General features: G+C 36.9%; 2 protein-coding genes, 1 non-coding gene and 1 pseudogene across 9 annotated transcripts; 3 read left to right on the top strand and 1 right to left on the bottom strand.

The window, feature by feature from the left end:
- Positions 1-14,809: 14,809 nt before the first annotated feature.
- Positions 14,810-52,282, bottom strand: LOC141704051 (uncharacterized; annotated as a pseudogene).
- A 761-nt stretch (positions 52,283-53,043) lies between these two features.
- Positions 53,044-53,150, top strand: LOC141704053 (small nucleolar RNA R71). The gene has a single exon (XR_012567804.1). It is a non-coding gene; the product is annotated as a small nucleolar RNA R71 (small nucleolar RNA).
- Positions 53,151-56,547: 3,397 nt separating this feature from the next.
- Positions 56,548-59,737, top strand: LOC141704052 (serine/threonine-protein phosphatase BSL2 homolog). Of its 7 annotated transcripts, XM_074507399.1 has the most exons (6): positions 56,588-56,686; positions 56,753-56,809; positions 57,041-57,175; positions 58,781-58,879; positions 58,999-59,075; positions 59,517-59,737. In XM_074507399.1, the coding sequence occupies exons 3-6, from the start codon at positions 57,137-57,139 to the stop codon at positions 59,590-59,592; spliced, it is 291 nt and encodes a 96-aa protein (XP_074363500.1). In that variant the 5' UTR covers positions 56,588-56,686; positions 56,753-56,809; positions 57,041-57,136; the 3' UTR covers positions 59,593-59,737. The 7 variants fall into 7 exon arrangements, 3 of the variants coding, with proteins under 3 accessions (XP_074363501.1, XP_074363499.1, XP_074363500.1); XR_012567801.1 differs by having other exon boundaries at positions 56,548-56,809; positions 58,019-58,911; XR_012567800.1 differs by having other exon boundaries at positions 56,551-56,809; positions 58,019-58,879.
- A 738-nt stretch (positions 59,738-60,475) lies between these two features.
- LOC141704050 (ethylene-responsive transcription factor 5-like) lies at positions 60,476-61,626 on the top strand. The gene has a single exon (XM_074507397.1). It carries the CDS (start codon positions 60,599-60,601, stop codon positions 61,433-61,435), a length of 837 nt encoding a protein of 278 aa, XP_074363498.1. The 5' UTR covers positions 60,476-60,598; the 3' UTR covers positions 61,436-61,626.
- The last annotated feature ends 8,522 nt before the right edge of the window (positions 61,627-70,148 follow it).

Below are 70,148 nucleotides of genomic sequence, written 5' to 3'. Positions count from 1 at the left end.
GACTTCGGATAGTGGTCGAGGAATCTCAGCCTTCCAAGGCCTAACTTTTTGTATATCTTCTTTTGAACTTATTCATATCAGAACTTGTTACCCTTCGGGGTTATATTTCATATGTTTGCTTTTCTTGCCTCTTTCTATTTAACTTTACAATCTTATGCATTTGAACTTTAAACATCCTTAGATTGAAATAATTTCAAACTCTTTAATATGAAGTCTGGTTTTCCAAAACCTTACACAGCATGGGTTCGACCCTAATCAACAATAACTAGACAATGTAAATTCTACTGGAATTAAAATCCTACGCAAGCAAAGCTTCAAGGTGCTTTTAAACCTACTTGTCAAATGACAAGTGAGAATCGTACTTCGCCTATCTTACACGTAGTAAACCTTCAGGTTTTGTGCGTGCCAGGTCCTCGGGACTTCAAAATCCATAGTTTCCAGCTTGTAGGTTCCTCTACCCTGAACGCTCTTGACTCTGTACGGCCCTTCCCAATTGGGGCAAGCTTTCCTTTCTGTCCGACACCAGAAGCCTCTATTTTCTCAAGACTAGGTCACCTTGTTTGAAAAACCTCTCTTTAACCCTTAGGTTGTAGTAGAATGAAGCCTTTTTCTGATATTTACTATCTTTGCATGTGCTTTATCTCGCACTTACGATTAAATCCAGGGCTAACCTCTGCCCTTCCTCATTTTCTTCTGCATTGAAAGCCTGATCCTTGGAGAGGAATGTGATATCTCACTGGAAACTACTGCTTCTGCCCCATATGCCAACATGAAGGGAGTTGCTCCTGTCGTGACTCTACAGGTAGTCCTATAGGCCCATAATATTGGAAGTATTCATCCACCCAATTATTTCTTGACTTCTCGATCCTTTCTTTAGTCCATCCAGGATTATCCGATTTGCTACTGCTTGCCCATTGGCTTGCGGGTGAGCCACAGAGGTGAACCGTAACTCAATTTCATTTTCTTCACAATACTTCTTGAATTCCTCATTGTTGAATTGTGTTCCATTGTCAGTGACGAGGATACGGGGAATTCCATATCGGCACATAATGTTTTCCCACAGGAATTGTGCAACCTGCTTAGTTGTGATTTTGGCCAAGGTTTGGCTTCAATCCACTTGGTGAAATAATCAATGGCTCAATCAGAAACTTCCTTTGTGTGGCCATGGGAAAAGGCCCAAAATATCCATTCCCCACATAGCAAAAGGAATGGGGAGTTGATAGAGGTCAGCATCTCGGGGGTTGTCTAACAACAGGTGCATGCTTCTGACAGCGGTCACATTTCTTTCACGTATTCTTTGGCATCAGCCATCATTTTCTGGCCAATAAAACCTAAACGAGTTATCTTATGAGCCAAGGCCCTGCCCCCCAAGTGTTGTCCCAAATACCTTCATGCACTTCTTCAAGAGCAAGCGTGCCTCATCGGGCCTGAGACACCTCAAGTAGGAACCAAAGATCTTTGTAAAGAATCCCATCTATCAAAGAGTACCTTAGTGCCCGAACAGTTAACTTCCGTGCTTCAGTTGCATCGCTTGGCAACCAACCGGTTTGAATATGAGCCTTATGGGATCAATCCAGATGGTCCCCAGCCTATAGGAGCCACAAGCTTAACATCTATGCTTCGTGTTTCAAAACACGGAAGTACACACTTCTGAACTTTCTTCTATCTCAGATGAAGCAACTTTGATAGCGCATCTGCTTTAGCATTTTCTTCCCTTGGAATGTGTTCAACATGGCATTCATTAAATTGGGTCATCACAGCCCTTACTAGGCGAACATACTTAGCCATCGTATCATCCCTTGCCTCAAATTCTCCCTTTACCTGGGATATGATCAGCTTCGAGTCTCCACGGACCTTTAAGTTTTTGACTCTAAGTGTCCCAGCTAGACCAAGGCCAGCTATCAGGGCTTCATACTCTGCCTCATTGTTTGTGGTTGGGAAAGTCTAGCTTCATAGCATACTCAATTAAGAACCCATCAGGCTTTGCAAAACCAACCCTGCTCCACTGGAATTTGTTTTTGATGCTCCATCAAAATAGAGAACCCAATTTCTTTCATCCTTCTCTCTTCCCCATTATCGACTCCTTGTCTTGAGGTATGGTATCTTCCTGCCCCCCGACTTCTTGGTTGGGTATGGTACATTCCACCAAAGTCAGCTAGTGCCTGGGCTTTTATGCCGTACGTGGCTTATACTTGAGATCGAACTCTCCCACTCTATTGCCCACTTAATCATCTCCCACTTGCCTTGGGACTGTGAATGATATTTCTCAGGGCTGATTTGTTAGCACCTCAATCTGGTGAGCCTGAAAATAAGGACGCAGTTTTCTGAAGCCATTACCAAGGCTAAGCGAATTTCTCAATAGTTGAATAATTAACTCAGCACCATGCAAATTTTGCTGACATAGTATACGGGTTTCTGGACTTTCAGTTCCTCCTTAACCAACACCGCGCTCAAGGCGCTCTCTGAAACAGCCAAGTACAAGAAATAAAACTTCAGAGAACTGGCTGGCCAACAACGGGGCCTGGGCCATATACTTCTTTAACTCTTCAAATGCCTTCTGGTTTTCCTCACTCCATACAAAGTCTTTGATGTCTTTAGTGACTTGAAGAATGACAAACACTTGTCTCCGACTTGGAGATGAATCGTCCTAGCGCAACCCTTCCTGTGAGCTTCTGAACATCCTTAACAGTTTTTGGTGGTTCCATGTCCAGGATCGCCTTATTTTATCGGGTTAGCCTCAATTCCCTCTTTGAGACCATCATCCCAAGAATTTTCCAGATCCTACTCCGAAAGCACACTTCGTAGGATTCAACATCATCTTGTGGTACCTCAGGACCTCAAAAGCTTCCCTAAATGGGCTATATGATCAGTCTTTACTAGACTCTTGACTAACATGTCATCAACATAGACTTCCATAGTCTTACCAATAAGATCCTTAAAAATTTTATTCACCAACCTTTGATAGGTGGCTCCTGCATTCTTGAGACCAAACGCCATAACAAGATAACAATAAACACCAAAGTCAGTGATAAATGATACCTTTGGAATGTCATCCTTATGCATTTTGATCTGGTTGTATCCGCTAAATCCATCCATGAAACTCAGCATCTCATGTCCAGCAGTGGCATCAATCAAAGTATCAATTCTAGGCAGCGGAAAACAGTCTTTGGGGCATGCATCATTCAGATCAGTGAAGTCTATACACATCCTCCACTTTCCATTAGCCTTCTTCACCATTACAGGGTTGCTAACCACTCCGGAAATTGAATCTCCTCAATGAAACCAGCCTCTAAGAGCTTTTCTACTTCCTGTTTTATAGCCTCTTGTCTTTCGGGGCAAAATTTCTTTTCTTTTGTTTTCACTGTCTTCCGGCTTGGATCACTTTAGCTTGTGAGTAATTAACTGGGTCTATGCCTGGCATATCAGCTGCTGACCATGCAAACACATCACTATTTTCTTGCAAAAATTTCACTAACTTCCCTCTAAGGGGCTCCTCTAATGTGGCTCCAATGAAAGTCATCCTCTCAGGATTCTCGGGGTCTAAAGGAACCGAACCAATTCTTCTGCTGGCCTCTCTTCTCATCATTTTCTCGAAATCCATATCTTCAATAGGAGAACCTGCCCCCGACTCCATCTGCCCTCAAAGAGGCCACATAACAGCTTCTAGCCATTTTTTGATCTCCTCTCTCTTCTCCAATCCCGTTTCGGGTGGGAAACTTCATGACTGAATGTAGGAAGAGGGGACTGCCTTGAAGGCATGTATCCCTGTTCTCCCCATGATAGCATTATAAGTTGAACTAGCCTTTACCACCACGAAATCCAGCATCTGCTGTTGCTTGCCTTGGTTCCGTACCTATGGTGGTCTGGCAATTTGATTATCCCTTTACAGGATATTCTACTCCAGCAAACCATATATCGGCATGTCGGTTGGTGTCAACTGGGAGTCGTTATACCCCATCCTTAGAAAGGTGTCATGGAGCAAGATATCCCACAGAAGCACCATTATCCACAAGGACCCTCTTAACCGGGCTATTCCTATTATCGGTGTTATGACAACGGGTCGTCATGGGGAAACTTCACACCCTCTAGGTCGGAAAATCATCAAAAGCCAATGTTACTTCTGTCCTGGCCCTCTTCGGGGCTTCTCCAACAATATGCATAACCTCCCTAGTATATGCCTTTCTGGAATTTTTGGACAATCCAGCAGTAGTTGGACCTCCAAAGATCGTGTTATCACAGGTCCTCGAGGGCGTCGCGGTCCTCCAAAAATCGCATTTATAACCGGCCCTCTGGGTTGGGGATTTCGCCCCTGATCTCTTGGTCCCTCCTACGATCTTCAAAGTTCTTCCTTCCATTATTATTTCTGTCCCCTCCATCTCCAGTATACTTGTTCAATCTTCCTTTTCGAATCAAAAACTCAATTTCATCTTTCATTGCATACACTCATCGGTGTCATGGCCAACATCTTTGTGAAACCTGCAATACTTGCTCTTATCTAGCTTGGCGGGATCAGCCTTCAAGGGCTTAGGCCAGCGGAATATCTCTGTCTTTCTCAATCTCCATCAAAATCTGACTTCTAGGAGCATTCAGCTTAGGTATTCAGTGAACTTTTGCCCAGGTCCTCCTTTCTGGGGGTTGAATCAGGGTTTTGTTCGCTTCTAGGATATTTGTCCTTTGCAATATATTCTTAAATCAGTCTTTCCGCTCTTGCCTCCAGTGGGCTCATAACTTACTATGGTCTTCCTCATACTTTCTTCAACCCTTGATATACTTCCCTGCCCTCTCTTGGAGCTGCAACATGCTTTCAGGGGGACGTTGGCCAAAGACATCTTAAAAACTCAGTCCCTAGTTCCTTGTTGCAGTGCTATCATGGCCCACCTTATCATCAAGGTCGAGACTCTTAAGCCTCCCTTGTGAACGATTCAGGTAATCTCTCAAGGATTCCTTAGCTCCCTGCCCAAGATTATAAGAGATGCTGAACTTTTCTCATGGACTCTTCCACTGATGAATACTTAATAAAAGCATGACTTAATTCTTGAACTGATTCCAATAGAATTGGGGGCAGGCGACTGTACCATCTTTGAGCCATACCCGACAGGGTTTGAGGGGAAGGCCTGACACGTTATAGCATCATTCACGGGTTGCAGGCAGCAGTGCATTAGAGAATGTCCTAACATGATTAGCGGGGTCTCCCGTGCATCATCGGCTTTGATAGTGGGCATCTTGAATTTCCTTGAGATATGGGCATTCATTATCTCTTCTGTGAAGGGTGGAGTTGGATCATAAGGATCTCCAAGGGAAGGAGATGCTTGGATCAGTTCTTGGGACAGCAGCCCTTCTTAGTACCGGACCATCCAGGTCTATGACAGGAGGAGGATTTCTCCCCCTAGGAGGTATCTGGGGTCTGGTGGCCTGGTGAGCCTCCAAATCACGCCTCAGCTTTGGATTTCAGCCTCATGAGCCCTGATCGTTTTCCTGCACTTCTTGGGGATTCGCCCCTGGGGTGCTTTGGGGGCTTTGCCTTCCATCGGCCATTGGCTCTTTTCCAGGATGCCTCCTTCTCGGGGCCACTTCATCATCCGAAGATTCGGAGTCTCTCTCAGTGTAAGGACCAGAAAATTCCCGATCCTCGGGATAGGAGCCAAACCTCGTATATAGGGGGGCGACTGCCCTCGTGCTTCGCTTCGCCCAGCATATCTGCTTCCTCCAACCTCAGGGTGAAGGGGCATCCCATAAGGGGGGTTAGTAGTAACAATAGTTGAATATTCATACCCGACGGGTTGAGAATTCATAGGTATATGTAACTGTTGAACTTGAGGATTCGTACCTTGAATAGTCGGGGGAGTTGTCCCTTGTGGCTGAGGTTGAGTTACCCCTATCTGGGCTTCCCCCTGAGTAGATGCATAAGTGAATGGGAGGAACCTCCACGGTTGACGAAATCACCTGGGTTGTCTCTGATGGTGTTCCTTCCTCTAAAGCTCTAATTGTTCTCCGTGTTCTCGCCATGGTTGTTGTTGTGCTTTCCCACAGACGGCGCCAATGTTATGGATTAAACTAATACATATAATTGCTGTGTTTAATAATAAGGAATGTGAGCTACAAGGCTCGATTTTGACTGCTCTTGTGTTTCGTGACTCAATCTGCCTTAACAAGATGCCTACGTACCTTGCTGATTGCCAAGGATCAAGTCAAAAAATGTAGTTCTGATTGGTGGGGGTGAGACCCCTTATATAGATGTTGGGAGTCCTTGAATTGGACTTGGTATAGGAGACTTGGTGGGCAAGTCTCATAATTAGAATGGACTTTGGAGTCCTAGATAGTAGGAAACTGATTTCTTATCCTTTTAGGTCCCCTTGAGGCTAATCTATAAGGATTTATATCCTTATCGGGACTCTTCTCAATAGCTGATTTTTTCCCTTATTAATTAATTACGAAATTAATTAATAATCAGGGCTTTTGGGCCTTCTTTATTCATCAGGACTGATCTGGTCCATCAGGCTTAAACCTTTCTGGTCTGAGTATCATATATCTTTTTATTGGGCCTAGCAGCCCACACCTTGCAGTATTTAATTATACTATCATAATTTATTTATCCCTATCACTTTTCTTTTATTATTCTCAATTCAACTGCTCTAATTTCATTCTCTCTCAAAGCACTTACTTCTCTTTCTCTTCAAGCTCTTATTCTCTAACAATGGCACCTGTTGTAAAGATTGTCTCAAACTGGGTTCATTTATGAGAAGAACAATTTCACTGCATTAGTGAACAAGGGTATTCAGCAATCGGATGACTATCACAAGATGATGGACTTTGTGAAGAATTGCAAGCTCAATTTTGCCATGCTGGAATCACCATAATCTTCTGTGAAGTTGTGAAGAGATGTGGACTACTGCTGCCTATAACTCTACAGATAAGACCAACACTCTAACCATTAAAGGTAAATAATTATGTATAAATAGGGATGTGATAAAAGCATATTTCAAAATTCCTGATAAACAATGTGACTTCACCACACACTGACACTGATATAGTCAATATGCTCAATTCAGTGCACTATGCACTTCCTACTTCTAAACTGAGTGATATTAGCAGAATGGGTCTTAGGAAAGAGTGGAGTTTCTTGTGTGATTTAGTTACAAAGGTTTTCTCAGGAAAGATCAGTAATTTTGATTCAGTGAATATTTCCATGCTATACATGCTAGTTACAGATAAATTTTATAATTTCAGTGATCTTGTCTTGTTTGAGTTGGGTTTCAAATTAGGAGAGTTAAATAAAAGAGGTAAAAATGTGTATTATGCTAGATTTCTTATATTATTAGCTAACCACCTCTGTGAAAAGATTGTACTTGAGAACCCAAACAACAAACTGGATTGTTGGTTCAAGAGAGAAGGCTCATTGCAGATTTGAATAGGGCCAATCATCACAAGGATGCGCCAATGTTCTACTTTCCTGTAATGCAAGCACCTCAGGTAAGTGAGGTAAGTTCATCCATCCCTACAACTATTCCAACCTCCACATTTTCTTTGAGTTCAAGAGTAGCTATGGCAACTGTGTTAATGACCAAACAGTTGCCTACCAAAGCTGCCAAACCTACTATTATTTCAAAATCCAAATCAAAGAAAGCCCCCTCTGGTATCTCCCAAAAGATGCCAGTTGAAAAATCCAGTAAAGCCAAAAGAGGGGAGTGTGAAGGAGGGTAAGTTAGGTGAGGGAAGGGGTGAACATAAAAGAAACCCCAAGATATAAGGTTGGAGAGTTGAGTGAATCCCAGCCTAGCCACACTGTAGTTTCCCAACAAACTGCAGTGCTTAAAAAGGACAAAAGCTCATTTCTAGCTGCATCCTCCCAAAAGGATGTAGCTATTAAACAAAGCTATCAACAAAGAGCACATGCCAAGAGGGTTAGGGACACAAGCTCACCCCAAACTTATGCCAGAAAGAAGAAATCAAAAACCTCTAGGGATGCACAGGGTACACACACTTTGCAAACTGGTGCTAAAGACTCAGTCACTGCACCTTCACAAATTCAGCTTGATGTGGCTCAATAAATGTGGAGTCACAGCCAAAATCTCTAGTTATAGAAGACCCTCAAACACCATACTCACCAACAAATTCTCTGGATGTGGATATGATAAACACATCAATTCCGGATTCCCTTCTTTAACTCTGTTGGGGAAAGCCAAAATCTAGTGCAAGTGAGCATCATCTTTTAGATGATTTGTTGGCTCACTTGCCAATTCTTTCAGAAACTGTTGTGTCATCTGTGCCTAAAATATCTTCATCAGCACAGAGTCAACAATAGTTTCTATTCCCAGCTCATTCATTTCTACTCTCTCGACGGATATTGCTCATCCGTCGAGTAGTGATTGTATCCCGACGGATAAGCCTAACAGCAGCTATCCGTCAGATAGCAAAACCACTCACTCGATGGATATCATCATCCGTCGAGTATCTCTGCACATCTTCAAACTTCAATTCTTCAAGTGCAGAAGATTTAGTGGTTGTACAGTCACTCTTAGGATTGAGAGAGAAGAGTGTTTTGAGTGAGAGTCTGGGTTGCTCCTAGAAAAAGGAGAGGAAATGAGTAAAAATCTGCAATCCATTTCTTCAGGATTGGGCAAAAGGGAGTGAGAGGAGTCCCACCTTAGTAGGTGAAGGTGAGGGTGGGGAGCCAGGGTGAGACCCATTGATGCAACAAAAGAGGAGAAATGAGAGAAAGCAGGTAATGGAGCAATAAGGATGGATGTCATTCTAGTGAGTCAATGAATGTCCAGGATGCAGACAGGGAAGGACTATCTCAGCATCCTAAAGCTGTTATAGATTCTACTTCCCTTGATGTTGAGGCATTTACTCACCCTGTTCCAGCTTATCAAATTCTAGCTGAACAGGGCAATGACAATGCAGAAAGGATGCTCAATCTGGTGCATACCACCTAGTCTATGCAAAGGGCTAAGATGCCATCACAGCTTTTCCTTCTACAGCTGGTGATGTGGACTATGAGACTCGGGGGTTCAGCTGATTTCTTTGGAGATGGAGAGTGGGGATAGTGGAACATGAGAGCCAATAGGACATAGGGGGAGAGTAGGATCAAGCTCAAGGTCAGGTATGCCATCATGGGCATTCTCCACGAACTGTGATGAGCATTACTTCAAGACAACCCTGATCCAGTTAATCAATCAGACAAATACTGCTCTTCAAACCACTACCAATGCAAGCACCAAGAAGCTCCTTCAGGCACACCTTGCCTCCCTGCAACTTCAGCAAATACAAGGCCTCCAACATTAAAGATGTGGATTCTATGAAGGGTGATATTGAGGGATGAAGAAGGCTATTTCAGAGAGGATAGATTCTAAACTTCCAGAAGCTACAATGCTTGACATCAAGAGGCAATTAAGGAAAAATTTTGACCTGTCAACCAAGATAGATGCCTTGGATACAAGAATGTCATCCATGGAAGCATCTTGGACTGCCATTCATCTCCATCAAGCCCAACAGACTAATCTACTTCAAAAACTGGTGGCAGCTCCCTCCACAGCTCAACTTGATGATAATAAAAAGGGGGAGAAAGGATCAATGTGAGGGGGAGAAGCTTCAGATACAAATCAGTAAAGTAATTGTGCCTTCAATTAATATCTCAAAGCCACCAGTCACAGATGTCATAGATTTGATTCAAGCAGAAGCAGCCAACTTGAAAGTTGCTGAGAAAGAAAAGTTAAGTTTGGTCAACTGGGAGAAGATTGATGAGGAGATACAGAAGAAGTTTTAAACTTGTCAAGGAGCCAGTTAAATCAGCCTTCCATCACTCTCAAGTCAAGCAAATTAGTGTGAATGAGATGAGAATGAACTATCTGGAAAGAGGACAATCTTCATGCATCAAGTCTCCAAAGGCTTGAAATGATTCTTAAACCAAGGGCAAACTACTCAAAATCATCTTTGAAGAACCCCTTGGACAATGTGTATGAGACACCCAAGCCTGATGAGAAGAAGCTTCTGTCAAGATCAATTGCCTTCTATAAAGATCTAGCTGATTCACTTCTAAAAGGAGGATTGCTAAGATTTTCAGAAATGGGAAAGAAATATGTGTGGGTGGCTGGACATCCTCAATTTACTCAAGAAAAGAGAGAAGAAAAAGCTAGATTGAAGCAGGAAAAGAAACAGGCTACTCTAGATGCTAAAAAGGCTAAACAGAAGAGAGAGCAGATTGCTATCTTGGCCAAGCTACATGCTGTAAATTCATCACAACAAATACCCTCTCAACTATCTGAAGCTACTGAATCAAGGAAGCAAGTTGAAGAACAGAAGAAATCTCCAAGAAAGAAAGAATTGGCTAAAAGAACTAAAAGGAGACTGGATATTGTTGACAAGGAATTGGAAGATCAATTCCTAAGAAATCCACACCAGCTACAACTCAAGCAACAAAGCCCTCTGTAGTATTTGAAGATATAAGGGTGGTGGATCCCTACAGGAATATTCATGGTGAACCTATTGTGCCCAAGGACGAGCCAATAGAATGGGAGAACATACCAATTCCAGACTTCAATATTACCAATCCATAGCAAGCCAAAAAGGACAAAGTCACGAGCAGTCAAGAAAGTGAAGCTGTCACCTCTCAAATCCAAATCTATAGTCAAAGCTCAGCCCAAAGTCAATAGGGGAGACTATCTGTACTTGTGTGACATCAAAGAATTTTCTGATCTAAATCTCTATCTGGATGAACTAGATGAAGTAAGAGGTATTGATGCATACAGAAACCTACCTGAAAGGTTAGTGTTCAAGTACAAAGGAGGAAAAGGAGATTCAGTGGCCACTTCACAGGATTCTTCAAGAGAGCCAAGCTGTACTGATTAAAGTTTACTCATCCTTCAAGAAGAACTTTGGGTTCAATGTCACTGCAAGAAGACTAGTATTGAAGAAGATTGAAGAACTAAGGAGTGTTAGAGCTAAAGATGCACTTCCAAAGACTCTAATCATCCCTTACACAGGGAGAAGAGTGCATCTAAGGCCCTACTGGCTGATGGAGTTCATAGATGATAAGGTGTGAGAAGATTCTTCAGATTAGAAGATCAATTGAGCATCTCTAGCAATGAGACTCTTTTGGAAATGCAAGAAAAGCTAATCTCTCAGAATCTGATGAACTAGAATTCCATAGACTGCTCCAAAATCAGATTGGAGAAAACAACAGAAAGCTTGGAAGAAGATCCAGACCTTCAAGGAACTAGATAAATCTGCTCAGGCTAGAGGAGCATCTTGAAAAATGGCTACAATTTTTCAATTTTTAGTATTATCTACTTTCTTTTAAAGTTGTTTGTTTAGGGTGTTTTGTTATCATCAAGTATCTCTTAATTTATGGCTACAATTCCAGTAGACAAAAATTGGGGGAGATTGTTGTGCATATGTTGTGTACTTGATGATTTCATGAACAAAACACCTAAGTAGATTTTACTTAGTGAAATAATGTAGCACTCGACGGATAAGAATTATAGTCCCGACGGATAACTCATATAGTCCCGACGGATAATGACCTATTATCCATCGATGTGAGTAGCTTATGTAATAATGAGTCTGTAGCACATTTCTACATACACCTTTGTATAGATTCTGTAGTAGCATATAAGTCATGTTGACTTTAACTAGATATGCAGAATAGGTTGATTAATTGTACATAGATGATGTCTTGTAATTCTTCATAAATGAATTGAAGTCAAGTGCAAAAAATAGCTATTGACGGATGATTAACAAAGCCATCGGCGGATGATCAAATGGCTATCAACGGATGTTCAATATAGCAGTCGACGGATGATGAATAAAGCCATCAACGGATGATCATAAACTCGACGGATGATCATGTTCTCTACAATAAAGAATTCAAATATCAGTTGACAGTGACAGCATAGTCACATGCGTCGAAGTGTATGCAAATGGAATGAGGAAGCCTATTAACTGGGTAATAGAGAAGAAAGTAGCAAAGTACTAGACCCGATAGTTTTTATAATGATCCTATCTTTTGACTTTGTAATCTTGGTAATATATAAACCAAGAAGTAGCAAATAGAAACATAGATCTGGGAACACAACAAGAGAAACATTTGTAAGCAGAATTATTAGCATTTCTCTGTATTATCAGCAGTTCAATATTTGTAAGCAGCTGTGAGCATTCTTGCACACAGGATTCTCTCGATATATAATATATATCTCTGGTGGAATCATTCAAATCCACCAGAAATTTTTTAAAGACTTATTTTTAATTACTTGTGTTTTGATTCACTTAAGTTTTTATTCCGCATTGTGCTAATCAATACACTTATATTTATATTTGAGTTAGAAAATTTTGTTTCAAGAAAAGTTTCAAGAATTCCATTCAAGCCCCTTCTGTAATTCTTGTCTTTTTGTTAAAGGACTAACAGAGTCTTAGGCACACAGAGAGTAGCAACGATAAGATCCAAATCAAAGTCCTCCGGAATCTTATCGTTCTAAGTGTCCTAACCCACCTTCCTCGCGGGCTGCTCAATCACCGCCCTGATAGAATCATCACTGTACTCTACAGTCATCCCCTCACCACTGTGAAGCCATTCTTCCCCGTCTTGGCATTTGCATAGACCTCCCGCACAACACTCATGGGCACAGCAGCGGGCGCCTCACAAAAAGAAACCCAGCCCATCTCGAGAATCATCTCTAACTGCTTACCATCCTTCCATGATGACAGAAAACCTCGCTCCTTAGCAATAGGATTCGATGGTGCTGCTGTCAACTTGTGTTCTTTGTCTCTTGGGTGCCATCGGAATTAAAGAAGAGAGAATAATAGTTTAAGTGTTTAGAGAGAATTGTGTTTAAGAGTTTGTGAATTGGTGGAGAAGTAGTGTGTAAGTGTATGTATTTATAGGTGGATAGGTGTGAATTCTATAAGGAATAGAAGTGGGAATTGATTATGGGAATCGTGGTAATAATGGAATTTATTAGGGGAGGGAATTATGGGATGTGGAAGAGTAAAAATTGGATTGAAATTGATTTTTTTTGTTAAAAATCTCAATTTTCTCTTAAAACTGCCATTTTTTTCGATCAGGGACCCGGCGCGGGCGCGCGCTAGGACAGCGCGGGCGCGTGCTAGGACAGCGCGGGCGCGCTCACTCTCTGGAAAACCGGCGTGGCCGCGCGCTAGGACAGCGCAGGTGTGCTTAGTTACTGGAAAAACGGCGCGGCCGCACGCTTGGTCAGCGCGGGCGCGCCCAGCTTCTGTAGTTGGCCCTGATTTTTTTTCTTCTGATTTTTTTGTGTTTTTCTCCTTTCTTCTTGCTTCTTTTACCTACTAATATACAACATACTTGGGTTTTCTCCCAAGAAGCGCTTCTTTTACGTCGCTAGCTTGACATAGAATATCGAGATCAAATGGACAATAAAACGGCACTAACCACCTCACGGGTTGCCGTGTCACCATAGTAATACTTCAACCTCTGACTATTTACCTTAAATACTTGGCCCGGATCATTCTCAAAAATTTCCACCGCTCCATGTGGAAACACTGTTTTGACAATAAACGGCCCTGACCATTTTGACTTCAACATTCCAGGAAAAAGACGGAGATGAGAGTTGAACAAAAGAACTTGTTGCCCTGGCACAAAGGACTTGAACACTAAACCTCGATCGTGCCACCTCTTGACTTTCTCCTTATACATTTTGTTGTTCTCATAAGCTTGAAGTCAAAACTCGTTGAGTTTATTCAATTGAAGTATCCTCTTCTTTGCAGCCGCATCCAAGTCCAGATTCAACTTCTTCAAAGTCCAATATGCCTTATGCTCGAGCTCCACAGGCAAATGACACCCCTTACCACATACCAAATGGTACGGAGACATTCCCAATGGAGTCTTATATGCTTTTCTATATGCCCAAACAGCTTCGTCAAGCTTCAAAGACCAATCTTTCCTTGATGGACACAACACTTTCTCCAAAATGCATTTGATCTCTCTGTTAGATACCTCAGCTTGACCATTTTTCTGAGGATGATAAGCCGTGGCAATGCGATGATTCACATTATACCTTTTCATCATAGCAGTGAACTTGCGATTGCAAAAATGCGACCCCGCATTACTGATTATGACTTTTGGAGTTCCAAACCTTGTGAATATCTGCTTATGAAGAAAATTAAGCACCACTTTTGCATCGTTCGTTGGCAATGCCTTAACTTCAACCCATTTCGACACGTAATCAACTGCCAACAAGATATACTGATTGTTACAAGATGAGACAAATGGCCCCATGAAGTTAATTCCCCAAACATCGAAAACCTCAACCTCGAGAAGCACATTAAGAGGCATCTCATCCCTCTTAGACATATTACCCATACGTTGACATTGATCACATTTCAAAATGAACTGATAAGCATCTTAAAATAATGTTGGCCAAAAGAAACCTGCTTGAAGAACGCGCGCTGCTGTCTTTTCTCCACCATAATGTCCTCCATAAGCCGTCGAGTGGCAATCTCGCAAGATCCCCCCCCGTTTCGCTGTAAGGAATACATCTCCTGATGATTTAGTCAGCTCCTTGTCGAAAAAAAAACGGCTCATCCCACAGACACCACTTTACTTCATGTAGAAACTTCTTCATTTGAGCATAGGATAAGTCGGGAGGCATGATATTACTCACAAGGTAGTTCACAATGTCTGCAAACCACGGTTCTTTTTCTTGCACTCCAAACAGCTGCTCATCGGGAAAAGACTCATTTATCAATATCTTATCCAATGAAGTGGCATTAGGATTTTCTAAACGCGAGAGATGATCAGCAACTTGATTCTCAGTTCCTCTTCGGTCCTTGATCTCTAATTCAAATTCTTGGAGAAAAGAACCCATCTAATCAATCTAGGCTTCGATTCCTTCTTTGAGACGAGATATCGAATTACAGCGTGAACAGTAAAAACCGTCACCTTAGTCCCAAGTAGATAAGATTGAAATTTCTCAAAACCATAGACAATAGCTAAAAGCTCTTTCTCCGTAGTAGTATAATTCAGTTGAGCACCATTTAGGGTCTTACTAGCATAGTAGACCACATGAAATATGTTGTTCTTCCTCTGCTCAAGAACTGCTCCAACTGCATAATCACTTGTATCGCACATTATCTCAAAAGGCTCATTCCAATCAGGTGCAGTTGTGACCGGTGCCGTGATTAAACTCTTCTTCAATGTCTCAAAAGCTTCAAGGCACTCGTCATCAAACTTGAAAGGAACACCTTTCTCTAACAGACTGCACAAGGGCTTTGAAATTTTTGAGAAGTCTTTGATGAAACGCCTATAGAAACCCGCATGACCAAGAAAACTGTGAATTCTCTTAACAGAAATAGGTGGAGCAAGATTTTCAATGACCTCCACCTTGGCCTTGTCCACCTCTAGACCTTTACTAGAAACCTTGTGCCCGAGAATAATGCCCTGACGCACCATAAAGTGACATTTCTCCCAATTGAGAACCATATTGGTCTCAACACACCTTTTAAGAACATGTCCAAGATTTTGCAAGCATTCATCAAAAGAATTGACGAAGACTGAGAAGTCGTCCATGAACACCTCCATATTTTGGCCAGTCATGTCAGAAAAGATGACCATCATACATATATGAAATATGGCTGGTGCATCACACAGACCAAAAGAAACTCGTCTGAAGGCGAAAGTACCAAATGGACAAGTGAAGGTAGTTTTCTCCTGATCTTCTAGAGCGATAGAAATCTGATTATAACCTGAATAGCCATCCAGAAGACAATAGTACTCATGACCAGCCAACCTATCGAGCATTTGATCAATAAAGGACAAAGGTAAGTGATCCTTCCTAGTGGCTTTGTTCAACTTCCTGTAGTCCATGGAACCTCTCCACCCCCTGACTGTCCTTGTAGGAATAAGCTCATTCTTCTCATTTGCTACCACAGTAATTCCACCTTTTTTTGGCACACATTGAACTGGGCTTACCCATGAACTGTCAGAAATATGGTAAATGATCACTGCATCTAGCCTCTTAAGAATTTCCTTCTTCACTACTTCCTTCATGATAGGATTAAGTATTCTTTGCTGCTCTACCGTAGGCTTGCTACCTTCCTCTTGCAGAATTTTATACATGCAATAAGAAGGGCTGATTCCCTTGATGTCTACTATAGTCCATCCAATTGCCGATTTGAACTCTCTCAGAATCCTCAAAAGCTTTTCCTCATCACTACCTGAAAGGTAAGATGCAATAATAACAGGTAGAGTAGATGCATCACCTAAAAACACATACCTCAAATGCTCAGGTAAAGGCTTAATCTCAAGAGTGGGAGCCTCCTCAATAGAAGGCTTAAGGCGTTTAGGAGCCTTATTCAATTCCTCCATTCCAAGAGATTAAAAAGGTATATCAATCTTCCTTTTCGAGGGAGATACATGTTAGTGTATACTGAAAATATTTATTTGAAGTATTTACATTTATTTCTGGCCAGTTTATTTGAGAATCATTTGAATGTTTACATGTTGTCTAATATTATATATTGTGAACAATCTAGTATCAAATGGGATACAGAATATTAAATTGTTAAATACGGTTATATAATATAATAAGGTTCACAGCACAGGTGGTGTTGGACAATCCACTGGTATGGCTGTAGTATTATTTAGATTAGTTTATATTGACTAATAAATAATACTAGTATACTTTGTGTATATTGAACATGATCAAATTTAGAATTGTTCCCTTAATACTGATTAAGAAGGAGAACTAAGATTCTATGTTATTATTAATGCTTAGGTTCTTAATCCGGAAATAGTAATTGACACGTGTATATTATTTACATGCTTTGATTTATATATGAAATAATTCTTTTGAATTATATCAATATATTTTGGGTGATGGAATTATATACATGGTGGATATTATTTATTGAAGGAATTCATGTCCTGATAATATTCGGGTTAATGATGTCCCCTTGAAAGCTCAAAAAGATTTAATTATGTGAAACCCTGCAGGTGGAATTTATTCTGGCATAATTAAATAAAGGTTGAGTGGATGATCAAGGATAAAAGATATTAATTAAATAAATTATCATTAATTTATTTAATTAATGGACATATGATATTTTAAACATGGGGAATTTAATAAGCAAATAATATTGGAACCGAATTAATTAAATTACGGTATTAGGAAAGGTAGTGCAAATATTAATTCTTTAGTGGATTGAATTAATATTTAATTACATTGGGCTAGGCTCAAGATGTAATTAGAAGGCCCAACCTAATTATCCATGGTCCTTATTGTAGCCTATATATATTCTTATTCTCTTCTTGCTTGGCAATTGTGTGAAAACATATTGTAGCCACCAAGGAGCAAGAAGAGAGGATATGTAACGCCCCCAGATCCGGGGTCGGGGATCCGGGTTGTCACGGTCTTTCTTTCCACAATATCACTTCACTTAATTAATAATAATTAACCTCATACTGTGACCCCACACTAACACACACCACAACCCGTTATAGTCTCAGAGATGAAATTGAAATAAGTACAAGTCTTTGAATCCACAATTTAAAATTATTACAACCCAAAATGATTACTTGATAATTTACAGTTAATTGCCATTATCTGCCACAAGTTATAATTATACATAATTTGATTCTCAAAAGTAGATGGTCTAAACTACAATGGATCTACCTCTGCAGCTATAGCAGCTACAACATCATCAGGAAGACGCGGGACGCTTCCCACGCGCTTGCGCTGGGTCTGCTGGAGTCTGGCCATCTCTCCTAACTGTTGTTGTGTGATGAAGAAATAAAGCAAGAGTGAGCCTTACAGCTCGCAAGATAATATGTATAGTGATAACAATAATATAAGTATCTAAGTGGATACTTAATAGCATCTCTATCATATGCAAGATAATTACTTGCTAGATATAAGTAAAACAAGAAATGAAGCTACCAATACTTCACCACACTTATATCATATAAAGTTACTTGAACTGCCACCGTTCAAAGTATTATAAGTTTTAAGAAAAACATCCCATAGATGAGACCACAAGTTAAGACTTGAATAGATTCAATCTTTGAAATATTATTGAATGAAAAAGTTATGAGATACTTTATTTAGTCCCGATATATATATATATATCCACATATATATATATCCCGAAAACATTTCCTGGAACCTCTGTTATGTGAAGTATGAACAGAGTTCGAAACATCCAATGAATTTTGGAAAGGAAAAGAATTTTGGCATAAACCCGATATCTCGCTGATCAGGCAAAGATACCAATAAGTAACCTTTTCTACTACTAGATGGATGAATTCCTCACCGGTCATCACCCTGGCCGCATTAGGACCTCGCGCTAGACCGTACCCCGGCCCCTCACGCGTTGATGGACTGCCACCCAGCCACTTACACAATAATAGACCGTACCCCGGCCTGTCGCTTATGCCGACTCAATGAGATGGGCTTACTTCTCGAACGTTGGGCAAGTAATCAATTCATTTACCAAATCTGCAATCTCGTTGCGAATATAAAATACACCACAGAGCCGGATTCCCCAGGTTTTGAGCGAGTATTTAAATCCCCTTAAAAAGGAAGATCTTAAATATAAAAATGAGTTTTGGGATCCGCTCTGACTTTTAAAAATCATTTTGAAGACTCGAAAACACTTTAAAGAGTGTTTGGAGTAAGGCTGATTTAATGAAGTAAATCAGTCCCCAGAATATTTAGAAAATGACTGAATATTATTATTAATATAATATTCCCATAAAGAATAATCTTTATAAAAATAATTGAAGTAGAAGTATTAAAATTTATACTTGAAACGAGTATTAAATAACCCAAGATATACTTATATGAAAGTATTATCTTTATTTGAATAATCGAAAATAAGTTTGATTATTGACATCTTATTCTTTAATAAAATAAAGAATATATTTCAGCAAATAATCGGAGTCATAGATCCTCAAATGAATATTCAAATAATATTCAATAAATAAAATAAGCTGAGTCATAATACCTCGAATGAATATTATAAATAATATTCATTAAATAAAATAAAGGAATCATACATCCTCAAATGAATATTCAAATAATATTCATTAAATAAAATAAAAGGAGTCATAAGTCCTCGAATAATATTCGAAATAATATTCAATAATAAAATAAAGTTAAAGTTATCGAATAAATCTTATTCGATTAATAGTTTGGAAAACTATAACCATATATATATAAATATATATATAAATAAATATCCATAGCCATATATATAAAATCTACTCGGGATCCTCGACTCCCGGTTTTTGAAAACATTTTCACCTTTGAGTCCCTATACTAAGGGTATATGCAAGATACAACTATCCTCTAGCATAGGTATTATCAAATAAACCAACAGATATATATCTCAAGAATATAAAACAGGCATGCATATATACCATATCACATGCTACAATATATCGCAACATTTGCTAAATAACAATCATGCAATATCACAAGATAATGCATAAACATACATTTACATCACAACAACAGTGTATCGGATAGAATACTTGCCTGAGCGACTTGGGGGTGAGAAAGGCTCGGGACGAGTCTGGTAACCTATAAACAACAAGTAAGTTGGAATTAAACCCAAAATCACTTGTAAATCTATACTTTAACTAACTTAGACTCTAACGCTTATTTTGCGCTCACCGATTTGCTTAAGTCACTCGGGTACCCTCGGCTCCATCATTTTTAATAATTTAATCTTTACGAGTTTTAAAGCGATTCCTTCACGAATGACTTACCAACTGCCTAACACACTTACCATAAATGTTTCACACATTAATTAACCCTTTTTGGTCTTTAACCTATGTTTCAAAGTAAGGCGAGGGAAAAAGTTTCGTTCGCGAAACGCCGTTACTTGAAACGGTCGTTTCTCCTAAACCGTAAATCGGAATCGAACGAACTACATATCAAAACGAAGCTCGTAACATGAGCTATCTAAACATGGCAGTGGTCACAATCTAGCAGGGGGTTCTCGGGTCCTAATGCTATGCACAAAAACAGTCCAAAGAAAATCGGACGTTACGACGGCTATGTTTACGCGATTTCCCATTTTTTAAACTATCCACAATCAACACAAACCATCCTCAAATCCAACACACAACAAACACCCATCCTTATCACATCATAACAATCCCAACCAATTCAATTTTTTAATCATTCATACATATGCTTAAACCTAACTTTAATCATACTTAAGTTTCTTTAAATCAAAACCACAAAATTACCATTTCATTTCACTACCATTCCAAATCTCAAACTCTAATCATAACAACAACTACAATAACATCCTACTCATCAAAATCACCTTATAATATATATGAACCTAGGGTTTGAAAATGGTATACCTTCCTTGAAGTGGTGGGTTGAGCTAGGAAGCCTTAAGAAGCTTGGAGAAGCCTTAGGAAAGCTTGGATCTTAAGAAAAACAAGAAAAGTTCAAGTTAAAAACTTGAAAACACTATTCATTGTCTTCTTCATTGATTAAATGAAGAAGTTAGAGAAAGAATTAAGGCTTAAACTCATGATATAGCCATAACTAAGCATAAGATGATTAGGGAATTTTCTTACCAATTAAGGATGCTTGGATCTTGATTTTTGAAAATTTAAGCTTGAAAAATGCAAAAAGCCGAGAGCTAAAGGGAAGAACAATGCCTTGGCTGATTTTTTGATTTTTGATGAAATGATTTGCTAGCTTGGTTGGCTTGGTTTTGTTTTTGATTTAGCAAATTACTACCTTGCCCTTGAATTTGTGTGGTCCTTAATCAACCACACCTCCCTTCTTCCCATGTCATGCTTACCTCATCCTCATGATGTCATCCTTCCTTCCTTGTCTTCTTTCTATTGGTTGGATGACATCACTCCCATTAATCCCTTTGATTAGCTTCCTAATCGTTTGCCTAATGACCGCTGATCTGTTATGCGGTTCGCTTAACTTTCGTTCTCGTTTATCGTTTGAAGGATCATACCCGGGATCTTATTACTTAGGTTCCCTTAACCTTTCTCAATACATTATATTCCTTTTTATGATCCTCTATTATAATCCTTTAATTTAAATCCTTTTTATCCTGTTACCTTATACTCAATTCTCTCCGTATCTTATGGATTTCCGGGAAAAACCAAAGTGTTCGGAATTGGGTTCTGACGATATTTACATACACTTATATACTTCATAGAGTACTAATAAAATCCCAGAATATCCATAACAGAACCCCTACATAGTGTGGCGTGAAAAGTTTTCTCATTCAGCTAAAACACTATTCACAAGGGTTACAAAAAGTTGAAAAATTTTGGGGTTATTACAGTCTCCCCTCCTTAAAAGGATTCCGTCCCGGAATCAAACAGAAAACAATTGGGGGTACTTTTCTAGCATTGCGCTCTCTAGTTCCCAAGTCGATTCTTCCACATTATGATTCTGCCATAGTACTCTGACTAGCTTGATCACTTTGTTCCGAAGCACCTGCTCCTTCGTATCCATAATCCTTACTGGCTTCTCCACGTAAGTTAGATCTGGCTGCATATCCACCTGCTCGTACTCCACTATGTGCCTGGCATCCCGATGATACCTCCTTAGCATTGACACATGGAACACATTATGAACTTGTTGCGAATTAGGGGGGTAGGGCTAGCTCGTAAGCTAACTTTCCAATCCGTCTTAATATCTCAAAAGGTCCAATGTATCTTGGGCTTAGTTTTCCTTTCTTTCCGAACCTCATTAATCCCTTCCAAGGGGATACTTTCAACAGTACTAAGTCCCCTACTTCATATTCCTTGTCCTTTCGGGCTAGGTCTGCATATTTCTTCTGTCTGTCTTGGGCTGCTACAAGTCGCCCTCTGATAAGATCCACTATATCTTTGGTCCTTTGGACCACTTCGGGTCCGAGCATCTTCCGCTCTCCTACTTCATCCCAGTATAAGGGAGATCGACACCTTCTTCCGTACTAGGCCTCATAAGGCGGCATTCCGATGCTAGCATGAAAGCTATTGTTATAAGAAAACTCGATCAACGGCAGGTGATCATCCCAACTTCCTTTAAGGTCTATTGCACAGACTCTCAACATATCCTCTAGTGTCTGGATGGTCCTTTCACTCTGTCCATCCGTTTGGGGATGGTACGCGGTACTCATATTTAACTTGGTCCCCGCACATTCCTGAAAGCTCCTCCAAAATCTGGAGTTGAACCTTGGGTCTCGGTCTGAGACAATGGACGCTGGGACTCCATGTCGCGTTACTATTTCCTTAAGGTAAATGTCCACCAGTCTATCGACTGTGTATCTCTCATTGAATAGGAATGAAATGAGCTGACTTTGTCAGTCGGTCTATAATTACCCAAATGGCGTCGTGATTGGCTTTCGTCCTTGGCAAGCCTACAACAAAATCCATCGCTATCTGTTCCCATTTCCATTCGGGAATCTCCAGGGGTCGCAAAAGTCCACTGGGTCTCTGGTGCTCTGCCTTTACTCTTTGGCAAGTCAAACACTTGTTTCACCCATTCTGCTACGTCCCTCTTCATGTTGGGCCACCAGTAATATTCCTTCAAATCCCTATACATCTTGGTACTTCCCGGGTGAATGGAATACCTTGAACTATGGCTTTCATCCAAAATCTCAGTCTTTAAGTTCTTGAACATTCGGAACCCAAATTCGGTAGGAATACCTCATTATCCCTTTATCATCTTTCTCAGTATGGATCTCCTCTCCAGTCATTGACTTTCTGTCTTCATTCATTATTTTCTCTTGGCACAATCTGATCTTTTCCAATAATTCTGGCTGCATTGAGATCTCAAAAAGCTTTTCAGTTCCGGTTCCGGTTACCTTTACCTCTATTTCCATTTTCTCAAAATCCCTTATCAACTCTTCCGAGGTCGTTATCATTCTGAGTCTTTCCTTTCTACTAAGGGCATCAGCCACCACATTGGCTTTCCCTGGATGATAGAGAATCTCACAATCATAGTCCTTGATTAGTTCTAACCATCTCCTCTGGCGCATGTTGAGCTCTTTCTGCGTAAATATGTACTTGAGGCTCTTATGGTCTGTGAAAATCTCGCACTTCTCTCCATACAAGTAGTGCCTCCAAATTTTTAAAGCAAATACTATTGCCTGCGAGCTCAAGGTCATGAGTAGGATATCTAACCTCGTATTCCTTCAGTTGTCTCGACGCATACGCAATGACTTTACCGTGCTGCATAAGCACACATCCTAATCCTTTGTGCGATGCGTCACTATATATCACAAAATCTCCTTTTCCATCCGGCAATGCCAATACCGGAGCCGTTATCAACCTTTTCTTTAACTTCCTGAAAACTGTTCTCGCATTTCTCCGTCCATTCAAACTTCTCTGTCTTACGAGTAAGTCGTGTCAAAGGGGCTGCGATCTTCGCAAAGTCCTGCACAAATCTACGATAGTAGCCGGCCAATCCTATGAAACTCCTTACCTCTGTGGGTGTGGTTGGCCTTTCCCAATTTGAGACCGCCTCTATCTTGGAGGGGTCGACCAATACTCCTTCTTTATTGATCACATGTCCTAAAAACTGTACTTCATTCCGCCAGAATTCACACTTCGAGAATTTGGCATATAACTGCTCCTCTCTGAGTATTCCTAGAGCTATCCTCAAATGCTCTGCATGTTCTGCCTCAGTCCTTGAGTAGATCAAAATATCATCGATAAAAACTATCACACACTTGTCCAAGTACTTCTTAAATACTCTATTCATTAAATCCATGAAAGCCGCTGGGGCGTTGGTTAGTCCAAAGGACATTACCAAGAACTCATAATGCCCATACCTGGTACGAAACGCTGTCTTGGAAATATCTTCAGGTTTAATCTTTAGTTGGTGATATCCAGTTCTCAGGTCGATCTTGGAAAAATAAACAGCATCCTTTAGCTGGTCGAACAGATCGTCTATTCTAGGTAATGGGTACCTGTTCTTTATGGTTAGCTTGTTCAACTCTCGATAGTCTATGCACAACCTCATGCTCCCATCTTTCTTCTTAACAAATAAAACTGGTGCTCCCCACGGGGACACACTGGGTCTTATCATACCCTTATCCAAGAGTTCCTGCAATTGGATAGCTAATTCCTTCATTTCTAACGGGGCTAACCGGTAAGGTGCTTTTGAAACTGGCGCCGTCCCTGGGGCCAACTCAATAGCAAATTCAATCACTCTATCGGGTGGTAATCCCGGAAGGTCTTGGGGGAATACATCCTCAAATTCGTTGACTACTGGAATATCTTGTAAGTTGGGCACCTCCTTCTGCGTGTCCACCACATAGGCTAGGTAGGCCTCACTTCCTTTTCGTAGCATCCTTTTGGCCTGGGCCATAGTCAAAAATTTCTGCGTCTGCCTTTTTCCTCTAAATATAACTTCTTTCTTCCCGGGGATATTTAACTTAACTTTCTTCCCTTTACAGTCTATCTGAGCATCGTTGCTAGATAGCCAGTCCATTCCCAAAATTACATCAAACTCCCCTAATTTAAAAGGAATCAGATCAACACTGAAAGATTGCTCCCCTATGCCTATCTCGCAGGCGGGGTGAATCTGGTTAACAGGAATAATTTCATGATTGGCTATTTCTACTTGTAAGGGTTCTATCAAAGGTTTAGCCTTAAGTCTTAACCTACGCGCAAAGTCCTTTGATATAAAAGATTTAGTTGCTCCCGAATCAAATAAAACATTTGCACTGACTGAATTTAGAGAAAGGGTACCTGCTATCACATCTGAATCTTTCATAGCATCCTGGACTGTCATGTTGAAAGTCCTCGCAGTAGGTGGCTTATTGGAAGCAGCCCTGCTTGCTCCCGAAGCTGCTGGTTTGTTCATTGGGCATTCCTTCTTCCAATGACCCGAGCGTCCACACTGATGACAATTGGTGGTTGGAACGACAGCAGGGGTTAATGATGGGCACTTATTTGAATAGTGGCCCTCCCGACCGCACTTAAAACAGGTTACTGGCCTTTCCTTTACACTCCCCAGTGTGATTCCTTCCACATCTGTTACAGGCTGGCAATGGGGGTCGAGACTGGTTGGAATAGGACATTCTTGACTTCTGGCCGCCCTGGCTCACACTCACACTCATTGGTCGCTTAAACCCAGTGTTCCTTCCTGGCAGGGACACTGCTCCTCGATTAAACCTAGTTGGGAAGCTCCTTCCTGCGGAACCTCCACCCATGCTCATACTTTTCCTCTTTATTCCTTTCTTCTCTCTTTCCTTCTGCATCTGCTCACTTCCAACTTCTACAATCGTTGCTTTTTGCACCAGAGTGGCATAGTCCGTAAGCTCAAGGATTGCCACCCTATTCTGAATCCATGGTTTCAGTCCCTGCTGAAACCTCCTAGCTTTCTTTTCCTCAGTGCTTACAAACTCCGGCACAAACCTTGATAATTCAGTAAATTTCGCTTCGTACTCTGCTACAGACAAGTTATTCTGCTTTAGCTCCAAGAACTTAAGCTCCATCTGGTTTTCCATAAACCTCGGGAAATACTTCCCCAGAAACAACTGACTAAATCTCTCCCAGGTTATTATAGCATCTGTCTCCATGTTTTTCTTGGCCTCCCACCAGTAGTTAGCTTCTCCTTTCAGAAGGTAGGTAGCAAATACAGTTTTCTGTGCCTCATCGATACTCAAAATCTCAAAAGATTTCTTCATTTCCTTTAACCATGCCCTTGCCTCAACTGGGTCGGCTGATCCGTGGAACTCAGGGGGCTTAAGGGACTTAAAAGCCCTGAAAGAGTTTGCCACTGCATTGTTACTTCCTTGAGGGGGTGGGTTGGGTTGACGTTCCAAATTCTGTCTTAGGAGTTGCATAAACTGGCTCATGGGATCCATGCCTGGGTTTGGTACTGGTTGCTCAACCTCGGTTTCTCCTTCTTCAGCCTCTATCTCAAATCCCTCAACATCATATGTTTCCTCTTCCTCTTCATACAGGGAGTCATCCTGTTCCACATAATCCTCATCTTCCTCTTCACTGTGTTCTTGGTTTCTATTGTCCTGATTATGGCTTCCCTGGTCCTCAGACCCAGGGTTCGCCCTAGTTCCAATCTTTCTTGGCGGCATGATTCTGATAATAATAAAAACAATTATTGGGAAAAATTCAACGTTAGGTCACAATCATATACAACATTGTGCCTTGCACAGCTCTTATAATGGGGAGAACGTATATCGCAATTCTATTATTTTAAGAAAGTTCTAATACGAAGTGCAGTAATAATAATAATAAAACAGTGATCCCGTCACTATGGAACTGAACTGAAAGGAAACAAATATATACATAATGCGAGAATACATAGTTTGATCTGGTCAAAAGTACAACAGTGCTACAGTCATCTGTCCCAAAAGTGATACACAAGAGTCTATCTGTCTAGTCAGAAAAAGGGATGCTATATACAAGTCAACTATCCCGGAAAATTGGCTCTTACTAAGGCCTCGGCTAACTAGACAACTAGACTATTCCATCATCAATCCTGAATCACACACCGGAACGGGTCAGCTCCCAAACCCTTTCCATCGCACGACGAAAGATATAGTCGGCCTGCCGCCTGGAGATCCTACCATGCCTGTCCCCCTGGAGAGATCTGAGTCTCGCTCGGGACGTGAGCTCTATCCCCGTAAGCTCCCTCCTCAAGGATCGGGGTATAGAAGCCCTGGTCTCATAAGCTCGGGTACGCCTACCCGCCCTCTCTGCATCCAACTCCCTCCTGGCCTCGTCCAGTCGGGCCTCGGCAACAGCCACTCGGGTCCTCAAAACATCCTGAACATATCCATGAGCTAACGAAGACTGTCTCTGGGCAGGGTCAAGAGGTGGTGAATCCGGAGCCGCTGAGGGTGCCTCCTCGGTCTGCCTAGGCTCGGAAGTATGGGTCTCTGAGCTGTCATCATCAGGAATCCAAGATAGTGGTGGAGGGGTAGGGGCTCTGACCACCGGAAGTGTGGGTAAAGGGATACCATCATACACTACCATAGGTCCAACACACTCCTCAGCTACTGGGACCTCATCCGGGTCCTCCTCATCTGAAATAGCAATGACCTCCGTCTCTGACTCCTCTGAGGGGTCCTCCTCATCCTCCTCCATCTCAGGCTCCTCCTGATCCTCAACATCTAGCAGTGCCTCATCATGCTCACGCTCGTACATCTCAGGGTCCTCCATCTCAGGCGCCTACACATTAAACGAGCTAAATTACTATCATGATACTTATAAGGGTTCCCGTAAGGGTTTTAGCTGTCAGTACTACTTTAAGTAGTCCGACCATGAACTTGGCAAAAGTTCTTATTATCTTTGTGAGTTTATTATTTTATCGTCGCATCATCTCTGAGGTTTATAACGCTTAGCTCTGATACCATTTCTGTAACACCCCCAGATCCGGGGTCGGGGATCCGGGTTGTCACGGTCTTTCTTTCCACAATATCACTTCACTTAATTAATAATAAATAACCTCATACTGTGACCCCACACTAACACACACCACAACCCGTTATAGTCTCAGAGATGAAATTGAAATAAGTACAAGTCTTTGAATCCACAATTTAAAATTATTACAACCCAAAATGATTACTTGATAATTTACAGTTAATTGCCATTATCTGCCACAAGTTATAATTATACATAATTTGATTCTCAAAAGTAGATGGTCTAAACTACAATGGATCTACCTCTGCAGCTATAGCAGCTACAACATCAGCGGGAAGACGCGGGACGCTTCCCACGCGCTTGCGCTGGGTCTGCTGGAGTCTGGCCATCTCTCCTAACTGTTGTTGTGTGATGAAGAAATAAAGCAAGAGTGAGCCTTACAGCTCGCAAGATAATATGTATAGTGATAACAATAATATAAGTATCTAAATGGATACTTAATAGCATCTCTATCATATGCAAGATAATTACTTGCTAGATATAAGTAAAAACAAGGAATGAAGTTACCAATACTTCACCACACTTATATCATATAAAGTTACTTGAACTGCCACCGTTCAAAGTATTATAAGTTTTAAGAAAAACATCCCATAGATGAGACCACAAGTTAAGACTTGAATAGATTCAATCTTTGAAATATTATTGAATGAAAAAGTTATGAGATACTTTATTTAGTCCTGATATATATATATATCCACATCTATATATATCCCGAAAACATTTCCTGGAACCTCTGTTATGTGAAGTATGAACAGAGTTCGAAACATCCAATGAATTTTGGAAAGGAAAAGAATTTTGGCATAAACCCGATATCTCGCTGATCAGGCAAAGATACCAATAAGTAACCTTTTCTACTAGTAGATGGATGAATTCCTCACCGGTCATCACCCTGGCCGCATTAGGACCTCGCGCTAGACCGTACCCCGGCCCCTCACGCGTTGATGGACTGCCACCCAGCCACTTACACAATAATAGACCGTACCCCGGCCTGTCGCTTATGCCGACTCAATGAGATGGGCTTACTTCCCGAACGTTGGGCAAGTAATCAATTCATTTACCAAATCTGCAACCTCGTTGCGAATATAAAATACACCACAGAGCCGGATTCCCCAGGTTTTGAGCGAGTATTTAAATCCCCTTAAAAAGGAAGATCTTAAATATAAAAATGAGTTTTGGGATCCGCTCTGACTTTTAAAAATCATTTTGAAGACTCGAAAACACTTTAAAGAGTGTTTGGAGTAAGGCTGATTTAATGAAGTAAATCAGTCCCCAGAATATTAGAAAATATCTGAATATTATTAATTAAATAATATTCCCATAAAGAATAATCTTTATAAAAATAATTGAAGTAGAAGTATTAAAACTTATACTTAAAACGAGTATTAACTAACCAAAGATATACTTATATGAAAGTATTATCTTTATTTGAATAATCGAAAATAAGTTTGATTATTGACATCTTATTCTTTAATAAAATAAAGAATATATCTCAGCAAATAATCGGAGTCATAGATCCTCAAATGAATATTCAAATAATATTCAATAAATAAAATAAGCTGAGTCATAATACCTCGAATGAATATTATAAATAATATTCATTAAATAAAATAAAGGAGTCATACATCCTCAAATGAATATTCAAATAATATTCAATAAATAATATAAAAGAGTCATAAGCCCTCGAATGAATATTCAAATAATATTCAATAAATAAAATAAAGTTTAGAGTTATCGAATAAACCTTATTCGATTAATAGTTTGGAAAACTATAACCATATATATATATATATAAATATATATATATATATATATATATATCCATATCCATATATACAAGATTACTCGGGATCCTCGACTCCCGGTTTTAGAAAATATTTTCACCTTTGGGTCCCTATACTAAGGGTATATGCAAGATACAACTATCCTCTAGCATAGGTATTATCAACTGAACCAACAGATATATATATATGGAAAGAATGCGAAACAGGCATGCATATATATATACCATAGCAGCATGCTTCAATATATTGCATCATTTGCTAATTAACCAACATGCATCTATCGCAAGATAATGCAAATACATATATTCATCACAACAACAGTTATAACGGGTAGAAAACTTGCCTGAGCGACTTGGGGGTGAGAAAGGCTCGGGACGAGTCTGGTAACCTATAAACAACAAGTAAGTTGGAATTAAACCAAAATCACTTGTAAATCTATACTTTAACTAACTTAGACTCTAACGCTTGTTTTGCGCTCACCGATTTGCTTAAGTCACTCGGGTACCCTCGGCTCCATCATTTTTAATAATTTAATCTTTACGAGTTTTAAAGCGATTCCTTCGCGAATGACTTACCAACTGCCTAACACACTTACCATAAATGTTTCACACATTAATTAACCCTTTTTGGTCTTTAACCTATGTTTCAAAGTAAGGCGAGGGAAAAAAGTTTCGTTCGCGAAACGCCGTTACTTGAAACGGTCGTTTCTCTTAAACCGTAAATCGGAATCGAACGAACTACATATCAAAACGAAGCTCGTAACATGAGCTATCTAAACATGGCAGTGGTCACAATCTAGCAGGGGGTTCTCGGGTCCTAATGCTATGCACAAAAACAGTCCAAAGAAAATCGGACGTTACGACGGCTATGTTTACGCGATTTCCCATTTTTTAAACTATCCACAATCAACACAAACCATCCTCAAATCCAACACACAACAAACACCCATCCTTATCACATCATAACAATCCCAACCAATTCAAATTTTTTTAATCATTCATACATATGCTTAACCTAACTTTAATCATACTTAAGTTTCTTTAAATCAAAACCACAAAATTACCATTTCATTTCACTACCATTCCAAATCTCAAACTCTAATCATAACAACAACTACAATAACATCCTACTCATCAAAATCACCTTATAATATATATGAACCTAGGGTTTGAAAATGGTATACCTTCCTTGGATTGGTGGGTGGAGCTAGGAAGCCTTAAGAAGCTTGGAGAAGCCTTAGGAAAGCTTGGATCTTCAAGAAAAACAAGAAAAAGTTCAAGTTAAAAACTTGAAAACACTATTCATTGTCTTCTTCATTGATTAAATGAAGAAGCTAGAGAAAGAATTAATGGCTTAAACTCATGATATAGCCATAACTAAGCATAAAGATGGTTAGGGAATTTTCTTACCAATTAAGGATGCTTGGATCTTGATTTTGAAAATTTTAGCCTTGAAAAAGTGTAAAAAGCCGAGAGCTAGGTGATGAACAAATGCCTTGGTTGATTTTTTGATTTTTGATGAAATGATTTGCTAGCTTGGTTGGCTTGGTTTTGTTTTTGATTTAGCAAATTACTACCTTGCCCTTGAATTTGTGTGGTCCTTAATCAACCACACCTCCCTTCTTCCCATGTCATGCTTACCTCATCCTCATGATGTCATCCTTCCTTCCTTGTCTTCTTTCTATTGGTTGGATGACATCACTCCCATTAATCCCTTTGATTAACTTCCTAATCGTTTGCCTAATGACCGCTGATCTGTTATACGGTTCGCTTAACTTTCGTTCTCGTTTATCGTTTGAAGGATCATACCCGGGATCTTATTACTTAGGTTCCCTTAACCTTTCTCAATACATTATATTCCTTTTTATGATCCTCTATTATAATCCTTTAATTTAAATCCTTTTTATCCTGTTACCTTATACTCAATTCTCTCCGTATCTTATGGATTTCCGGGAAAAACCAAAGTGTTCGGAATTGGGTTCTGACGATATTTACATACACTTATATACTTCATAGAGTACTAATAAAATCCCAGAATATCCATAACAGAACCCCTACATAGTGTGGCGTGAAAAGTTTTCTCATTCAGCTAAAACACTATTCACAAGGGTTACAAAAAGTTGAAAAATTTTGGGGTTATTACACTCAGGGCGGTCGCGCTAGTCGTGGGAGCGGCTGCGCCCATTTGTCAGGAAGCGAGTGTGCCCGCGCTGGTATGCGGGGCGGCCGCGCTGGTTCAGGATTTCAGAATCCTGATTCTATTATAAGTTTGATTTGCTGGACTGATCTGTTGGGATGGTATTTAAAGACTTTTCAAAGACGTTTTTAATAGGGAAGAGCAAGGAGAGAGCGGCAAAAAGACCTAATAGCACAATACAACGACGGAGAAGAATACATTATTTTTACTTGTGATTTTTTGCTTAAGTTATAATTTTGAATGCTTGTTTTCTTTGTTGTTTGAACATAATGCTTTTGTTAATGTACTTTGTTATTATTATTCAGTTATTTTAGACCTAGTTTATCTTAGTTTATTTACCATGCTTTCATTAGAACCCATGGTTTCGGTCATGAACTAATCGTTATCGTGGGGTTTTAACGGATTTACTTATGGATTTCTATAGTTAATTGTTTTGATACCTAAGTGTGTGGTGATTGTATGATATCCTAGTATTGGTTGTGTGTATTCTTCTTATGTGCGTCGCGAACATATAAGATAGTTTTTTAATCTCTATTGAAGTGACAGTGAATATAGAGATTTAGAACTTGGCATGCTAGCATAGGTCCATGTATTAATTATGCATGATTCGTAGGTAATTTTAACCATCTTACTTGCCCTATGTAATCATGATAGATAAATTTGTTCATTAAACCTTTATGTTGTCAAATTCTATAGACATATAGGGTCTCAACATAATTGGTGTCTATTCAGCTTCTATCTATTTTGTGGATGTCTGGTAGTAGGGTATTCGTACAACGAAAGTTGGCGTTTACTAGTTTCGTGTTATCTGATTAGTTGTCATCACCATTGCAGGCTAAGGTTAAGAACAATGACTTTGAATGAAGTATTTAATAAAGTTAGAATCCCATGTTTCTCTCATATAGTTAATTCAATCACTTTTATTCTTAGTTAATTGCATGTTAGTTTAATCTTAGTTATAAACATCTCAACTTGTTATTGTCTTAGCATTGACCGATAGCCATACCATTGTTGCATAGGTGCATAACCTTAAGTTAACTAAAAAGAGTCTCTATGGGTATGAATCTAATTTATATCTTATACTACTTGCGAACGCGTATAGTTGCGTGTAATTTAGCGCGTGTTTTCACCCTAACAACATTCCTTCTCTACGGGTTGTTAAGACTTGGTTGGGAAATAGTTTCTCGATGAAGGACTTAGGCGATGATACCTATATATTAGGGAACAAGATCTATAGAGATAGATCAAGGAGATTAATTGTCCTAAGTCGGAGTACATACATTGACAAGGTATTGCATCATTTTGGGATGCAAGAGGCAAAAAGAGGATATGTCCCAATGTCTCATGGGATAGTAATCTCAAAAGATAACTGCCCTAAATTATTAGATGATAAGGGCCGTATGAGCAAAGTTCCATATGCTTTGGCAATTGGATCTATAATGTATGCGATGATATGTGCTCATCCTGATGTTTTGTATGCCTTGAGCATGACGAGCAAATACCATTCTAATCCAGGTGAGGGTCACTGGACAGCTGTCAAGAAGATTCTTAAGTACTTAAAGAGGACTAAAGATTCACTTTGGGTGTATGGAGGAGATGAGAAGCTAGTTGTAAAGGGTTACACTGATGCTACCTTCCAGACAAACATAGATGATTTTGTATCTCAATCAGGTTTTGTGTTTTCCCGTAATGGAGGTGCTGTATGTTGGAAGAGTTCAAAGCAAGAGACAGTCGCTGATTCTACAATTGAAGCTAAGTATATTGCTGCTAGCAGCAGCCAAAAAGGCTGTTTGGATGCGGAAATTCGTAACGGGACTTGGTGTGGTTCCATCGATCGCAGATCCAATTGATCGCTATTACGATAACAATGGAGCCATTGCGCAGGATATTGAACCAAGGGCCCATTCCAGAACAAAGCATATACTTAGAAGATATCACCTTCTTCGAGAGATTAATGAGAGAGGAGATATACATATATGTAAAGTGCATACCGATGATAATTTTGCAGACCCACTGACTAAGGCTTTGTCGCCGCAGAAGCACGACGGTCATACTAGTTCCATGGGTATTAGATACATGGGTGATCAGTTCTAGTGCAAGTGGAAGATTGTTAGTGTGTGTGCCCTAGAGACAACACTATTATGTTTTGTTTATGATATTTGGATTATTAATATTTAGGTTTCATCGATTATTCTTTTAAATAATTTTTTAAATCTTAATTTACTGTGATATAAATATTAGATTAATAAATATCCTTGGAATATGATATAAATTTTATATCTCTAAGTATGTGACTTAGAAATGAGATTATGTGAATAGTATCGATATTCCCAAATATCCATAGTCGAGTATTATTATTAAGGGATAATAATAATGCATTAAAACTAGTGTGTTTGTTGACTAATGATCACATCTCATTGATCATAGGTATAGTGATACTAAAGTCGAAAACACAGGCATATGTAAATATACATGGTGCTGGATAGACCCAGTGTGAGATTCTACATGTCTATTGTGTCATAAGTAATTCTCACAGTGATAAAGATGTAATGGTCCTTCGACTTAAAATCATTATATTTCTATACGATGATTAATATACTTTGATTACATCAAAAAGTTTCCTTTGATCGGGTAATGATAAAAGATGACTTCAGGTATATTAAGAATCATGTGAGAAATATGAATGATCTAGAAAGGATTTAACCCTCCTAATTATTAGAGAGATATTATTGGCCTCTTGTGTGAGCTAGACTATAAAATGCGTGGTGCCGCACTCAAATGTTGATTTGAAATGATAGTCTACTCACTGATCAAGGAAACCTGGATTAAACCATGATGATGATGACACATAACATGCCTCGAGTTTAATCTATAATATTTGGTTAAATGGATTATATTACTTTATAATCATTATTCACGAAAGGTTTAATCGGTCAACGATTTAATTATTATTACTTGGGTAGCAATGATGTATCACTAGATGCCACTAATTGTTAAAAATTTAAATATGATATATTTAAATTATTTCAACATAATAATAACGTATAGGGTCGCACAAAGAAAACATGGAGGAATATTTAATTCAAATTCAGATTTGAATTAAAAAGAAAATTTGAATTATTTATTATTAATTAAGTTGGACTTAATTAATGAGATAAATGAATTTTGAATTTGTATTCTATTAAATATGAAATTCAATTATTATTTAATAATTGAGTTAAACTTAATTTTAAATAAATAGAATTTCATATTATAATAAAGGCTTCGCTTCGATCTTTTCGACTGAACCTGTCTAACTTGGATTGGTGTTAGGACTGTTTTTCACCTCTCTATATAAACATCCTTAAGGCTAAAATTAGGGTTATGTTTTTATTAGATAAAAACATAAAACCCTCGCATCTAAAGGTTAGAGAGAGAAGGGGGGAAACAGGTCTGTTCTTGGTGCTAATACACGCCTCCTCCGTACCAGCTTTCGTGTGGATACCTCTACGACGTAGATCGTTAAGGCGGGATACGTGGTGTTCGGTTAAAGCTAGGATCTCCTTTTGACAGCCATAATTGTAAAGCTCTTTAAGGTAAACTTCACATCCATGAATTAAATATTATTTTTCACATGGATCCTGCGGTGGGTTTCGGTTTATTCTGTTTATACGATTTTATTTATTATTTTTGCTGCGTTTTATGCCTCGAAACCTAATATTTTAATCATTAGATCTCGATTATTTTAACAAATAAAGTATAATTAAACATAATTCTAAATATCTCCGCACACTTTTGTTAATGGAATTTAATTGATCAAAATCACAATTTTAATTTTTTGTTAAAATAATAAGTTGTTAAAATAAATTATAATATTTTAATATTTTAAAAAAAAGATTAACGAATTACAATATTTCTTTTAGAAATAAATTATAATCCTAAATTATAATGCAAACTATTTTCGGCGGTTTTTATGTTAAATTAACCAAAATCACGATTCCATTTTTTAGTATAATAATTAGTTGTTAAAATGTATTCTAATATTTATAATAATATATTATATTATAATCATAGTATTATAATTTTAATTTTCATAATATAAAACTAAGTAGAAAAAGTATAAATTGACACTCCTAAATACAATCGATGGCAGTTAAATTTAGTGCCATTTTAGCGATTCGCGTGATTTTGATCCAACGCACCATATTCAACCACTAAAAAAATAATCCGACAGTTGCATTTGCATTTTACAAAAAGAAAATTATAAATAAATAAAATTAAACGCCCCCATCCCCGACCCGTCACCCTCCTTGTGTTTAAGAAAATTGGGGGAGTATGTATATAAAAATTTCGAAGTGAGAACTTGAAATTTGTGTAAAATCAAATTTAGTATGATTTTTGATTCATTTTTTGTTCTTGAAAATTGTTTTATGTTAATATAATTATTGATAATCGATTGTATACGTTATTAGATTTGTTTTGTGATATTAAGGGTCGAATTTCACAAATAATTACATGATTTTGAGTTTGGCCGTAAAAATTATCATTTTGATCGAAAAATGAATTATATCATTGTTATGTCATTGTTGGGGTCATTTTTGGATTGAGGGAACGAAGTAGACAAATTTGGTGTGTGAAATTAAACCGAAAAACCCCATTTTTGGCAACATCGGAGTTATCGGAATGGTTTCTAGATTTTTTAAAGCTCGCCGGAATCTGAACATTTTCCGACGAGATTTTTTTTAAAAAAAAATTGGTGCTCGTTAATTCGACAGCATTTAGTCGAATTTAGAACAAAAATTTTAACAATATACGGTCGAATTTAGATTTTAGGCGGGCGTTCAAAAGTTTTTAAAAAATTCAAATTTCTGGGTGAGATTTTCAAATTTTAGGTGAAAAACAAATTCGACCGCTTTTGGCCGAATTTAATCGGTCGAATTTAGCCGTTCATATACTAAATACGATCGATTTACTAAATATGACTCGAGTGAACGCGACCTAGTCCAAAAATCGGTCGTATTTTTTTATCATAGGTAACCCGCAGCCGCCACCCTTCGGGTGCGCACCCGGTAAACCCTACGGGTTCATGCAATAGCCTGCAAACCACGTGAACTAAGGTAAACCGCATTTAAGCGACAGGCTCTGGCTCAGGAGGCATAATCATAAATTCTCCTTCCATGGGATTCAAACCTGTGACCAAGAGGATAGCTATCCCCTCTTTAAATATGACCGGAAATATTCAAATTTAACTAGATACAACCGATTTTTAACATGTCGTATTTACCCATTTTTCTTGTAATGGTTTATCACCAAAAAAACTCATGCATGTTGATATTAATATTGGAAAACTTACAATGTATTGCATTCATGTCAAGAATAGCAAGAACTTTGTACATATGTGTCAAATGTTTCTTAGAGTCACAGTTTTCATACTGATTTCTAGGAGTATCTGGCACATATATATCGAATAGTACTCATTGGAGTTCAGCACATCTTTAATGATAATTGTCCTGGAGAGATAACGAGATATTTTACTTCGCATTAATAATATTCTTTTGGCTTTTAAAAGAAAACTTAACTGGCGTATGAAAGTTTTTTTAAAATAAATATAAATATTTGATGGGTACATAGTATTTTCATAACTTAATTAAATATAATTACATAACTTTATTAAAAACATATAATTTAGTCATTGAAGTATATTATCTACTGAAAGAGATATGTCCTAAGTCTAATCATGTATGAGGATTTAGGAATAACTTTTATGTAATATGTTTTGATTTCATTGATATTAATAAAAGACTTGTTTTGTTTTTATTGCGGGCTCTATCTATTTAAATGTTTAAATAAGATATACCACAGTTTAGAGTAAAGCTTTTTATGGATTGTGATGAGATCATAATAATGAGACCTAAAAGATGATAACTCTAAACTTAAATAGTTCCTGGTCGTAGGATTACTAACTGGTAATTAATAATCCGCAAAGATCGATACATACTATGCTTGCTTCATTATGAAGGATGTCTGTTCTCATAGACATTTGTGTGGTGACACTATAGCTAGTATGTAGGTGCTTATTATAGAATAAGTTCATTGAACATGACTCACATAGCTGAACAACTGATGGAGTTCACTCACGTATCAGCAGTTGTTCACATAGTGATAGTTGTACAAGTATCCTTAGACTTGAGGTCATCATAGTCATCTTGTGTACACTGAACTATGCTTTGGTTTAGTTCTTAGTCTCAAGGGACAATTATAAGGGCTCTACTAGGTAAGAATTTGTACACGAAGATAGTGTATGATCAATAAAGGATCTACCCCTTCCAGTGTAGGAAGAGAATGTTCAATGCTGATCCACTTATGTTAGTTCAGGAATCTCTGGCCAGAGTGAATGAAATTAGAAAGGAGTTTCTAATTTAGATTAAATAGAACTAAGCATAGTGAATGGGAAAGCAAGTGATTAAATAAGATAGGCTTGACACAAGTTCCATGCCTTGTATTTAATCATGACATTGCAGGGTAGAAGGAATTAATTATACGGTAACTACTCACTGACTAGGTTCTTGGTATTCTAAGCAGTGAATTCGTATTATCCGGATAGTCACGATATGCTGAGAAGTATCCCTCACGATGTAGAATAAATATGATTAATTAATTAATCATATTTAATGAATTAGAGAATTTATATAAATAATGATAAAATAGTTTTATTATTATTTATTTCTACTACCGGCTTAATATTGAACCTACAAGGTCACACCATAAAAGAGAATGATTTAATGGTGGAGAAATTAATTAATAATGGCTGATAATTATTTATTTATGAAATAAATAATTAATTGGAAAATTTAATAATTGATTAAATGAGATTTAATTGATTATAAATTAATTAAGAAAAAGTTCTTAATATTATTAATTAAGAATTTAATGTTTTGGAAATTAAATCAAGTGAGAGAATTATTTCTAAAGTGTTTAGAAAAAGGATTAATAATTAAAAGGTGTTTTAATTATTAGTGAGAATAATAAAGGGTTAATAATAATAATATTTTATGGGAAAATTTTCAGCTGAAAATTTTGCCTATAAATATACTATTATAGACCCTATTTTTGCCTCAACCAAAAAAGATTTACAAAACCCTAATTCTCTCCATCTCCTCCTCCTTCATTACATCGTTTTCTTGGTGGATACCGGTGGAGTGCTTCACACTTGAGGAGCAGCTGCTAAGGATCTCCGTTCATCATTTTTGGATCGCCATTAAAGACCTCCATATTTCCATTAACGTAAAGCTTCTTAAGGTAAACATACTGAACTACGAATTAAATATTATTTTTCGCATGGATCCTGCAGAGGGTTTCATTTTTTTTAAAATTTAAATTTACGTTATCGTTGCGTTTATGTGCTAAAACCCCTTCAATGGTATCAGAGCTACTTGCGAAAAGTTTTTAATTCGTTTATGTGTTTAACTGTTTTCGATATATGAGTATGTACGTGATTCGCCATGATTTGATGTTGATATAATATGCTTATATATGTATGGTTTTGAATATATGATATTAATGTGAGTTGTATAATCATAAGATGATTATGTAATCTGTATATATACTGATATATACATGATTTATGTTTGTTCTAATTATGAGAATCATATTAGATACGGATTCTGAATTGGCTACTGCAGATTTGCTGAAATCTGGGTCTGGTGTCCGATTTACGCAAACGAATACCATATTCCATAGGTAAACGAGCGTCTGAACAAAACTGATAGCCAGAGCTATCAACGACTTGTTTGTAAGGCGTTTGACGTCGTTTACTTCCCGTAAACAGTGATTCTTGTTTTTCTGATTTGATTCTGATTTTTCTAATTTTTGTCATATTTTCTTTTTATGATTAGATCATAGATAATATGATATGTTAAGATCAGATTATGTGTTTTAACATGCTTTTATATGGTGTATGAGCATGGTGGATGGTTATGGCCTTTTGACCTTAGTGTAATGGTTTTGGTTTTGGTTTTAAATACGACTTGCATGTCGTCAATCTTTGTAATCATAAATCTCGAATGTAACTCGAGTTATTCTTGTAAGTTCATTAGATTAGTTTTACTTTCAATCATGTAATGTAATTGAAGACTCAAGAAGGCTATCCAATGGAGGTGATACAAAGAAGAAGACGAGACATACAAGAAGTCTAAACAAAGAAGAAGACTTATGTAATAAGTAGTTGTATTTATTTCCATCACCATATTAGATTGACCTTGATCTTTATCATGAGCTTGATAAAGATCACATAGGATGGGGCCATAACCAAACATATTTACTTTATTGCACTTTACATTTACTTGTTTATTTAATTTTATATATGAGATATATGCCTATGTTTACCATGCGATGATAGATTTAGGTGAACTTAAATCAATATAAGGCGTGCTCTAGAAAATCTAGAATAAGAATCGTTTCTTGCCTTAACAATAAATATTATGAATACGATCATGAGATTCTTGTGTTTATGAAATACGTAATTGAATATGAATTTTTAATATTGAGAGAAAGGATGATTCTTTCAACAACAGATTTCTATCTGTAAGAAAGGGTTATTAAGTGACGCCTCTTGACAATGCTCCACCCGATCTGGGAATCATCTGATTATCGATTATTGATTTGAAATATTTAATTTAAAAGGAAGAATCTCTTTATAATATGATTATGATTGTAACGTAATATAATCCCTCTAAAATTAAATAATATCAAGTAGTAATTGGCCAATGACACAACGGGCTTGTGTCGGTCATAGCCTTCCAACATGGTAGAAAGTGGTTCTTATTTTTAAATCATTGTCGTTTCGTGCTACAGCCGAGGGCTTTGATTTCGAAATAAGAAATACTTGTCTATTACATAGAGATGTGTACATTGAATTAGAATCTAAAGGTCGGTACGTGCTACAGCCGTGGGCCCTTGGAGACTGATTCAATTGGACGAAATGTTGGGTTAGACTTGACTTAGAATATTGAGTTTGTCGTGCCATAGCCGTGACTGAATTATTCAAGAGGCTAAACTTATATTAGGGAATAATATAAGATGTAATTGACAAGAGTTGTCTGCCTATTGAACATCACATGATGTTTCGTGCCACAGCCGAGGTTGTGTGATGGAATGTAGGATCCCTATTCCCACTAGCATTATGAATGCTTAATTTTCACTTAGGGGTTGAAAAAAATTAGATAAACTAGTGGGAGACACTTATGAATAAAGACCCGATTTATATAGTGTTTTGAAATGAAATTGAATATTTGCTACGTGTTGTTATGTGTTTATCATTTACAGATTTACTATATTCGTCATATCTTTTGCACTATCACTCCGGAGCATACTAGATGCTCACAAGTTGACTGGTCCTAATTTAGCTGTTTGTTTTCACTGTAACAAGTTGAGGCACTGGAAGAGGAACTGCAAGGTTTACCTTGCAGAATTGAAGAAGAAGAAGGGTAGTAAGACTACCGCTTCTGATTCAGGCATGTTCATGATCGAAGTTAATATGTCACTAGGTCAAATTTCTACTTGGGTATTAGATACCGCCTGTGGTTCTCATATTTACAATTCGTTGCAAGAACTAAAGGGAAGTAGGACTCTTGAAAAAGATGAGGTGATTCTACGTATGGGCAATGGAGCAAGGGTTGCGACCATATCTGTAGGATCATTTAGTTTACATATGCCTACGGGCAAGACTATTATTTTGAATAATTGTTATTACGTTCCCTCTATTGTGAGGAATATTGTTTCTATTCCAATATTGGATGTGGATGGTTTTTCATTTATTATTAAGAATAATGAATGTTCTATCCTTAGAGATAATGTTCTTTTTGGACGTGACATTTTAAATATTGGTTTGTATGTATGTGACGTAGAGCATGATTTACTTCAGATTGAACAAACTAATAAAAAAAATGAGATGATGAAAATCTGACCTATTTATGGCACTGTAGGCTATGTCATCTTAGTGAAAATAGACTGCGGACATTGCATAAGGAAGGGTTACTTGACCCCTTTGATTTTGAATCATATCCTACATGCGAGTCTTGTCTATTGGGTAAAATGACCAAATCTCCATTTAGTGGACATGGAGAGATGGTTGCAGATTTGCTAGGATTGGTACACACAGATGTATGTGGACCAATGTCTACGCAAGCCATGGGTGGATTTTCGTACTTCATTACTTTCATAGATGATAGATCTAGATTCGAATATGTGTATTTGATAAAACACAAGTCTGAAGCCTTTGAAAAGTTCAAAGAATATAAACATGAAGTGGAGAAACAAACCAAACACAGTATTATAACTCTTCGATCAGATCGAGGTGGTGAATACTTGAATGGAGAGTTTCTAGATTATCTCAAAGAAAATGGTATAGTCTCCCAGTGGACTCCTCCATATACTCCACAGTTAAATGGGGTATCTGAAAGGAGAAATCGAACTTTGTTAGACATGGTTCGGTCCATGATGAGCTATGCAAATCTTTCAGTATTCCTATGGGGTTATGCATTGGAAACCTCAGCATATTTACTGAATAAGGTGCCTTCCAAATCTGTTCCTCAAACATCATATGAGATATGAAAAGAAAGGAAACTGAGTCTTAAACACGTTAAGATTTGGGGATGTCCAGCTTATGTCAAGAAAGTTGACCCAGATAAGCTGGAATCTCGATCTGTAAGATATAATTTTTTGGGATATCCTAAAGAGACTTTGGGGTATTACTTTTACACCGATCATCGGGTGTTTGTCTCCAGACATGCTACCTTCTTGGAAAAGGAGTTTATCCTTGAAGGAAACAGTGGGAGCAAAATTGAACTTGATGAAGTTCAAGAAGCACAAACTTCTACGGATCAAGTGGAAACACCTGTTCAGACTGAACAACCTTCTGTGGAACAGCCCATTTGTGGGACAGGGAGAGTGTCTCGCCAACCTGAGAGGTATTATGGCCTTGTCATTGAGAATGACAATGAGTTGTCAATCATTGATGATGACGACCCTGTGACCTGTAATGAGGCTATGAGTAGTGTTGACTCAGAGAAATGGCATAGTGCCATGAAATCTGAAATGGAATCTATGTATACCAACCAAGTATGGACTCTGGTTGAGGCGCCTGAAGGTGTTAAGCCTATTGGGTGCAAGTGGGTATACAAAAGAAAGATTGGAGCAGATGGCCAGGTGGAGACCTATAAGGCCAGGCTCGTGGCAAAAGGATTCAAACAAAGGCAAAGGATTGAGTTTGATGAAACTTTTTCGCCTGTAGCCCTGTTAAAATCAATTCAGATTTTGCTTGCGATTGCTGCTTACTACGACTATGAGATCTGGAAAATGGACGTGAAAATGGCCTTCCTCAATGGGAACTTGAGGAGGAAGTGTATATGACACAGCCAGAGGGTTTTCTTTCCAAGGAAAATGAACACCTAGTGTGTAAGCTGCTGCGAACCTTATATGGTTTAAGGCAAGCTTCTCGTAGATGGAACATCCATTTTGATGAGACAATCAAAGAGTTTGGTTTTATCAAAAACATAGATGAACTATGTGTCTACAAGAAGGTTAGTGGGAGCGCGGTAACATTTCTTGTATTGTATGTGGATGACATACTTCCTATAGGAAATGATATACCGATGATACAATCAGTCAAAGTATGGCTATCAAAGAACTTCACCATGAAGGACTTGGGAGAAGCATCCTACATTCTCGGTATGAAGATCTATAGAGATAGATCTAGAAGAATGATAGGTCTTAACCAGGGTACATACATCCAAAAAGTGCTTAAAAGGTTTAGCATGGAAAACTCCAAAAGAGGTCTCATACCGATGAGCCATGGAGTGTCCCTTTCCCAAAAAATATCTCCTAAGACACCTGAGGAAAGAAAGCGTATGAGTAATATTCCTTATGCTTCAGCAATAGGATCTATCTTGTACGCGATGTTGTGTACAAGGCCTGATGTTGCTTATTAAATTAGTGTGACGAGCAGATATCAGTCCAATTCAGGTGAAGACCACTAGAAAGCAGTGAAAAACATCCTTAAGTACTTGCGAAGGACTCAGGACATTTTTCTTATTTTTGGTGGTGAATCTGAGTTGAAATTATAGGATATGTCAACGTCGAGAGAGTTGACACACATAACAACATAGCAGACCCACTCACAAAGCCACTTTCTCAGAGTCACTTTGATCGTCATAAAGACAAGATGGGTATTAGATACCAGAGTGATTGGCTTTAGTACAAGTGGGAGATTGAAAGAGATATGTCCTAAGTCCAATCATGTATGGGGATTTAGGAATAACTTTTATGTAATCTATTTTGATTTCATTGATATTAATAAAAGACTTGTTTTGTTTTTATTTTCGGGCTCTATCTATTTAAATGTTTAAATAAGATATACCACAGTTTAGAGTAAAGCTTTTTATGGATTGTGATGAGATCATAATAATGAGACCTAAAAGATGAAAACTCTAAACTTAAATAGTTCCTGGTCGTAGGATTACTAACTGGTAATTAATAATCCGCAAAGATCGGTACATACTATGCTTGCTTCATTATGAAGGATTTCTGTTCTCATAGACATTTGTGTGGTGACACTATAGCTAGTATGTAGGTGCTTATTATAGAATAAGTTCACTGAACATGACTCACACAGCTGAACAACTGATGGAGTTCACTCACGTGTCAGCAGTTGTTCACATAGTGATAGTTGTACAAGTATCCTTAGACTTGAGGTCATCATAGTCATCTTGTGTACACTGAACTATGCTTTCGTTTAGTTCTTAGTCTCAAGGGACAATTATAAGGGCTCTACTGGGTATAGGAATGTGTACACGAAGATAGTATATGATCAATAAAGGATCTACCCCTTCCAGTGTAGGAAAAGAATGTTCAATGCTGATCCACTTATGTTAGTTCAGGAATCTCTAGCCGGAGTGAATGAAATTAGAAATGAGTTTCTAATTTACATTAAATAGAACTAAGCATAGTGAATGGGAAAGCAAGTGATTAAATAAGATAGGCTTGACACAAGTTCCATGCCTTGTATTTAATCGTGACATTGCAGGGTAGAAGGAATTAATTGTACGGTAACTACTCACTGAATAGGTTCTTGGTATTCTAAGCAGTGAATTCGTATTATCCGGATAGTCGCGATATGCTGAGAAGTATCCCTCACGATGTAGAATAAATATGATTAATTAATTAATCATATTTAATGAATTAGAGAATTTATATAAATAATGATAAAATAGTTTTATTATTATTTATTTCTACTACCGGCTTAATATTGAACCTACAGGGTCACACCATAAAAGAGAATGATTTAATGGTGGAGAAATTAATTAATAATGGCTGATAATTATTTATTTATGAAATAAATAATTAATTGGCAAATTTAATAATTGATTAAATGAGATTTAATTGATTATAAATTAATTAAGAAAAAGTTCTTAATATTATTAATTAAGAATTTAATTTTTTGGAAATTAAATCAAGTGAGAGAATTATTTCTAAAGTGTTTAGAAAAAGGATTAATAATTAAAAGATGTTTTAATTATTAGTGAGAATAATAAAGGGTTAATAATAATAATATTTTATGGGAAAATTTTCAGCTGAAAATTTTGCCTATAAATATACTATTATAGACCCTATTTTTGCCTCAACCAAAAAAGATTTACAAAACCCTAATTCTCTTCATCTCCTCCTCCTTCATTACATCGTTTTTTTGGTGGATACCGTGGAGTGCTTCACACTTGAGGAGCAGCTGCTAAGGATCTCCGTTCATCATTTTTGGATCTCCATTAAAGACCTTCATCTTTCCATTAACGTAAAGCTTCTTAAGGTAAACATACTGAACTACGAATTAAATATTATTTTTCGCATGGATCCTGCGTAGGGTTTTGTTTTTTTTTAAGATTTAAATTTACGTTTTCGTTGCGTTTATGTGCTAAAAACCTTTCATCTACTATAACTTTCCCAAATACGTACTTATAACTATTTTCTCTATAAATGGTATATCGATCTCAATGTTAGCATTGGAATTTAAGAAGTTGAATTTAGTGCGGGCACTACGCCATAAGTGGCCTGATGCAATGGTTTTTAAAAAGCGTTACAAGCATTTCGTTGCATTAGCTAAGAAATTTATATCATATTGTAACACTAATAATTTAATGTTACAATAAGTGTAAAGCTGGCGTTACATGCTAATGATAGTGTTGCAGAACATGTAACACCACATTAGCTACTTTAAAAAAATTAAAATGAATATATTAACATAAAATTAAAATTAAAATTTGATGTGCCAAAAATAAACATTTTAAATTGCAAGCGCACAATTCATCATTTTAATATTTTAGATTCGAACCACAAGGACTTAAATTATTTTCGCAAAAGTCTTAACTTTTAATTTAATCAGACTAGAAAATTAAATTTTAAGATGATAGATTTTGTTTATTTAAATCAACTAATGATGTGAAAGAAAAGGGACAGAAGGTGGAGTGGACTAGAAATGGGCTACAAATAATAAGTTAAACCAACACAACAAGCAAGCTGGGCCGCTGAGGGAAACGAACACAGGCCTAATTATTCTAGTCATTGAACACTAAAGTTATTTGGTAACAATTGGGCCTAAAGGAACATATGGGTCGAACACTAAAGATTATAAGCATATCAAAACTAGAAAAAAAAACACTACGTAAACTAGTTAGAAAGAAAAGAGTAACTTACTTGACATTAATTGTTGCTATGAAGTACCATGCTAATACTAATGACAAATTTAATTAACACTAGCTAATGATTTATACTAGTACTAATAAATCTAAATATGGGACATTAAGTATAAGAGTAATAAAAATGGGCCAGAAACGTGAGGGGAGCTTTTTAACCACAAAATGAGAACATACCTAAAGATAAAACAAAAGTATAGACAAGAACTACAACATAAAATATTTAAATAAATGAAATTATTAACTAAACAATCAAAGGAGTTCAGAAGCACCGGACTGATATGCAATATACACCAAGGCCCAGACTTGAAAGTTAAATTAACGATTTAAATAATTAAAAAAAAACAAAGAAGCTACTAATGGCTATTCTTAATTTGAATAATAACTAGCTAGTTAATCTAAAAAGAGTGAACAAAGCAGGAGACAACTTTTTGAAATTAACTTACAGGAGAAGAAAATATGGACAAATAATTTTTTAACATAGAATTAGTAATAAGAGCATTATATAAATGAAATGATAACTAACAATAAGACAAAGACTAAAGTGCGGGTAAGGTAAAGATTCAGTGAGAATGAATTAAACTAAGAAATTAAATCAAGACATGATGTTCAAGTTGCTGACTTAATAATAAAGTCTGGAAGGCAAAACGAGATCCACGCACAAAGTGAGCTTGCGTCGGATAAGTTTTTGCCGGAGAAAGTTGATCTCGCCGGAAAATTTAGTTTTACCGGAAAATCCAGTTAGAAAGAGCACTAAAAAAATAGATTTAGAAGTTAAATTATTAATTTCAGTACAACCCAAAAGTAAATCAAGAATATCAGGGCTCCTTTCATTTCCCCCAAGTATAAAACTTGTGAGATTTAGAAAGATATCATAACCCAAGTTTAATATATATATGTGAAAAGACTCTAAACATAAAATGGAGAAGAAGATGCAATTGAACAAAAGAGCTTAAATATATTAATTGAAAGAGTGTTTACAATAATTGGAAGCTACTAGAGTGGAAAGTAAACTAGATCTAGAAATTGAAAAGAGAGGCTACTACTAAATTTAGGTTAAACTAAGATAAAACTAAGGTAATGAATACAAGGGGGAAGAGGGGTATTATAGCTAAAAAGTAGGGTTTAGGGTAGAGTTGGGTGAATCTTGGCCATCCAAGTGAGAGGTGTGCTTTGTTGATCTTGACCCTTGATTTCCACCAACTCTTTCTTTTGACTTTTTCTTTAAGTTGCTTGGTGACATTATATTTCTTCCATTTTTGCCCTTTTCTCCTTTTTTTCTTCACATTTCTCATTTTTCCAAATATCTACAAAATGATGAGAATGCAACAAATTAATTTATTTAAATATGAAAGCAAGCAATAAATAGGTATGAAATTGTCAGTGACTCCCAAACCAGATGGTTTTAGGGCACTAGGTTTTGAAATCCCCCGACGAACTTAATAACTCGAGTAACAAATGCCACAAAACAAGACTAGTCAATTCCACTTGTGCCCATTATTTAAAGATTTTTGTTTATAAGAACAATGGGGATTGAAGTAGTTTATTCATCTTTTTTTCTACTTTTTTTTTTGCTTTTTTTTTACTTTTTTTTTCTTTTCGCGAAGGATTGATTCAACATTGTTTCAACATGTGGGTTCTCTCTCAAGTATCGAATAACATCCCTAAACAATCTCTCCAAAAAAGGTCTTGTGCAAAAGTGTCGTCTTGGAATCTAGAGTGAAAACCGTTCAACACAAATTTCAAAAAGACACCTTACTTAACTACGTTTAAATAATCTAAAAGGCACTATATATATAAGTTTTTGAAAAACATGTTAACACCAACTACTATTAAAGTTCAAGAGAGAGTAAAACAACTTAGCTAAAAATGTCTCTATTTTTTTGAATTTTTTGATTTTTTTCATTTTTTTTTAAGAATTACACTAAAACTCTCTCCCATACCTAAATCATGCATTGTCCTCAATGTATGCAAAAGAGAGAAATAAGCAAGGAAAATGATGAGAATATACCTGATAAGGGATGAAGAGAGTTAAAACTACCTATTGAAAGAGACTTACTTGATCATGGGTCAATGAGGTGGATGACCTCTACCTGGGAATCGACTGGCAACTCTAAAAATGGTTTGTGACGTTGTCCATTAATTTTGAATATTTCACCATTTTTAAGATTTTCAATTTCAATAGCACAATGAGGAAAAACTACTTTAACAATGTAAGGTCCCTCCCATCTAGATCTCAATTTTCCGGGAAATAAATAAAGCCGAGAATTGTACAAAAGAACCTTTTGACCGGGAGAAAAGGATTTTCTCAAAATTGATTTATCATGAAAAAATTTGGTTCTTTCTTTATAGATTCTAGCATTTTCATAAGCATCATTTCTCATTTCTTCTATGTCAGACAATTGCAACTTCCTATGACTACCGGCAGTGGGTAAATTAAAATTCAACTCCCTAATGGCCCACAAGGCTCGATGTTCAAGTTCAACCGGCAAATGACAAGCTTTACCAAACACAAGCCGATAAGGAGACATACCCAAGATAGTCTTAAACGCGGTCCTATAGGCCCATAAAGCATCTATCAACTTAGTTGACCAATCCTTCATATTCGAGTTGACAGTCTTTTCTAAAATCTGTTTGATTTGCCTATTTGAGACTTCAACTTGACCACTAGTTTGAGGATGATAAGGGGTGGCCAATTTATGAGTGATCAAGTACTTTTTTAAGAGAGACTCAAAATGATGGTTCTTGAAATGTTTGCCTTGATCACTAATGATAGCTCTAGGTGTACCGAATCGAGAAAATATATTCTCTTTTAAGAATTTAAGAATGACCTTATTATCATTAGACTTAGTTGGAATGGCCTCAACCCACTTAGACACATAATCGAACGCTAAGATAATGTAGAGGTTGCCAAATGAGCAAGGAAATGGACCCATAAAATCTATCCCCCAAACATCGAAAATTTTGATAATGAGGATCAGATTCATTGGCATCATATTACGTCTTGTGATCTTACCTAAGTGTTGACACCTACTACAAGCGGCACAGAATTCTGCGGAATCCCTAAACAAACTAGGCCAATAGAAACCACTTTGGAGTTTCTTAGCAGCCGTCTTTTTGGCACTAAAATGACCTCCACAAGCTTGATCATGACAGAAGGAAAGGACACTTCTAAACTCGTGATTTGGGACACACCTTCTAATGATTTGGTCCGGGAAATACTTGAAGAGATAAGGGTCATCCCAAAAGAAGTATTTGACTTGTGAAAATAATTTGGATTTATCTTGATTGGACCAATTAGTCGGAATGTTGCCGGTGACAAGGTAATTAACAATGTCGGCAAACCAAGGGAAGGTAGAGATAGAAAGAAGGTGTTCATCCGGAAAAGATTCATTCAAAGGCAAGTCAATGGTTAACGCTACTACCAATCGAGAAAGATGATCGGCAACGACATTTTCAGACCCCTTCTTATCCCTAATTTCTAGGTCAAATTCTTGGAGCAACAAGATCCACCTAATCAAACGAGCTTTTGAGTCCTTTTTCGAGAAAAGATATCGAAGGGGGGCATGATCGGTGTAAACAATGATTTTCGAACCAATAAGATAAGACCTAAACTTCTCAAGGGCAAATACTACGGCTAGAAGCTCTTTTTCGGTGGTTGAGTAATTAAGTTGGGCATCATTTAAGGTCTTGCTAGCGTAGTATATGACATGAGGCATCTTATTGATTCGTTGCCCTAAAACTGCCCAACTGCATAGTCGGAGGCATCACACATCAACTCAAAAGGCTCATTCCAATCTGGAGATTTAATTATCGGGGATGAAGTCAATTCTTTATTAAGGTGTTCAAAAGATTGTAAACAATCACTATTGAACTCGAATTTGACATCTTTGGAAAGAAGATTGGTCAAGGGTCTTGCCTTTTTACTAAAATCCTTAATGAAACGACTATAAAAACCCGCATCTCCTAAAAATGAGCGAATTGCTTTGACCGATTTTGGTGGAGGGAGACTAGCAATGAGACCAATTTTAGCTTTATCAACTTCAATTCCCTTTTCTGAGATTCTATGACCAAGGACGATTCCTTCTTTAACCATGAAATGACATTTTTCTCAATTAAGAACGAGGTTCATTTTTTTACACCTTTTCAAAACTAGGTCAAGGTGGTTTAGACACTGATGAAAAGAAGAACCAAAGATGGAAAAGTCATCTATGAAAATTTCTAGGAATTCACCTACCATATCGGAAAAATGCTCATCATGCATCGTTGAAATGTCGCGGGGGCCGTGGTCAAACCAAAAGCTAGACGACGATAATCGAACGTTCCAAAAAGACATGTGAACGTGGTCTTTTCTTGATCTTCGGGAGCAATGGGGATTTGAAAATAGCCGGAAAAACCATCTAGGAAATAATAATAGGAATGACCCGCTAACCTTTCTAACATTTGATCGATGAATGGTAAAGGAAAGTGATCTTTTCTAGTGGCAGAATTGAGTTTCCTATAATCTATACACACTCTCCAACCAGATTGAACACGAGTGGGAACTTGCTCGTCATTCTCGTTGGTCACTACAATAATACCCGATTTCTTAGGTACTACTTGAATCGGACTCACCCACGAGCTATCAGAAATGGGAAAGATGATCCCATTATCTAGGCACTTAAGAATTTCCTTCCTAACAACTTCCATCAAAGTTGGGTTCAACCTCCTTTGTGGCTCCCTAACTGGTTTAGCATCATCAACCTAGTGAATTCTATGTTGGACAATTGTCGGACTAATTCCTTTAATATCAGAAATACTCCAACCTATGGCTTCCTTATTCTCTTTAAGCACACTTAAAAGTTCCTCTTCTTGAGATGTGGTCAAATTAGAAGCAATTATGACGGGAAAAGATTTATTAGGACCAAGAAACTTGTACTTAAGAGTGTTAGGAAGAGGTTTGAGTTCTAATTCTGGTGGACTTGGCTCAACTGGTTCACTAGCTTGATAAAGTGACAAAGGGAGTGGTTCAAGCTCTTGGTTAGTTGTAGGATTGGTGGACTCTAACATCTCATTGACCTCATTAGTGTAATCGAAATCAACCCAATTTTGACCAAAATGATTTAATCAAAAGTCAAGAGCATCATCGACACTCATGGTTTCATGATCAAGCATTTTATCAATTAAATTAATTTCCATGTGTTGGTCAAAATAGTCATTGGGTTGGTTCCCGACATGAAAAATATTGAGATCAATGGTCATATTTCCAAATGTTAGTTTCATTAAACCGTTCCTACAATTAATCAAGGCATTGGATGTGGCTAGAAAAGGTCTTCCTAGAATGATAGGTTTGATTTTTAGGATTTTTGACCGCTTCAGTTTCTAGGACCATAAAATCAATGGGAAAAATAAAATCACCAACCTTAATCAACACGTCTTCAATTATTCCCTTACGAATTTTGATAGAACGGTCGGCTAATTGAAGTGTGACATTGGTCTTTTGAAGTTCACCTAGACCGAGTTCTTGGTACATAGAATATGGAAGAAGATTCACACTAGCACCTAAGTCAAGTAAAGCTTTGTCAACAAAAGTGTTGCCTATGACACAAGAAATAGTAGGACAACCGGGGTCCTTATATTTCACGGGAATTTCATTCGAGAGAATCGAACTAACTTGAGATGTCAAAAAGGCTTTCTTCGGAACATGAGTGGTTCGTTTATGAGTACACAACTCTTTTAGAAACTTAGCATACGAATGAATTTGTTGAATGGCATCTAAAAGAGGAATGTTGACCTTAACTTGCTTGAAAACTTCTAAGATCTTGTCTACTTGAGCCGATTGTTTGTTCGAAATAAGTCGTTGAGGATACGGAGCTTTCGGCGTAAAGATTCTTTCATTAGACAAATTGGGGTTTCGAAGGTGGTGCAATCGAATGAGGTGTTTCGCTAGACTCGAAATTCTCGGGTTGTTTTGAGTGATCTAGACTCGGACTCAAAGGTGAAGGATTAGGTTTCAAACTCGAATTCTCTTCTTTGTTATCATCAACACCAACTCGATTTCTCACTTGATTTCCCGACCGTAGAGAGATGATGACGTTCACATCATGAGGTCTTTGATTAAGAGGAAATTTAGGATTCACCTCGGGTTGACTTGGAAACTTATTCTTCTCGCGCTCACAAATCGTGTTAGCTAATTGACCCATTTAAACCTCTAACTTAGATATGGCGTGGGAATTGGAATTCAATAATTGCCTATCTTGGGTCATGGTTTGCATGAAGGCTTGTTGAGATTGAGTCAAATTAGTTTGAGATTTTAGCAAAGCCTCAATACTCTTTTCTAAGGAATTAAGTCTCTTATTCAAATTATTAAACCCGGGAGGATTCAAGGGTGCTTGAATTGGGTTTGGATAAGGATTTTGACTAGAAGTGGGGTAAGAGTTTGGATTAGGCTTTTGAAAAGTGGGTTGTGGAGATTGGTAGTTTTGGCCTTGGGTCCATGAGAAATTCGGGTGGTTCTTCCACCCGGGATTGTATGTGGGTGCAAAAGGGTCATTCCTAGGTCTAGGTTGAAACATAGCATTCACTTGCTCAAACTCTTGAAAGTTTTGAGGTCCATGACTATGAGAGTTATAGTTCGCACACATAGACGCTTGGGAAGGGGCATTAGTGGTTTCTAAAGCTTGTAATCTTCTAGTGAGAGTAGCTAACTTCGCTTCGGTTGCTATAGAATTACCAACTAAATGCAAGCCTTTGTTAGCTAATGAACCGAGTGTTTCATTGTGCTTACTAGGCTTCCTATTCGGCTCCCTAGTAGACTCCCACAACATGGTCTTTTCTGCTAGTTCCTCGAAAAATTCCCAACCCTGATCCTCGTCTTTTTCCATGAATTTGCCTTGACACATCCAACGCGGTTGTAGAACTATCTAAGACCTCGTAAACAATCTTACAAAGTCTCCACTTTTCTATTCCGTGGTGGGGACATTGGGACAAAAGATTTTTAAATCTATCAAAATATTTCCAAAAAGACTCATTTTCCTTTTGATGAAATTGATTAATCTCATTTGTAAGTCTCATAATCTTATGGTTTGGAAAATATTTTTTAAGAAAAATGACTGCGAATCCCTCCCAAGTTGAAATAGAATTAACCGATAGGCTATATAACCATTTTTTTAGCATTTTCTTTAAGAGCGGAATTGATTAATCTAAGCCTAATGGAATCCTCGGTCAATTGCTGGAGTTTTTGTAAGGCACAAACCTCCTCGAATTCATGAATAAAAAGATACGGATCCTCACCTTCACTCCCGGTAAATTTAGGTAACATGCTAATATGATGACCTTTAATTTCAAAATTATTACCATTAATCGGTGGAAGAGTAATACAAGAAGGTTGGGCTGAACGGGCGGGGTAACAACGATCCTTAAGAGAAACTGCCATGTTTACTACGGGTTCAAAAATTTCTACGGGTTCGGATTCCGATGAGGAAGTACGCTCAATTGGTCTCACTAACCTAGATGAATTATCTCTCATCCACATAGTACGCATAAACAGGATATGAACCAAGTAGCAAATAAGTGCAAGAATTTAAAACACACAAAAGAAAGGGTGAAAAATTGAAAGAAAAATTCTAAATCTATGGTTCCCTAAAAAACTCTAGACTTGCTCCTAACAAAAAGATAATACTAAAATTCACAAAACTAAAAGTATTCTTTCTGATTGGCGAGGTAGGTGCAAGCATTGCCAAGAGGCTAAACACCAGCCTAGTCACCAATTTAAATGTCCAGGTAAGCTTTTGCTAGCCTAGACACCAAAGAATGAATATTTAGAGATTTGATCGTTTCAGGTTTTCTTCCTAGTTGAGCGCGACATCCTAGGGGCTAATGTCTACTTAATTTTATTAAAAAGGCTATGGTATGCAAAATGATGAATTTAATGGTTGTGGGCCAAGGAAAGAGTGATGAAATCCCTCCCCTTATCTTGTGATGAGGTTTTGCCCTTAAAATTTATTTAAATGATGCAACACACAACGAGATATAAAAGCGATAAACAAGTATGGATGTTTTAAACTACGTGTCCTAACTAAAGAAAAGAAGAGATTTAACGTACCTTAGGTCCTCCAACAATCACCACAATTTATAAGGTACGAAAAATTAAAAACAAGAAAATAAAATCTAAGATGATGTGCTCATAAGTGATTAAATGCATGATGCAACAATTATGTATTTAACTAACTAATTAATTTTTTTTATTTTTTTTATTTCTCAATTTTTTTGTTTTTTTATAGAACTAGTGAAAAATACGAAAAGAGAGAGATATGGTTTACCGAAGCAAGCTTCCAAAAATTCCTTAGAGCCTTGGCAATTTTCGAAGTTCCAACGAGCTTTCCGAATCTTCAATTTCCTAGAAAAATTAAACAAAGAGAGCAAGAAAAATTAATTCAAAAAATTAAAAATTAAGGCGCGAAAAATAATTATAGTCCCCGGTAGCGGCGCCAAAAACTTGATGTGCCAAAAATAAACATTTTAAATTTCAAGCACACAATTCATCATTTTAATATTTTAGATTTGAACCACAAGGACTTAAATTATTTTCGCAAAAGTCTTAATTTCTAATTTAATCAAACTAGAAATTAAATTTTGAGATGAGAGATTTTGTTTATTTAAATCAACTAATGATGTGAAAGAAAAGGGACAGAAGGTGGAGTGGACTAGAAATGGGCTACAAATAATAAGTTTGACCAACACAACAAGCAAGCTGGGCCGCTGAGGGAAATGAACACATGCCTAATTATTCTAGTCATTGAACACTAAAGTTATTTGGTAACAATTGGACCTAAAGGAACATATGGGCCGAACACTAAAGATTATAAGCATATCAAACAAATTTAATTAACACTAGCTAATGATTTATACTAGTACTAATAAATCTAAATATGGGACATTAAGTATAAGAGTAATAAAAATGGGCCAGAAACGTGAGGGAAGCTTTTTAACCACAAAATGAGAACATACATAAAGATAAAACAAAAGTATAGACAAGAACTACAACATAAAATATTTAAATAAATGAAAATATTAACTAAACAATGAAAGGAGGTCAGAAGCACCGGACTGATATGCAATAAACACCAAGGCCCAGACTTGAAAGTTAAATTAACGATTTAAATAATTAAAATAAAACAAAGAAGCTACTAATGGCTATTCTTAATTTGACTAATAACTAGCTAGTTAATCTAAAAAGAGTAAGCAAAACAGGAGACAACTTTTTGAAATTAACTTACAGGAGAAGAAAATATGGACAAATAATTTTTAAACATAGAATTAGTAATAAGGGCATTATATAAATGAAATGATAACTAACAATAAGACAAAGTCTAAAGTGCGGGTAAGGTAAAGATTCGGTGAGAATGAATTAAACTAAGAAATTAAATCAAGACATGATGTTCAAGTTGCTTGACTTAATAATAAAGTCTGGAAGGCAAAACAAGATCCACACACAAAGTGAGCTTGCGTCGGACAAGTTTTTGCCGGAGAAAGTTGATCTCGCCGGAAAATTTAGTTTTACCGGAAAATCCAGTTAGAAAGAGCACTAAAAAAATAGATTTAGAAGTTAAATTATTAATTTCAGTACAACCCAAAAGTAAATCAAGAATATTGGGGATCCTTTTATTTCCCCAAGTATAAAACTTGTGAGATTTAGAAAGATATCATAACCCAAGATTAATATATATATTTAAAAAGACTCTAAACATAAAATGCAGAAGAAGATGCAATTGAACAAAAGAGCTTAAATATATTAATTGAAAGAGTGTTTACAATAATTGGAAGCTACTAGAGTGGAAAGTAAACTAGATCTAGAAATTGAAAAGAGAGGCTACTACTAAATTTAAGATAAACTAAGATAAAACTAAGATAATGAATAAATGGGGAAGATAGGTATTTATAGCTAAAAAGTAGGGTTTAGGGTAGAGTTGGGTGAATCTTAACCATCCAAGTGAGAGGTGTGCTTTGTTTATCTTGACGATAGATTTCCACCAACTCTTTCTTTTAGCTTTTTCTTTAAGTTGCTTGGTGACATTATATTTATTCCATTTTTGCCCTTTTCTCCTTTTTTTCTTCACATTTCTCATTTTTTCCAAATATTTACAAAATGATGAGAATGCAACAAATTCATTTATTTAAATATGAAAGCAAGCAATAAATAGGTATGAAATTATGCAAAAATACGAGATTATCAAAATTATATTATGAATTATTCATGACTACAAAATATCATATATAATAATGTGAATTAATATATGAATTTATTATAATTCATTTTTTAAACAAATATTATTATATTTTAATAAAATATGAAATTTTTTATATATTATAAATATATATAATTAATAGTTTTATTTATCAAATTAAAACAAAAAAAAAAGCTTGACACATTTATCGAGGTGAAATTCTGGGGCGGTAGTTTCCCCTAAACGAAAAACACATACTATACTTCCCCCTCTCAATTACCAGACTTTGACAAAAATATACACAACATATTGTTTCCTCTCTTCCCCTCTCGGCACCCTCTCAATCTCTCCAAAGCACACACATTTTCTTTGAATTGAAGAGTAAATGGTATTTGATTACACACTTCTAACGATTAGGGTTACTAACTTTAATTTTTTTTTCTACAGGTAGGTAGGGTTTATAAATTGGGGCTTTTACTCTTGCCCTGATTAAATGGTAATTAGGTACACATTCGTTTCTTTTTTAGTTTTCATAAACCATAATCTTTGTATTCTAAACTTTATCTTTGTATTTCAGTCAATTAGCTTTTTGTATTATACTTGAAAGTTATTGGTTCTCTCTGGTTCTTCTTCTTCGACTTGGCATTTGGAACTCTAAGCTCTCTGTCCTGGCTTCTAAACTATGGGTTTCTAATAATTTTTCTTTTTAAATTAATTTGCTTTTCAATTTTGTAGGTACTTTAGCTTTTTATTGGAGCTTATCTGTGAGATCCACCTTCTTAATCGACCACTAAGTTGCAGTACCAACCTCTTAATTGACTTCTTCTTATCATGTTCATTCGGTTTATAAAATCTAACATACACGGACTTGTGAGTAACTATGTTTTATGTTTGTTTAAGTTTAGACCTGTTTAATTGATGTTTAAGGTACACAAATTTTTAGGTTCGATGATTTAATTTTTGTGATTGTGTAAATAGTTACATAATGTAAATTAGAAATTCTGTAATTCCCATATACATCAACTAATTCGCGCAGTTTTTTTATCTCTATATAGTCCATATTTGAGTACTATATTGTTCGATGTTGTACTTTCTCACATTGGGTTCAATTTTGCCACTGCTCTTTTAGATATAATTTGGATTGTTGATTTCACGAGTTCAATTTTAGGGTTTGATTTGGGGTTATTGATTTCACGGGTTCAATTTTAGCAGCAGAGACAAGATAAAACAATAGTCTTGATTTGGAAAGGAGCTGATTTTATTGTGTTTAATACTGCTCATTGGTGGAGTCATTTCAAAATAAAATCTGGGTTACTTTCTCCCTGCATACACTACAATTGCTTCCGAATGCCCCTCATTTTTTACTTTACATTTTCTGTGGCTTATCAAATATGTATTGCGTGTTATCTGGTTTTACAAGGAAACTAGTTCTCAACTGTTATATGTGCAAGTAATGTAGAAAATAAAAAAAAAGAGAAATTAGTGAAATAATTTGAATGACTCTGTCTGTGAGATAATATAAAACTAGTTTAACATCGGATGTACGAACATACAATCCACCAAATTTTGCAAAACCAGCAAGTAACATGATCACAAAATTGTTGTAAGCTTATAATACTTTATTGTGCAACTTTATTGTATAAATTCTACGTGATTGTCCAGATTAGGAAAGATAAGTTCATAAGCTTTATTCTAATTTTTTTTGTATCTCAGGGCATGTGCTTTAATTTGCATGTTAAAGCTAAGTTACCCGGACTCGGTTACGGGCGTCGAATACGGGTGCAGAAAAATATTAGGATTCGTGGATATGTATCCAAAATTGGACACGGGATGCGGGGATTCAGCATATAACCTTCACATAACTGAAATTTCACCTAATTTTTATACATCACATTTGTAAATTCATGTCTTCTAACATGTAAACTAAACATTTACATAATTGTTTATCTGATATTTATAACATAATTCAAAAGGATAACATGAAAACGATAATCCATAGACATCCCTCCTTAAAATTAAGAGGATTAAGTTGTTGTGAGGCCTTGTAAATCATATTGAACTAGATTTTTTAAGGTCAAAGTGTTCGGTTTCCATCGAAAGGATCCAAAACAGATCCCATACCCACACCCATGTCATGTCCGATGGACACAGATATAAGGGAAAAATTGAAGAGTCCAGGTAACTAAGTGTTGAAGTATGAAAAATAATCTTTATGTTGCACCTTTATTGACATACTTTATTGATAAAGGTGAAAGCATGGGACCTTAGATTTGTCTCTTTATGTGATACTAATTTTGTATTCTTGAGTATCAGATATATTAATTATCTGTTCTTGGGAGATTATGTTGATCGAGGCCAGCACAGCTTGGAAACTATTGCTCTTTTGCTTGCTTGTTTGTCGAAGCCTTTCTAAGTTCCTCCAGCGCTCTGCTCTTTCCCCTATCTTTTTTCTAATGTATTAAAAGTGGTTAACAGGTCGAATGTCTGCTCAATGTACATTTAATTCGTGGAAATCATGGAACTGCAGATATTAACGCCCTTTTTGGCTTCCGAATAGAATGTATTGAACGCATGGTACGCTACAATGTCCATCTTATCATATTCAGGTTCATGTCAGTAAATGTTTGTTTTATGAATGATATAATGTTTCACTTATAAACATTTATATTTACTATATTTTATATGGAAAACAGGGTGAGAGAGATGGTATTTGGGCATGGCATCAGATAAACGGATTGTTCAACTGGCTTCCCCTAGCAGCTCTTATAAGGTGCTTGTTGGACACATTGAAAGAATTATCCTTTCACCTAAGATTGATTCTTGGATTGTAATTTCTTTAAATTTTTCACAAAATAATAGAAAAATGACAAATATTAGGTTAGATACGTTACTAAACATATTTGTGTAGTGTATTCAGCCTACATTTTGGTACACTAAATGATGCCTCCGTAACCTGCTACTTTTTTTATATTAAAACATCACCTGGTACAAGTAGCTGCATGATATAAAAGACAATATTGTTGAAATCGTATGACAAAATCTAGTTTGCCTGATGTCTTTTTGACCTTGGTTCTAACGAGTAGTAGTTTACTTCCTCCGGTTGTAGATAATCTCTAAAATCATTTAGGGATGCAGAGTCACTCAGGAGTGTTCCTTGCATTAATCATGCATTTTCTTATAGTTTTTTTACCTGTAGATTTATTTTTTGCAGCGTTCTCTTTTCTTTTCTTTGGGTTGCTACGTATTGCAAAAATATTTCCCAATCTTGGGAAGCGGGCTGCAATTAACCTGTTCTTTGCAGATCTGGTGGCATGGAAAGAAGCAGAATGTAACAGAAATATATTATCAATTTTGAGAATGTTATGAAATTGTAGTTAATAAGTTTGGTTATAATGCTATTGGAATTGTTGTATAATATAGCATATTTGTGACTGGGATTGTCCTCTGATGTATCTTAAATTTTATAGAATTAACTATTGTACTTATTTTGGTATAATTTTTTTATATATTGTAGTCTTATATTAATGAAACCTACTATTGCACAATAAAAACACACTAGTGTACGTTAGTGTTCTATTAGACTATGTGGGTCCCATATGTGGGTCCTGCTTCTGCAAAATAATTCCAACCTAACATAACATCATTTTAGAGTCATTACAATAGGTAGCTAAAGTGTTACAATAGGGAGCCTGATGTAATGCTCGCAAATGCAACGTCCCTTATGGTTATAATAGGGTTACAATAGGTCTATTGTAATACCTATTTTAACAGTAGAAAGGTACTATATCAGTAGTGGGGGATTTCAAATTGAACCCTCATTTCCTTCATTTCATCTGTAACAGATAAATTAATATTTTCAAATTTCACTTAAATTTTAGAAAGAGTATTGCTAGATGTACAAAATTATGTATAAACTTTTATATAAAATGACGTGGTAATTGATATGAGATATTTTAATTGGAGTTGTTGATGTAAATACCGAGATCATTTCAATTAAAAATTAATGCAAGTCATTTTGTATAAAATTTTGAATCCAAATTTTTCACTCCAAACATTTTCGTTTTAGAAAACCACCCCCGTTTCCCAGTACCTTCCAGCAGTATGAAAGTGAAAGGCAGGTATCTTGTTTACGCCTTTGTGTGTCTGTATTCCTTCCTGGCTCTCACACTCACTCCCTCTATTCTACTTCAACCCCCGCCCCCTCCCCACACATAATCTTACAAGTACAATATTCTCTTATTTCCTCTGATACCCTTTTCTCCCTTTCTCTTAAGATCCAAAAAAGAAAAAAGCATGGGGTCATCACCAGATCATGCAGCAGCAGATGATGAGGGTTTAGCTTTAGATGTTATTAGACAACATCTTCTTCTTGATGACTTTTCTTTCATGGAAAATTATGTTTTTCCAAACTCCAAATCCAATCAATCTACCACAACTTCTTCCGATAACACTTCCCTTGTTTCTGATCTTACTTTTAATAACAACGTTTCTGTTGATAGTTATGATGCACCTGATCAAGATACCATGTTAAATCACTTCACATTCCATAATAATATCCAACCTATTAGTATTACTACTAGTGCTACTAATAGTAGTTTTAGTGAACGTAAACCTATGTTGAACATCTCTGTTCCTCCTGCAAATAAAGTAGGGTTTCAGCCGGCGGCCAAGTTGAGTGACCGGAGAGTAGCGGATTCCGGCGATAAGAGGTATTATAGAGGTGTAAGACAAAGGCCATGGGGTAAATTTGCGGCGGAGATTCGTGACCCTAATAAGAAAGGATCTAGGGTTTGGTTAGGTACGTTTGACACGGCAGTTGATGCTGCAAAAGCCTATGATACAGCTGCTTTTAGGTTACGTGGAAGCAAAGCTATCTTGAACTTCCCACATGAGATAGGTAAGTCGCCGGAGACTATAACACTGGTGTCGAATATTAGCCGGAAAAGAGTAAAGGAAGCTGAAGTAGTGGAAGAGGAGAGAGAGATCAAGAGAGAGCAAGTGAGCGAGGAGGGGTGTCCATTAACGCCGTCAATAATGACGGAAGTTTGGCAAGGCGGTGATGACAAGGGGGGTATATTTGAGATACCACCGTTGTCGCCGTTATCACCTTATCTAAACTTATCACAATAACTGCAAATGACGTGAAGAAACAGCAGCCCCAACAATAGTTGACTTCTCTACTTAAACAAGACTGATAAATATGTAAATACGTGTCTTTGTTGTATATATACTATTATTTGTTTGTTTTTTATGTCAGGGCCCCACCATATCCTGCGTAACTTAATTTACTAATCATCATATTTCTCAAAATTATACATCTACTGATAGATTTACAATTCGGTTGATTCACTGAAGATGGAGCCAACGTATCGTTTTCTAAATGTTCAGTAATTTCTTTTATTTTCTCATCCTTCCCATTCATAAAATACTAAACTAGAGTTTATTGCAAAATAACATATAAATCGATCCAATATTTTATACTTTTTTATGTTACTCTTAATTATTTATATTTCAAAAATTACGAAAAGTAGTAATATTTTATAATATTAAAATTAAGGGAATTTGTATAACATGTCACATATTAAGGAGTTACTTTATCAATATATCATATTTTATTTAATAATTATGAATATGTTCTATGATTATTTTTTACTCATATATAAATCATATAATATATAAATATTTGTCACTAAACAAGACTAAAATGTGCCTAACATAAAAATAATACTAATTGAACACCCGATCACATGCAAAACAATTCAAGATCGCTCACATTAGAGTAATTATTTGTAATTCGGAAAAAGGGTAGTGGGTAGTTTTCTCCATAGAATATTACTTTAACCTGATGTCAAGTCAATGATAGTATAAAATAATAATTTTGTTCTATTTTCTATCTATGTTACGTTCTCTACTCAACTCTCTAAATATTTTCTAATGGTTAATGTTTTTTCACAACTAACTAGTGAAGTTGAATGGTAGTAATGTAGTTACCATTTTTATTATATATATGGAATTCAATTCCTCAATTAAATTAAAACATATTTTATTTTTATTAAAAAATAAATACATATTTTAGTATTAACAACATATTAAGAAATGTGGGGTGTGTACACTATGTATAGCTTGGCTGCTTAAATAGAAAAAGGTTTAAAGGAAAAAGAATGTTCCTCCTTATAGAAATCTAATCAACACGGCAACAAAGAATATTGGCCCGTAGGACTTTGTGGAAATGAACAAAGAATATTTACTGAGGAGGATTAATTCTATCATTTTAACTACAAATTGTTTTACAGGTTTATAGAAATTTTCTCTCCGCTCTGTGAGAGTTGTGTTTTTCTCTTCGACCTAGAATCTAAGGTTGTGAGAGCTTTACTGATGGCGAGATACCAAAACATAGATGAATAGATGGCGGGGTTGAACATAGAGGAAGAGGAAAATCAAGAATTTATGTTTGATGATGATGTGGAGGAACAAGTGAACAAATACGAACTCTGTCTTGTTGGTAGGTTCCTAACAGAGAAGAATATCAACACCAGGGCCATGGTGTCAAAAATGGCGGACGTTTGGAAACCTACGATGGGAGTTAACATCAAGGCCTAGTATATTCCTTTTTAATTTTACGATAGTGAAGATTTGTTATGAGTTTGCAATGGGGGTCATGGTCTTTCGACAATGCCATGTTAATTCCTAGTCAAATTCCTTCTGGAGAAGATCCACTGAAAGTCCCCAAATGGTTTGTGGAGATATGGATTCAAATACATAATCTTCCCACAAGGTTTATGTCGGAAAGTGTGGGTAAGAAACTTGGAGATTTCTTTAGAGAATTTGTAAGCTAGGATGCAAAAAATAATGCTAGTATCTGGATGGAGTATATGAGAATTAGGATTAAGCTTGATGTGCGTAAACCTCTTAAAAGGAGGAAGAAAATCATCAGGAAGAATGGTACAGACTTCACAGTGACATGTATGTACGAACGCCTTGGGGATTTTTGTTTTATATGTGGTCTCTTGTCACATACGGAGCGTTTCTGTAGGCAAAACCTTGATAGAAGATGTGAAGTTAGTGCTAAAGAATGGGGGACTTGGCTGAGAGCACCACCACGTAGGTCGTCGATTCAAGGTAGAAGCAAATGGCTGAGAGATAAGCATGATGCTGACTGGGCGGCGAAAATTGGGCGCAATAGTAACCGTCCACCAAACATGGGAGAGAATTGAAATAACCCCAATTTTTGGAAATTTTTGAAACCCTTATGAATAGTGTTTTTGCTGAATGAGAAAACTTTTCGTGCCCCACTATGTAGGGATTCTGTTATGGATATTCTGAGATTTTATTAGTACTCTATATGGTATATAAGTGTATGTAAAGATCGTCAGAATCCAATTCCGAATACTTTGACTTTTCCCGAAAATCCACTAGATACGAAAAGAATTGAGTATAAGGTAACAAGATAAGAAGGATTTAAATTAAAAGATTATAAGAGAGGATCATAAAAGGAATATAATATATTGAGAAAGGTTAAGGGAACCTAAGTAATAAGATCCCGGGTATGATCCCTCAAACGATAAACGAAAACGAAAGTTAAGCGAACCGTATAACAGATCAGCGGTCATTAGGCAAACAATTAGGAAGTTAATCAAAGAGATTAGAGGGGATGATGTCATCCAACCAATGGGAGGAGGACAAAGAGGGAATGATGACACCACATGATGACATAAGCATGACATAGAAGGGAAGGAAGTGTGGTTGAATTATAACCACACAAAATTAAGGTTAATTAAGTAATTAACCTAAAACAACTCAAAATTCAACCAACCAAGCAAACATTTCATTTTTCACCAAACAAAACACAAAAACTCCTCCATTTCTTCATGAAGCTCTCGGCTTCTTTTCTTAAAAAATGAAGATCCAAGCTCCACCACTTACTATTTAGCAAGGTATTTATCTAAGCTTCCCCATGGATAGTTACATACTTCCTATAAGTTTAAGCTTCTAATTCCAAGCCAATCTTTTTCTATAAATCATGGAAGAAGATGGTGAATAGTGTTTTTCAAGAACTAAAATTTGTGTTCTTGAAGTTTTATTTAGATTAAGCTTCGATAAGGACTTTAAGGGTGATTCCAAGCCATTCTTGTAAGTCATATGTCATAGCCTATTTGTATATTCGAGGATTCAACTCAACTCAAATAAGAATGTAATAAGTAAATAGTGGATCTACCATCAGAGAGATCTCGCAAAGTAATATCTGTCAAAGGATTCAGAGACAAGGTTCATCTACAGACTTGAGGAAGTAATTCACTGGAAGAAGTTCAAGAAATTGATCATGCCTCAGTGATATAAGTCAAGATCGTGGATTTAATCAAGTGACAGAGATCTCGTCAGAGTATCAATTAATTACAAGGATTTAATCTGAAGAAAATCAAAGCGTCAAAGTCAAGACATGAAGAAACGTCACGGAAGTTAGTCACTCATGAACCAGACAGTACATTGAGTGTCAACGTTGAAGTGGTGGAATTGATTCATAATTTTCAGTGATTTTCAGAAGATTTGCAGAAGAATGGTTGCTGCTCAAGACTAGAATTAATTCTCTATTAATTAATTAAGTCATCTAATTTAATTAAGAAAATAAATTATATCTGCGAAGAATAATTTATTTATTAATTGAATTAATTGATTAATTAATTCTGAATTAATTCTAGGAATTTTAGGAATAATTAGAAGCTTAATTGGATTAAATTCAAGCATTAAATCAGCAAGACAATTGAAAATGAACTAGCATGACAATCAGGATTGTCATACCGATTGTCATGCTAGGCCATTTTCCATTGTCATACCGAAAGTTACTCTAGGAGGATGATTGTCTTGCTAGTTCATTCTGATTGTCATGCTAGTTCATTCTGATTGTCATGCTAGTTCATTCAGATTGTCTTGCTAGTTCATTCAATTGTCCTACCGAAAGTCTTGCCAGCTATAGGATTGTCATGCCAAGTCAATTCTATTGGTTTTGTTGATTTAAATAGAAGCAGAGAAGCAGCATATCATTATCATCCAACACACAAGTCAAGAACAAAAGAGCAGCCGCCTTGAAATATAAAATCATCTTCTCTGCAGAAATTCAAGATCAATTTCTAGTTTGTTAATGTTAAATCCAAACCACTAGAATTATTTATCTTGTTCTTGTGTAACAATCTAGCGGATCAAAATCCCTAGAACTTAATCTCAAATCGCGTTTAGCATTTGATTCTAATTATTGCAAAAATAGAAAAAGTTCATGTCGAATTTATTCTAGATTTGTGATAATTGATTTGAGATTAATACCTTGTAATCGATACAGTTGTTGTAACACCTTTCAAGTTTAATAATATTTTTATTTAACTTGAATTTTGTTTCAGATTTTTTATTCCGCATTTTATTCGATTATTTGGTAACGTTTGTATTCAACCCCCCTTCTACAAACACATTGGGACCTAACAATTGGTATCAGAGCCTTCTGATTAACGAACAAATCAAGATCCTAGACTTTTGTGATTTTTCAACTCCTTGAATTTTTAATTATTCAAAAATTCATAATGACTTCACATAAAGTTGGAACCGTTAAAATTCCACAATTTGATAAAGAGAATTATATCATGTGGAAGAAGAAGATGCTATTATTTTTACAAGTTGCAAATCCCAAATATTCAAACTTGTTAAAGAAGGGTATAAAAACTCCGATGGTTATTGAACCGGAGGTAATAATAGATGGTGTGGTGACTACTGAAGCTAGAACCTATCCAAAAGAGCCTGAAGATTTTACTCCTGCTGAGAAGGAAGAAGCCTCCTTGGATGCCAGCCTTCAATTAATATTAATTGATTCCCTTGATCCCTTGATGAACAGACATGTGATGAACTGTAAAAATTCCAAACACATGTGGGAAACTATTGAGGTGATTAATGAAGGCACAGAGGAAGTTAGGGAGAACAAGTTGGAAATCCTAACCTCTGAATATGAACATTTCAAATCAAATCCAGGAGAAGGAATTACTGAAGTGTTTGAGAGGTACAATGCGTTGATCAACAACCTGAACATCAATGGAAAGTATTATTCAATCAGGGAGGTCAACAAAAAGTTCCTTTTAACACTGCCAGCTCATCTTGAACATAGAATCACTGCCATTAGAGAAGCTAGAGATCTGAGTGAGATTTCTTTGGACAGGCTCTATGGAGTGTTAAAAACCTATGAGTTGGAGCAGATTCAACAGAAGGAAGTCTACGGGAAGGATAGAATGGTCAGCACATCTACTGCACTTGTAGCTGAAGGTCAACAACAACAACAATCTCAACAGTTAGAAAGAATGGTACAGTTTTCCAAGGGTGAGGAAAATGAGTTAGTAGCAGAATATGATCCTCCTACTACAAATCAATCAAGTGATGATTTTTATTCCTTGGAAGAGCTGGAGCAATTGGAAGATGAATCAATGGCCCAAATTGTCAAGAGATTCTCCCATGTCAGATTCAGGAGGAATCCCAAGCTTAAGTACAAGTCCAACTACAACAAATTCCAGAAAGGTGGATCTTCATCCTCTAACACCAGCAGTGGTGGATACAAAACAGGGATGGTTGATCGGAGCACCATTAGATGCTATAACTGCAATGAGTTGGGACACTTTGCCACAGAATGTAGGAAGCCAAAGCAAGTAAGAAAGAACTCTGAAAGGGCTTATCTGGCAAAGGGAAGAAGCTGGGATGATACTGACAGTGAAGATGAAGATGAAGGAAATCTTGCTCTTATGGCTATTGATGGAAAAGCTTCATCGTCAAGAATAGAGGTAAAACTTTCTGATGCTGAAATGGTTTATCATCTAAGAGGTAACTTAGATTGTGCACGTCGTGATAATGAACTGTTAAGTTTACAGATCACAGACCTTGAGAAAGAGGTCAATGAATTAAGACTTGTGCACATTAATCAAGACAAATTAAAAGAACAGGTATCTTTTCTAGAGAATAGAGTTGACTGTTATAGAAAACTCGAAACTATTCTCAAAGACAAGATCACCGGTCTTGAGACTAAGGTTAGAGCCTACTTCAATTCTTGTTCGAAGGCTAAAGAGTTCTACAGTAAGCAAGCTGTTAATCAAACATCTGGAATAGGTTATGATTACAATGCTGCTATTGGAGAATTAGGCATAAACTCCCCTCCTCATGTATGTGCTAAAGGGAGGGAAGTACCACATGTGCTTAAGGGTGTTGATGAACCCCTCTATAAAGCATCAATTGCTGAACCATTTGATGCGACCTCTTCTATTATTCAAGAAGAAATACGTGCTGAGGATCATGCTAATGAGAAGATTGTTTCCAAGTCAAGTGAGTCGAAAGTTCCAGTCAAAGTTGTGAAAGCAACTGAGACTAACTCAGACACACATGAGTTGGATAACAATAATGCCATGTCTACCATGCATAAATTGCCTGCTGTTAATCACTCTCATAAAGCATGTGGTGTTGCTAATTGTATGTCTTGTGCTTTTAATATGATGTATGCTTATTTTAATGGTAAGCATGTGTCTAATGATAAGACTACTCCTCGTCAGCATGTGAATAACAAGAAGCATGATAGGTCTAAGACTGCTAGTCCTTCTAAGGCTAGAAAGGAGACATTTGTGCCTAAGCTTAAACAGAAATTTGTTAAGGCTATTTACAAGGTCAAATGTTCAGTCATTGAGGATGTTGAGATCGTTAAAATTAAAAATGTTGTTTTGCCTGACAAAGGACAGTTCTACAAGTATGCCGGGCCCAACCAAGTTTGGGTTCCGAAGAAGGTCTAATCCATTTGTAGTGCAGGGCATTAAACAGGTGTAACCGGTAGTGTGGATTCTTGACAGTGGATCATCAAGACATATGACCGGAGATAGAGCCCTGCTATCAAATGTGGATTGAGAAAGCTGGCCCCCTAGTTACCTTTGGAGATAACAGCAAAGGTTTATCCGAGGGATATGGCTGTTTGCAAGCTGGGAATGTTATCATTATAATTTTGTATATTGTGCTAGGTTATTATCAGGAAGCATCATCTAACATATAGCACCAGTGACGAGACTTGAGAATATTATGACATATCAGACACCTGCTGCACATTACACTTGGAATTGTACTCTAGTAAGATGTGTACAAGTGTACTCCTGATTGGTAAGTCAAAAGAGGAAGTCAATGCACCACAGTTCATGGACTTTGCAGCTGCAGATCTATTGGACTATGCAATTTCTTCTTCACAATCTCACTTCAGGTTGGTATGAACTAGTATACTGCTCAAGCAATCGTCAAGGACATGGTATGGCACTCTAACAGAAATTGTAATTTTATATGAACTAGTAGAGTCGTCATAGTTATGCAACATAACAATTAGTATCTAAAGTACTTGACAAGTATCGGTCAATGATATCTTGTTAACATTATGTTGCAGATATTTGTAAGCTTTTGACATGAATGAGAATTACTTAGACTTTACCCTAAGTGATCTATGTTTTATCAAAAACTCATTCATCTTGAAAAACAAAAATTAAACTTCTTTCTACATTAGTGATTTCTTATTTGATGTAAAATCTTTTGAAATCACTATTGTAAATCATTTTCTCTCTATTACCATATGTTCTATGATACAGGTTCAGTCTCCAATGACTTTCTTTCATTGACAGTCATGAGGTTGAAAACCCACAACGTCTATCCCAGACTGTAAAGACAAACACAAAAAAACAGAACCAACCAACACTCTCTTACCACTAAATATAGTATGAATGAGCGTGAGGGAGATAGTGCCTAGTGCACCACATAAGGAAGGTTCTGTAGTCAACCCAGTGGCTCTGTCTCATACATAGATGAGTAGTATTTAAACCGAGACAACTGCTAGCCCCCATACATCTTCTCAAAAAGATGTAATGGCTGAAAAGACACAAAAACAGTTACTAGATTCATTCTCTCAACAGGGTGAGTCTATTGAATTTTGCCTATCGGCCAAGGTATCCGATGTAGTGTCACCACTTCAAAAATAAACAATTCTTGATGCACAAGGAGAGGTTACACACACAAAGGATGAGTTGACGGAAACAAGAGTTTCGACCATTTTAAGGTCAGATTCGATTGTTCAAGGTTCGTTAGTGGACCAATTGCCTTTACAGGTGTTAGGAGAGGATACTGATCCAAAAGCCATATGTCAGTGGTCAGTGTCTACCTCCCCAGGCTTAAATCCCCTGGATGCATCTGCGGATAGTGGATCTGACATAGGTGCAGATCGGCAACTTGTTGACAATGATTCAGATATTACCTGATGAGTCACAAGGAAATGTCTTCACAGGCATTAGAAGGGAACTGTGATCTTTATGCTAAATTCTTTGGATCATTGTTTACCTTCCCAGAATTCAAATCTGGAACCCTAAAAGGGAAACTAGCAACTTGTAGATTATGACTCAGATTTATCTGACGAGTTTAACAAGGATGGGGATTTGTGAACTCCCATTGCACCACCTGTGACCTCCTTTAAGGATGGCTAAGGTGATTTTCCTTGCAGGTACAGCTGGATTATGGAGCTATGAGAGAAGAGTGATACACTTGTGAGAAAGAGTGTAAACACGAGTGGAGAGAAGAGTGAAACACATGTGAGGTACACTAAACAGAATCACACACTCACAGTGAGGAATAGAAAAAAACTACTTGTTATTTCTTTTCCAACCAAGTGAAATATGAGAACTCCTTTAGACGACGGCATACATTCCTTCTTTAAGGGGGAGATAGAAGCTTAAGTAATAGTTTGGAGGATTCCTCAACTAAGGGGGAGAAATAGCAGGGAGGAAGAAAAAGATCCTAAAAATGTACACTACAC

This window comes from Apium graveolens, unplaced genomic scaffold (genome assembly GCF_009905375.1).
Source record: "Apium graveolens cultivar Ventura unplaced genomic scaffold, ASM990537v1 ctg7354, whole genome shotgun sequence".
NCBI lineage: Eukaryota > Viridiplantae > Streptophyta > Magnoliopsida > Apiales > Apiaceae > Apium > Apium graveolens.
The sequence above is the reverse complement of the archived record's forward strand: the minus strand, read 5'-3'. Positions and strand labels throughout refer to the sequence as shown.

Excerpts from the sequence above, each read along its gene's own strand:
- LOC141704052 (XM_074507400.1), top strand. The coding sequence starts at position 57,137 with ATGTTCATTCGGTTTATAAAATCTAACATACACGGACTT. Across the intron at positions 57,176-58,780 it reads AATCTAACATACACGGACTT|GTCGAATGTCTGCTCAATGT; the intron begins GTGAGTAACTAT and ends AGTGGTTAACAG. Across the intron at positions 59,076-59,516 it reads CCCCTAGCAGCTCTTATAAG|CGTTCTCTTTTCTTTTCTTT; the intron begins GTGCTTGTTGGA and ends TATTTTTTGCAG.
- LOC141704050 (XM_074507397.1), top strand. The coding sequence starts at position 60,599 with ATGGGGTCATCACCAGATCATGCAGCAGCAGATGATGAGGGTTTAGCT.